The sequence below is a fragment of the Electrophorus electricus genome, chromosome 6, assembly GCF_041902795.1.
Source record: "Electrophorus electricus isolate QZ-2024a chromosome 6, ASM4190279v1, whole genome shotgun sequence".
Taxonomy (NCBI): domain Eukaryota; kingdom Metazoa; phylum Chordata; class Actinopteri; order Gymnotiformes; family Gymnotidae; genus Electrophorus; species Electrophorus electricus.
The window spans coordinates 25957999-26028487 of NC_137502.1; the positions used below are offsets into that span (position 1 = coordinate 25957999).

At 39.3% G+C, this 70489-nt stretch overlaps 7 protein-coding genes and 1 pseudogene across 7 annotated transcripts; all 8 read right to left on the reverse strand.

The window, feature by feature from the left end:
• Positions 1-5789: 5789 nt before the first annotated feature.
• LOC145658513 (extracellular calcium-sensing receptor pseudogene) lies at positions 5790-7600 on the reverse strand (annotated as a pseudogene).
• A 288-nt stretch (positions 7601-7888) lies between these two features.
• LOC113567577 (extracellular calcium-sensing receptor-like) lies at positions 7889-11025 on the reverse strand. The gene is made up of 4 exons (XM_026995633.3): positions 10931-11025; positions 9312-9368; positions 8861-9152; positions 7889-8689 (listed from the first exon to the last, which is right to left on the reverse strand). Exons 1-4 carry the CDS (start codon positions 11023-11025, stop codon positions 7889-7891), a joined length of 1245 nt encoding a protein of 414 aa, XP_026851434.3.
• Positions 11026-12972: 1947 nt separating this feature from the next.
• Positions 12973-17114, reverse strand: LOC113567572 (extracellular calcium-sensing receptor-like). Its single transcript, XM_026995627.3, has 6 exons — positions 16162-17114; positions 15702-15993; positions 14751-15542; positions 14384-14608; positions 14117-14240; positions 12973-13896 (listed from the first exon to the last, which is right to left on the reverse strand). The coding sequence occupies exons 1-6, from the start codon at positions 16374-16376 to the stop codon at positions 12989-12991; spliced, it is 2556 nt and encodes an 851-aa protein (XP_026851428.2). The 5' UTR covers positions 16377-17114; the 3' UTR covers positions 12973-12988.
• Positions 17115-20692: 3578 nt separating this feature from the next.
• On the reverse strand, positions 20693-24218 carry LOC145658529 (extracellular calcium-sensing receptor-like). Its single transcript, XM_081715731.1, has 6 exons — positions 24004-24218; positions 23540-23831; positions 22579-23370; positions 22141-22365; positions 21890-22013; positions 20693-21726 (listed from the first exon to the last, which is right to left on the reverse strand). Exons 1-6 carry the CDS (start codon positions 24216-24218, stop codon positions 20819-20821), a joined length of 2556 nt encoding a protein of 851 aa, XP_081571857.1. The 3' UTR covers positions 20693-20818.
• A 6995-nt stretch (positions 24219-31213) lies between these two features.
• LOC113567573 (extracellular calcium-sensing receptor-like) lies at positions 31214-34744 on the reverse strand. The gene is made up of 6 exons (XM_035525109.2): positions 34530-34744; positions 34093-34384; positions 33125-33916; positions 32662-32889; positions 32394-32517; positions 31214-32227 (listed from the first exon to the last, which is right to left on the reverse strand). The coding sequence occupies exons 1-6, from the start codon at positions 34742-34744 to the stop codon at positions 31320-31322; spliced, it is 2559 nt and encodes an 852-aa protein (XP_035381002.2). The 3' UTR covers positions 31214-31319.
• A 2694-nt stretch (positions 34745-37438) lies between these two features.
• On the reverse strand, positions 37439-41048 carry LOC113567576 (extracellular calcium-sensing receptor-like). Its single transcript, XM_026995632.3, has 6 exons — positions 40797-41048; positions 40366-40657; positions 39367-40158; positions 38978-39205; positions 38710-38833; positions 37439-38428 (listed from the first exon to the last, which is right to left on the reverse strand). The coding sequence occupies exons 1-6, from the start codon at positions 41009-41011 to the stop codon at positions 37521-37523; spliced, it is 2559 nt and encodes an 852-aa protein (XP_026851433.2). The 5' UTR covers positions 41012-41048; the 3' UTR covers positions 37439-37520.
• Positions 41049-50948: 9900 nt separating this feature from the next.
• On the reverse strand, positions 50949-55311 carry LOC118241232 (extracellular calcium-sensing receptor-like). Its single transcript, XM_035525493.2, has 7 exons — positions 55221-55311; positions 54528-54754; positions 54097-54388; positions 53029-53820; positions 52622-52846; positions 52396-52519; positions 50949-52149 (listed from the first exon to the last, which is right to left on the reverse strand). Exons 2-7 carry the CDS (start codon positions 54740-54742, stop codon positions 51251-51253), a joined length of 2547 nt encoding a protein of 848 aa, XP_035381386.2. The 5' UTR covers positions 54743-54754; positions 55221-55311; the 3' UTR covers positions 50949-51250.
• Positions 55312-58569: 3258 nt separating this feature from the next.
• LOC113567575 (extracellular calcium-sensing receptor-like) lies at positions 58570-62305 on the reverse strand. The gene is made up of 6 exons (XM_026995631.3): positions 62052-62305; positions 61608-61899; positions 60630-61421; positions 60223-60447; positions 59997-60120; positions 58570-59746 (listed from the first exon to the last, which is right to left on the reverse strand). Exons 1-6 carry the CDS (start codon positions 62264-62266, stop codon positions 58839-58841), a joined length of 2556 nt encoding a protein of 851 aa, XP_026851432.3. The 5' UTR covers positions 62267-62305; the 3' UTR covers positions 58570-58838.
• Between the last annotated feature and the right edge of the window lie 8184 nt (positions 62306-70489).

Consider the following 70489-nt stretch of genomic DNA (forward strand, 5'->3'; position numbering starts at 1 on the left):
CCTGGTACAAGAAACAAGAACAGGCTGAGTGGCATCTCTGGAACATCTCAAAGGGAACTGGCTGGGTGTCGTCTTTCATGCCAGGACCCAACTAGGCAGAGGCCTCCACTATGCCGGAAACAGGATCAGGACAGAAGGCGGCATCCACTATGCTGCGAACAGGACCATGACGGGAGGCGACATCCACTATGCCAGGAACAGGAACTGGATCAGGATGGGTGGCGACTTTCTCGGGCACTAACAGGAACACAAACTGGCTGGGCGGCGTCTTCCACACCAGAGACAGGGGCAGGCTGGGCGGCATCTTCCACGCAGGAGACATGGACAGGCTGGGTGGCATCTTCCACACCAGAGACAGGGACAGCTGTGTGGTTTCCTCCACGCCAGAGACAGGGACTGGCTGGGTGGTCTCCTCTACACTGGAGACTCCCCCTGGGTGAGGTACCTGTAACATATTGCACAGACTGAGAAGCCTCTGAGAGTCTGCCAACCTGGGGCACAGGATCTAGCAGCCGGGTAGTTATCACACTCCTTGGGGCTTTTGGCTTTTGCCCACATGTGCTACAACAGTCCTTTGTCTGGGGAGCTGTGAGGATGGGTAATGGGGCACTGAGCTGGTCTGAGTTGACAGGGGATTTTCTAGATCTAGATGTGTTAGAGCAGCCACACCTCCAGACCTGAAGCTGACCGGCACAGATTCGTTGTCTACAGCAGATGTACTTCCTGACTCATCGCCTGCAGCCGCTGTATCTACAAATCAGCTGTCACTAGATGATGCAGTCCCTGACCCTCAGCCAGTCCATGTCTCCAATGTAAGAAACTCGGTCAGTTCTTGTCTCCAGCTTGAGACATGCCGCCCAGTCAGTCTCTGTCCCCGGTGTGAAAGACTCCGCCTTGTCAGTCCCTGTCTCCGGCGTAGAGGACACTGTCCTGTCAGTCCATGTCTCTGGCATAGTGGATACCATCCTGTCAGTTCTTGTCTTCAATGTAGTGAGAAATGCCGCCCTGCTAGTTCCTGTCTCCGGTGAGGAGGACATCGCTCTACCAGTCCCCATGCCTTGTGCCAGACCTGTACCTGTACTTTGTGCCAGGCCAGTCCCAGTGGCCACACCTTGAGGCGCTACTGTGCCCTTAATGGCTGCTTCATGTGGGCCTTAGGACTCCTGCTGCCACACCTCACGGGCGGCCAGGACTCCCGAGCCTCTTTGTTGGCCTCCCGGACCCCAGTGACTCCTATGTTCATGCCCTGTGTTTCTCCAGTGACTCCTGTGCCCTCTGAGGCTGCTGAGTCAGCACCTATGACTAACCCCATGTTCCTCCCATCACCTGTTTTGGACACCGTTTGTTTGTAGTTGTGTATGTCCCAGTTCCTGTTGTGGTGCCAGTATCAGTCCCTTTGTCTGCATCTGTTTCAATCCATGTGCCCCTAACTGTATCTGTTCCAGTGCCAATGTCTGTCTATGTTCCTGTCCCTGTGTCATTTGTACAATCCCTAATCCATGTCCAGTCCCCCATTATATAGTGTTCTGTCATCTGCCTTGTCTCCCCATTCCCCATTTAGGTCACCTGAGTCTGCTTCTCATCCTGTGGTATCTCTAGCCCTGGTTCCTGGACTCACCCCTGATCTTCTGCCTGTTCACCACCCCCCATCCTCTCCTGTGTGTCCTTAGTGTGTCATCCTACTTAGTGTGTCATCCTTGGTTTTGCTCCTGCTTTAACTTGTCATCTTGCCATGCCTGCTACGCCAGTTCCTGATACACCCTGTGTTTTGCTGCCTCACTCAGCTCCTGTTTTATCCATGTTTCCTGTGCCTGTCTAGTCTTGTTTCTGTTCTTCCTTTGTTTACTTGTTTCTTCTTGCTTCCTTGTTTTTTTTTTTGTTTTGTTTTTTATTCCACCCCTTGTTAGTATCTCCACCTGATATTGCAATGACCTGTGTCTTGTTAGTCAATTGTGAAGTCTTGCATTAAGTTTCTGAGCCATAGTTTATTATTCTTTGTTTCTCCTGGTTATTCAGATTTCTGTTTATGTCTTTGGATTACCATCTTTGCCTGTTCCCTCTCTGTTTTGGTTTGCCTTGTTGATTGCTTTCTGGATTAGACCTTCATGAGTATTTTGGATTATGTTTATGTGCTATCCCTGTTCTCTAATAAATTGCATCCACCCTCACACTGCAGTTGTTTCTGTCGTTGTTTATGATCTGAATGTTATAGCACTGCATGAATCATCAACACAAAACTATTTGACTTTTTGTAGAATGCTGTCTAGAAAGGTGACAGGGATAGGAACAACAGGGAAACTGAGAATTGACATAATTAACAGCTCTCACATCTTGAACAAAGCTCCACTCATCTTCATCTGGTTCCTTAATATGGGAGAGATGCTCTAGACTGCCAGGAAGAGGAATGAAAATACAATGCTCCTCAAGCAACAACTGTCAACAACTGAAGCAATATCAGCTAGATCTTCAGGTATAAGTGGGTACTGCTTAATTTTAGGAAGACATTTAGAAGGATTCACAGTAATCTTAACTGGAGTAGCAGAGGCTGGGAGGACCTTTCAGGGATGTCTGAGAGACAAAGGGAAGAAGGAGTTAAGACATGGAAACTGAGAAAGGCAATGGGAATTGTCATTGTCTACCCACATCTGGGTATTTGGGACCTCGAGGAAGATGCCTTCTGTGGATAATTCAGTTGTAGCATTCATGTTACTAATTCCTGATCTAAGACATTGATCGTGTTGCCTGATGTGAGGATTTGATGTTCAAAAAATAAAGGGTGTATCTAACAAAGCATAGTAGTAGACTGCTGGTTACAGGCAGCAATACCATCTATAGTAGGTAGCATGGGCTATACTACAGCAGGACACAGGGGCAGCACCTTCATTTGAGACAGGGTGCAGCAGAGGTGGCGCCCTCCATGGAGCAGGCATTGGAGCAGCATCCTTCTTGGCTCAGGGTACTGAATCACCAAAGGGAATCAGAAGGTTTATGAACATGATGGGTAAATCCAGGAGCTCTGGACTCGCACTCAGTCCAGGTAACTAGGCTGCCGACCTGCAAATCACCATGGCATCACTTTAGCTGCAGAAAGGCTCAGTAATGGCACGCTCAAGGAGGTAGGGTGTAGGGGTGGCTGTCTTTGCTGGGGACAGGGTGCAGTCTTCAGAAAGCATAGACAGGGTGGTGTCTTCAACACAGACAGGGCAGTTTTTTTCAACACCACTGACAACAGGAAAACATTCAAATGAAAACTGGGAATCGACTGGTGTGGACTTGGGCTCACATCTTGTTTTGTGGCATCGGTGACACTTTTGGCTATGTGAGCAGGATTCTCTGCCACAGCCTTTTTGTCCACCTAGGCCTCTAGGAGTATTGCCATGGGCAGTAGTCGGGCATGTAGGAAAGATGGGCTGTTGTCTACTTCAGGAGAGGCAGGGTCCTGAACGTCCTCATCTGGGTACTGGAAGTGAGTTAGCTGGAAGTGGGTTGCACTTAGCGTTCTTCCATAGCAGCCAAATCTGCCTGAATCCTGGTGAACATGCATTCCCCTAAATATGTCGTATCCTCCAAAGAGCAGGACACTTTGTCCCCAGGCCGAGTCCAGGCATGTCAAGTTTGAGGCACCTAGGGTGCACAGCTAGTTATCAGATCCCAAGAATGTTACTTTGTTTTCCCAGTTCAAATGTGCTTGGCTTGTTTAGGCAAATTAAAGGGTTGCAGTCAGCTGACCTTCAGTGTCAGCGTTTGCCATCTCTAAGGTCAACTATATGCCTGCCAAGTTTTTCAATTAATTACATTTTTTTTTCCTTACCTGGCAGTGGGTCTGGTGGCTCTGTACCAATGGTGCACTTTATGGTAATTGCACCATAAAAAAACTATAAATGGGAGATGCAATACAGGTGTTGCATGGCAGGAGCTGGACTTGGGAGAAGAACCTGAACAGAGACAGGAATGTAAACACAGGTAGGAGTGGAGACACTGCAGGGGAAAATACAAAGAAGGGCCTAGGGCTATGACTGGGGACTGAGCAACAGGAAGAATAGGGTACTGGGAACCAGGAGACTGAACCATGGGAACAAAGGCAGAGACAGCAACAGGAACTGGGACGCTCACAAATACAGGGACTGACATGGAGGCTGAGATAGTAATGGAAAAAGCAAAAGTGACAGGCACATGGCCAAACATGGTGACATGGTCAAACACACAACCTGTAATGGCAAACCATAGAGACACAGTGGAATTAGAAGCCTAGGGACCAGACAGGACCAGACTGGTTTGGCAGCAGATAGGGGAATAGAACAATTAGAGTTGGGGAGCATAATGGGTAGGAAACTGTGTAGGAAACTGGATGGATGGCAGCTCATGCAACCCTAGAGATGTGGTAGCTGGCCAGTCCGGTGGGTCCAGCACCAGTGGCACCGTCATGGTATTCATGGTACTGCAATGCCCTCTTGGAAGCAGGGCATGGAAGAGGAAGCACTCTCCTGGGAGCTTAGACAGCAGACAAGGCTGTGTTTTGTGCAGGGGCCACATACTTCTTGGCACTGTATGCTTTAGCAGCACTGATGACAGCAAACATAGATGTATATTTTTATCATCCCTACTTCCGCCAGATAACCATTGCTAGCCCCTTTCATTGGTCCTTTATTTTCCACTGCTTCCTACTCACTAGTTGTTCCTAGTCATATCCTTCTTACTGATAGTTTAATTGTTCTTACCTATTGTTTATTTTGTTCTTGTTATGCTGGCCAATGCTGACCAGAGGAAGTTTTGGTTCCACTCAAGGTTTCTTGGTCATTTTTCCTCACCAATGTTGCACTTGGCTTTCCTAAAGATGTTTTGTGACAATTCTGTTGTAAACGTGCTATAAAATAAATATTATATAATTTTATTTGAAGCTCCTTTTAAACAGACCAATTTGAAATATTTCAAATCCCCGCCTGTCAGTTGTTGTTTTTTTGACTAACTTGTTGATGTTGTAACATCTTTGGGGATAAATTGCTCAAAGAGCATAAAATAATATTTTGACAGACCTTTTGACTTCTTTTCAGATTTCAGGTGTGGCAGAGATCTACTAGACATTTCATGTTTCTGTTGCTACTCATTGTTTCTGTACTTTGAAGTCACTAAAACAATTCACTAATGCAACAGTTTTTTGTTTTTTTTTCTGTAACAACATAAACTTTGTTTTCTGAGTCCTAGTAAGACCTATTGCATTGACATCAGTTTGAACATATTTTGCTAAATCAAATTTAATAATTGTTTGTAATGACCAAACATGCATATAATACATACAATGCCTTTGTAATTTATTTTAAGCACACAGAGGGATAGTCCAGAGGAGGGGCTATTGAGAGAGATTTGGATAGAGAGCATGGCATTGAATGTAGAGAGTGAAAGGCTTTCATTGGGTATGGTGAAAATTAGAAAAAACAACAACTGAATATTGGTTACAGCAACTGCCATTGCACATAATATAGAAAAAAGAAAGTCTTCCAGAGCATAATCTGCTAGAACATAATCTACACCTTATTTACCTCTGATGCTTGTCAGATGGAGTAATGTTTATGAGATCAAGTCTTTCTAAGTCTTTCTGTGCCTGCGTAAACCCATCATACTGACACACTATGGTGCTCCTTTTATACAGTGACTTCCCCTGGTAAAATGTGTTATCTATGAACATAGTGTATTTGATTTACTTTTGTTGTTTATGTTTGAATTAAATTTGTAACTTGAATTATATATATATATATATATATATATAACAATATGTGTGTGTGTGTGTGTAACTTGAATAGTATAAGTTGATAATAAACTAAATGAATTAAAATAAGAAATAGATAAACGTGTGCGCGAATCAAGTTGCTAAATCCATCTACTTAATGTCATGAGGTTTGTTACCTATTAAACAGTTACACATATTTTTTTGAGATTAAGCTTTTAACTGGTCCACAATAATAGTGAATATAAACCATTAGTTCACTCAATTATTTTGTAAATGGTTTTCTCTAAAATGTGAATCAGAATAATAAAGATGCAGTCAAATGACCATAATAACAGTAAACATTTAGATTATTAGCTCAGTTAATTGTCATTTTACCAATAAGTTGTTTTTTAGTGTTCTTCTCTGGTTTCAGTATGATTATGTAACACTTTGGAAGAAATATACAGAATAGCAAACCAAAGCTTGAGGCCAGAATAGCAAAAATCTCCACAGCTACAGTGAATTTTCCAGGAGAGCTGACATAAGATGGAATAAAGGTTATCCAAACTGCACAGAATATGAGCATGCTGAAAATGATGAATTTGGCTTCATTAAAGTTATCAGGCAACTTCCGTGCTAGAAAGGCCAAGAAAAAACATAACAGAGCCAGGAATCCTATATAACCCAGTACAGCCCAGAAACCTATGGATGAGCCTAAATGACATTCTAGAATAATCTTGTCCTTGTATACTTTCAGATTTTTGAAGGGAAAAGGAGGGGAAATAAATAGCCAAAGCACACAAATAAGGACCTGTATGAGAGTAAAGGAAAAGACACTGAATCTCTGCTGTGGAGGCCCAAACCATTTCATGACATTACTGCCTGGACGTCTAGCCCTGAAGGCCATTAAAACCACTATTGTTTTGCCCAGAACACAGGAGATGCAGAGGACGAAGGTGATCCCAAACGCTGTGTGGCGCAGCATACAGGACCACTCAGAGGGCCGACCAATGAAAGTAAGTGAACAGAGGAAACATAGAGTCAGAGAGAAGAGCAGCAGGAAGCTCAGCTCTGAGTTGTGAGCTTTGACTATTGGAGTCTTTTTATATTTAAAGAATATTACTAATATTACCAGTGTCACAAGTGCACCAATAATAGCAAAAGCTGTTAGCAAAACTCCCATAGTTTCCTCATAAGACAGATATTCAGTTTCCTTTCTTACACATTTATCCCTCTGTGCATTTGACCAATAGTCCTGATAGCACTGTTCACATTTAATAGAATCTGTTATGGAGTGAGACAGAAAATAATAAAAATGAGAAAAAGAGAGATTAGACACACAAGGATAATACACAGGAAAAATGGTCAAATGAATACATTACAAATGTGACAGTTTAATGGCAATACTTTTGACAAGAATCGTGTATATCTCTTAAAACAAGGACAATAAATGAATTTTCAAAAAGTGGCTATGACTTTTAATCATGGCAGAAATAGTAACATTTTTCATTCCCCCTTTCTGGGTGTTTTTGTACCTGTTATATTACTGATCTCTCCTTCTGCACATGGTATACAGTCAAAGCAGCATACAGGCTTTCCTTTCTGTACAGCTTTTCTAGTACCCGGAGGGCAGTTTTTACTACACACTGATATTGGCACCTATGATCAAGGGAAACATTTAGCTGCCTGAACAAGGTTTAAAAGGTGCATACTTAACTACTTACTTCAAATTTGCATTGCAAGTCCATTATCCATACGAGTAGTCCTTTACTTAAGACAAAATTGCAAATCTTACCTTATTAATATTTTGTGCCCACACAATGGAAGACACATTTATTGTTAATCGGTTGTTAACATTGAACGTGGAGTCATACAGTCCAACAGTGACAAAGTCATGTTGATGTTCTTTATTTGTCTGCCAGTTTATGACCTCATATCTTGCAGCAGGGTCACCATTTATATCAAAATAAACCTCTTCACCCTCTTTAGTTTTGAAATGCACCATTTTCAACTGTTCAAGAAACTGAAAAAATAGATCACAGTTTATTTGGTGATAAGAATTATATTTAAAAAGCACAGCAAAGAGCACTCCATTGCCAATTAAATTATATAATTTTGGATGGATTGTTGAATTGGTGCTAAATGTTGGCTAAAAAGCTCAGTATGAAGTTCAAGAACAGGGTATTAACTTACTGTGAGAGAATCAGGCTGCTGTTTTGTTGGACATGTTTCTTTACATCCAAGAAGATCATGTAGGGTATGGGCAATAGCATAAACCCCTTTATACACATTATTAAAATATGGCATCAGGGACATGTCAGTAAACATGCTGTCAATTTCAGACAATTTCTCTTTTCCTGTGCACACTGGTGAGTCATCTGAATTATTCTGTACTTTATATTTACAATGAAATAATGTCTCCCAGTATTTAGTAAAAATGGCACTGCCTGCAGATTTCACTCGGTTTAAATCTAGAATGAACTCCTTTAAACCTTTCACTTCTGTTTTGGGGACAGCCAGTCCTATGGCTCCTTGCAGTATGTTGTTTTTGTCCAGTGTGGCCAAAACTGGATTTAAGATCCAAGCCTCAGTTCCTACCCACTGGTATCCAGTGATGTTGTGCTGAAAGAATACATCCAGCAAAATCTCTAAGTCTGAGGGGTCAACAAATCCCACTATCACTCGAGAAGTGGAGCTTTTGATGTGCTCGATGATTCTCGTAACTTTTTCCTGTGAGTAAGTTTTATAAAATGGAAGGGAATATTCTAAGCATATGTCCCATTGTTGTGCAACTTGAGTAAATGCAGCCATCCCACTGTTGCCATAGTCATCATCTCTTCTTATAGCCCCCACCCAGGTCCAGCCAAAGTGCCTGACCATTTCTGCCAGTGCTCTGCTCTGGTGGTAATCACTGGGAATAGTACGCAGAAATGAGGGATATTTCCTTTTGTCACTGAGACACTCACAGGTGGCACCGTGACTGATCTAAAAACAGATCACAGATACCTAGGCATTATGTTTCGCGATAAGTTTGATTGCACCAGCTACCGGCTATCATAATGACATTAAAACTTTACATCTGCATATCTTTAAAAACAATCACACGTGTTTTAATAGATATTTACAGTGATTGTTCATAATTGTTTAAATCCTTACTAAGGGAATGCTGAAAGGTCCAATACTCATTGCAACAGGCATGGACACTGATGAGAAGGTCTCTCCTATTATGGCTTGTACCTGACCTGGTTTTGTGCAAACCTCATCTGAGACTGTTTTCTCATTTCCATTAACAAGTGCCATAGCCACCTGAACCCCCACTGCTTTGGAAGTACAGGTGTCATAGATTTTATAGCCCAGTGAGACACCAGGCAGTAAAGAGGAACTGTTGTTGATCTCCTCTACTGCAAACATCACAGACTGTGAAGACTGTAAGGCTCTGACTTCAAGACTGGATAATAAAAGAAAAAATATTTAAAAATTTTAAAAGACATTATTTTAGGATAAAGTATTAAAGCTCCTTCAGTGATGTGTAATTCATTATCATGTAATATCTTAATATAATACATGTTCACACAGTGTGAAATGCTCATTTTCCTCTATTGCTTACCTTGTACACTTCACTGGAGGTGGTGGGACTACATAGGACGAGTCTGTGATCTCCCAACTGCCATGAAAAGAAAAAATCCCTCTTAACTATAATATCACCATCCTTTGATAGCTGTGGGTAGGCAGACTCTCCTTGCAGGATACAAGCAGTCCCATTAGATTTGGAGAAATTGATGATGGCTATTACCACATGTAAGAGAGCAAAGACAGGCTCCATCCACCTATCTACCTACAGACTGGAGATAATGGTTGAGAAGCAGGTGTAATATTTCAGATGGATGAACAGGAAGAATATGTGGTATTTATATAGATGAAAAGGCAAATTCTCTATGGTAAAGCTTTACTGGTAGGTCAAAGTTAAAGGAGGTGTGACTTTGAAATGTGAGCAGAGTAGCCTGGTTTAACTGTGGATTAAGGTCGGCCTGTCAGATCTGTACCTGTAGATTGAATGAGATATGTCTCTGTACCAGATGCTTATGTTGTTACTTTAGTTTATAGTACAGTGTTTCATTTTATTTTTTTGTTTTTTTGTTGTTGTTTGTTTGTTTTTTTGTTAATAAGCACAACAGCTAACAGTTGGCTTGTCATATTAAAGTGATCTACCACACCTACCACAGTGATGACACATACATATGTATAAACCTCATCAGCACTGCTACGTCTGATACACTTATAGCAGGGCAACATCCTCTAATGTGCCTCTGAGATGTAACTGAAACTGTTGTAAAATGGTCTGCCATTCCACTAATATACAGTTAACAGTGGGCCTCTGTCGAGCCAATGAACAGTGATTAGGAGAGTTGAGGGTAGCTGATGAATTGTGCATGACAGATAGTTGGCAAGAGACATAGAGAGAAATGTTGGTAAAGGCTAGTTCCCTCCATAGAAATCCACATAGATCTTTGGCTACTGTCTATTTTATTTGTTGACATGATTACTAGAAACCAATATGTCTTCAGCTCCTTTAATGGATAATTCCTGTACTGATTTATTGTTCGATGATGGTATATTTGTGCAAAAGAATGAACCCAGGTTATCACAAACAGAACTGCCTTTTTCTTCAAAATCAAGGGTATTATGTAAAATAAGGTATTCTGTCAAATATGGTAAACTGTTAGCCTGTTAGTTAGTGGATCTTATAACAGTGCCAAGATCTTACAGGAACTGGATAACCTTCCTCAGCAGGAAGGTCTGAAGAGGAAGACTGTAATTCATAGACTGTATGTGAGCAATTGAATCAATTTTATTTAGAAAAAGTTAAGCAAGCTATTATTATATCTAGAGCTAAATGGCTTGAGTTTGATGAAAAGGGTTTTGCTTATTTCTTTAGTCTAAAAAAGAAATGATGTGAGATGAAAACGATTTCTAGTTCACTTGTTGAAAATGTCTGTATCTCTCATGAGAATCTTATTTCATCACCATACTTATTTTTAATAGCTGCAGAACTTCTAAACCTATTTGGGACTTACTGACATAGTAGGTATTAAACGGGAAGTTTTTTATCATATCTAAACACATAGACTATAAGGTGCACTAATTGAGTGGTAGAAATCAATTTCCTCAAAACTATTTTTAAAGGCTTTAAGTGGTAAAAAATAAAAAATAAATACAAAGGCTCACATTGAACAGTAAGGAGGCAGATGCATGTGCAGAGAAGGGCGAGATTTATTAGGAGCAAGTCCAGAGTTGTAGTCATTGGAGTAGTACAGGGCCATAGAGCCAGTACGGAGATTACGGGGATGTATTATAAACCAAAAAGCACAAGAAGGCAAACAAGGGAAACAGGCTATACCATAGGCTAGGAAACATGAAGGCTAGGATAAACAGTCAGACTAGGATACGCGGACTACAAACTTACGGGCATACAGATACGGGCTTGCAAAAAACATCAAAACATACATTAAAACATACATCCAAACAAACATTTCACCAAACATTCAAACATTGAACAGAGCAGACCCAGGGCACACGACAGGGTTTAAATACATAACTTAACAAGCTAGAAATGAGGGACAGATGTGGAAAATCAAATGAGGGGTGGAGAAAACAAAACGACAGAATGGAACTAAAATACACAAGACAGGTACCCACTTTTCACCCACTTTTCTTTGTGATGGTCATTGAATTTCTGCCATGATTGGGTTTGTTCTATTCTTATATTTGTTATAGATCTTATCAATGACCAGGGAACTATTCATTTTCAAGAGTTGATGGATAGAAAGACAATTCCCCTGGTAAGAAAAGATTATGATATGGTTATTACATGGCTCTTACATATTCCTCTCCATTTAATGAACTATTCCTTAAAGGAGACCTTTTATACCCCTTTTACACAGTACAGTTCCCAAGGGCCCTAATTAAATGTCTGAGACCACAAGGTTCAATCACCACAGCACCCTTCTCACCCTGTCAAAACAGCCCTGCTCAAAATGGCCAGTTTGAGTCCCTGTTTCTTTAAATGATAATGAGCTACTGGTCACCCTACCCCCTTCTTCTGAGGGGTTTACTGACACAAGTTCAGATTTGAGCTACCATCAAAAGTGTTGAGCATGAACCCTGGGAGAAACATGGCTACCACATAATACATAGCAGTGCAACCATGTTTGAACCAGAGTCAGACCCTGAGTTTGCTGTGAGGTCTGGTCATTCATTCTAGCAGCTACATACTCCCTAAAATATATACTTACACGCTGCAAACTGTGGCCATTTACCAAATTACAGAAGGTCAGTGCATTTTCCCCTAGTACAACAGGCTAACGTCACAAATCCCTGATTACCTGAGTGGAACATAACTGTAACTTTGTAACTTTCACTTTCACGTTATTGACATAAGATAACATTTCATCTTACTGACATTCAACTAAAAAGCTCATAGCATTAATGTTGTTGTGGATTCTGTAACAAGCAATGCCAGTAACTTTCTATTTCTCTAATATATTACCTCAGCTATTAGCATGAGATTGTGCTAAATGGCTAAAGAAACACATGCATAATAATTTTTTTAAATACTTTTGCCACAACCAATTGTTATTCTGATCATTCTGTTTTGCCCATTCTTCCGCCCATTATTGTTGACCTGCCTATGTCTCTGCATGGCCCTGGTAGGTCATTTTCTTGTGTATATTCCCTCTAAGTGTTGTAGCTTAATGGTATCCTTAGACTCTGGCCAAATGCATTAGCATTTCTTCCGTGGCCACAATAAAGCACCATTGTAAGTCACTCTGAACAAGATCTACTAAATGATGTGAATGTAAATATAATGATATGAATTGTTTAAAAAAAAGTATAGGGCAGTAAAGGCCATATTTCAAAATGATAAATGTAGTGAGAAATAAAGCTGCCTCTCCTGTGGGGAACTGGGGTTCAATTCCTGCCAGGTCACGTGTTACACCAATAAGAGTTCTTGGGCAAGACAGTTATCTCATTTCATTCTTTTGTGGATGATTTATTGTAAAATCTGAACTGTACCAATGTTGCAGCAGATATATGCTTTATATAACAGTAAATGTATAAGTGTTCACTTTATAAAAAAGGCTAATCAATACCAAAGACCAGCCAGAGATACAAGTTTATTTATTGAAATTAGTGAAAAGGTACATTGTGATCTATCATAGTTATTACAAGTGTGCTTTACACAGTTTAAGTGCTCTAAACATGGCCATATTAATAATAAATGATTTACTTAACTTGTGCTTTACCCATAAGTGGCTTTTTAGTGTTCTTCTCTGGTTTCATTATGATTATGTAACACTTTGGAAGGAATATGCAGAATAGTAAACCAAAACTGGAGGCCAAAATAGCAAATATCTCTACAGCTACAGTGAATTTTCCAGGCGAGCTGACATAAGATGGAATAAAGGTGATCCAAACTGCACAGAATATGAGCATGCTGAATGTGATGAATTTGGCTTCATTAAAGTTATCAGGTAGCTTCCGTGCTAGAAAAGCCAAAACAAAACACAAGAGAGCCAAGACACCTATGTACCCCAGCACAGCCCAGAAACCTATGGATGAGCCTAAATGACATTCTAGAATAATTTTTTCCTTATAACGTTTTAGATTTTTAAAGGGGAAAGGAGGTGAAATTATTAGCCAAAGCACACAAATAAGGACCTGTATAAATGTGAAAGCAAGAACACTGAGTCTCTGCTGTGGAGGCCCAAACCATTTCATGACATTACTGCCTGGAAGTGTAGCCCTGAAGGCCATTAACACCACTATTGTTTTCCCCAGAACACAGGAGATGCAGAGGACGAAGGTGATCCCAAACGCTGTGTGACGCAGCATACAGGACCACTCAGAGGGCTGACCAATGAAAGTAAGTGAACAGAGGAAACACAGAGTCAGAGAGAAGAGCAGCAGGAAGCTCAGCTCTGAGTTGTTGGCTTTGACTATTGGGGTATTTTTGTATCTAAGGAATATGAGAAGCATTACCATTGTCATAAATGCACCAATAATAGAAACTACTGTTAGAAAAATTCCCATAGTTTCTGCAAAAGACAGATATTCAATTTCCTTCTTTACACATTTATCCCTCTGTGGGTTTGACCAGGAATCTTGATTGCATTGTTCACATTTAATAGAATCTGTTGTAAAGTGAAATAGAAAATAAACAGAGAAAAAAGAGAGGTTAGATTCATGAATAATTTTGAAAAATGCAGTCCAAGAGCAATACTAAAAAATTACATCTGTTTCCTTTACAAGTAGTGAAGGACTTCTGTATCTGATTATCACAATGCTTTTATGAGACTTATTCACAATAACATACACCAAAAGTGTTTGTTTCCCCTTTTTTATACCTGTTACCTGTCATATTACTGATCTCTCCTTCTGCACATGGTATACAGTCAAAGCAGCAGACAGGCCTTCCTTTCTGCACAGCCTTCCTGGTGCCTGGAGGGCAGCTCTCACTGCATACAGATGTTGGCAACTGTGATCAATAAAAATATGTACTTGCTTTAAAAAGGTTGCAATGAAGGTTTTTTTAAGTGTAGATTACCAAAACATGTTGTCAGTACTGGCACCCAATGAATGATTCTCTTAATAAGAAGACTACAGTTTTGTTTTTCTGACCTGTTTGGTATTTTGTGCCCAGACAGCAGAGGTCATGTTTACCACTAATCGATCATGAGCAGGAAAAGTGGAGACATAGCTTCCAATAGCGACAAATTCAAGTTGTTGTTTACTTGTTTGCCAGTTTATTATGTCATATCTTGCAGCAGGTTCACCATTTTTATCAAAATATACTTCCTCACCATCTTTGGTTTTGAAACGCAACTGTTTGAGGTTTTCTAGAAACTGACAAAGAAGAGCAAACTTTATTTGTTAATAATTGTCACTCAAAAAGTACTCTAGTACAGTAAAAAAAAAAGAATCTGAAGTACTTCAATAAACTGTAAACTTTAAAATGGAACAGTGCTACAACAGACTACTAGCTTACTGTGAGAGGATCAGGCTGCTTCTTTGTTGGACATGTTTCATTACAGCCAAGAATGGTATGTAGGGTATGAGCAATAGCATAAACCCCTTTATATACATTACTGAAAGCTGGCATTAAGGACAGGTCGGTAAAAGTGTTCTCAATTTTGGATAATTTCTCTTCACCTGTGCATATTATTGAGTCCTCTGTATCATTTTGCACTGCATATTTGCATTGAAATAATGCCTCCCAAAATTTAGTAAAAATGGCACTGCCTGCAGTTTTCAGTGGCTTTATATCTAGAATGAAGTCCTTCAGACCTGTCACCTCAGTTTTGGGAATTGCCAGCCCTATGGCTCCTTGCAGTATGTTGTGCTTGTCCATTGTGGCCAAAACTGGATCAAAGATCCAGGCCTCAGTTCCCACCCACTGATATGCAGTGATGTTGTGCTCAAAAAATACCTCAAGCAAAATCTCTAAGTCCCATATGTCAAGAAATGCCACTATAACTCGAGAAGTAGACATTTTTAACTGGTCAATGATTCTCAGAATTTTTTCTTGTGAGTATGTTCTGAAAAATGGAAGTGAATATTCTAAGCAGACTCCTAACTGCTCTGCAACTTTAGTAAAAGTAGCCATTCCACTGTTGCCATAGTCATCATCAGTTCTTATTGCTCCCACCCAGGTCCAGCCAAAGTGCCTGACCATTTCTGCCAGTGCTCTGCTCTGGTAATAATCACTGGGAATAGTACGCAGAAATGAGGGGTATTTCCTTTTGTCACTGAGGCACTCACAAGTTGAGTAGTGACTAATCTAAAAACAAATTCACATTTATATCTCAGACATTGATGAATACTCCATATCAAAACATCATATATTAATATGAAACATTGTATTCCAGCTGCACAACATTTACATTAATGAAATGTAGTGAAATGGTCAAAATCTTTTAAAAAATTGTGTAATTCTTACTAATGGAATACTGAAAGGTCCGATACTCATTGCTACGGCCATGGACACTGATGAGTACGTCTCTCCTATTATGGCTTGTACTTGTGCAGGCTTTGTGCAGGGCTCACCCAAGACTGTGTTGTCATTTCCATTCATAAGTGCCATGGCCATTCTGACCCCCATTGCTGTGGAGCTACAGGTGTCATAGATCTTATAGCCCAGTGAGACACCAGGCAATAAAGAGGAACTGTTGTTGATCTCCTCTATTGCAAAGATCAAGGTCTGTGAAAACTGAAAGGTGCTAAAATCAAGACTATAAAAAAATATAAATAAATAAAAAAACAGCAGTATACATTGAGATTGTTTTAGGAATGAATCTGAATGCATCACCACTGCTGTATAAATGTGGACCATGTAAAAATATTTAATATTGTACAGATGCTTTTAATGTATGAAATACTCACTTAATTATTTTGCTTACCTCATGCACTTCATTGTAGGTGGCATGATCAAATAGGATAAGTCTGTGATCTCCCACCTGCTATGAAAGGGGAAAATTCCTCCAACTATAATATCACCATCTTTTGATAGTTGTGGGTATACTGTCTCTCCTCGCAGGGTACAGGCAGTCCCGTTAGCTCTGGAAAAATTGATGAAAGACATTACAACATGCAAGAGAACAAAGGCAGGCTCCATCCACTTATCCAGCTAGAAATAATGGTAGCGAGAGTGGTCTGATTTTTTTAGTTAGCTCAACTGGAAGAATTTGCCTATTTATATGGAAATGTACTGCCTCCATGGTCCTGTGGCCATGGTGAAAAAAAGGTGTGAGAGTTAATGAAAAAAAAAACTGTCTGGTGTAATCTGTTTTATATTTGTTTTGGTGTTGGGCTACTTATTTGTTGTTGTTTTTTCACTATATATTCAGTTTTGTGGGCCTGGGTAGCTGCTTCTACTATCTATTTTGTAAAGGTGTTGTTTCAGTTTTAACTTTTTATCATCCTTGCGCCTATCAAATAGACCCTCTCCAATATCTCTTTAATATTTGCAATTATTGTCTACAGGAGATCAGCCATCTTTTCTGGACAATAATATCACAGCTTATCTTTCTGAGAACATTCTGTCTTAAATTCCTTTTTAAAGTTGACTTGTCAGTGCTTGCACCAATTTCAGTGTGGGTTATTATGCAAACATTGTACAACTTAAAGATAAATAAAAGGGAAGGTGCCCTTCATATCAATAGCTGTTTCATAGAATCATCTACACCAATGCATATGGTATATGCCATTTAATTAGCTTGCACAGATCTACAAACTGCAGAGATCTTGTCAAACCCTAATAGTAGGCGTAACCTAATTAACATGATTACCAATAGGATATGCATTATTTTCTTATTTGTGTCAATAAACTTATGTAAAGTATGAGGTGATTTGCATCAGTGCTGACAGCAGATTGTATTACCTCCTTTTTCTTTTTCAATATATCTTGTACTTTTTGGGTTTTGCTTTTATCTCACAACATTTTACATTTTGCTCCTACTGTGGCTACTTTCATATATCAATGAGCCAGCAATAAATATTATGTTTTTAACTTTTATTCAAAGGGAGTACTGTCACGGTTAGTCCATCCCAGCTTCCATGTTCCATGTTTTCCCTGTCTTGTGTATTTTAGTTCCATGCCGTAGTTTTGTTCTCTCCGCCCCTTGTTTAATTGTTCACACCTGTCCCTTGTTTCTACCTTGTTAAGTTCATGTATTTAAACCCTGTCTGATTCCCTGTATTTTTGCTGTTCATTGTATTTGGTGGATGTCTGAAAGCCCATCTGTTTCAATGCCTTCATTCATGTTAGCCTGTTTTGTTATCCTAGTCTTTATGTTTCCTAGCCTATGTTATAGTCTGCTTCCCTTGTGTGCCTTTGAGTGTTTGTTTGTTTATAATGTATCCCCATAATTTCCATATTGGCTCTATGACCGTGGACTACTCCAACAACTATGACTCTGGATTTGCCTCTAATAAATCTCGCTCTTCTTTGCACTTGCATCTGCCTCCTTACTGCTCAATGTTACAAGAACAGCAAATACTCAACTATAATGGCATTGGTTATAATTATATCATAGTTGTTTAGCCTGTTTTCATATGATGGGGAATAGTAACTTTCATATGTACCATATTTGCAATTGTTTTGCAATAAATATTTTATATTATGTGGCTTGTATTCATTGCATTCAAATTTAGGAATTAAAAAATAATTTTAAGCATTTAACTGACTGCAGCAGTCATGCACCAGTCATGATTCTTTCTGTAACAACATTACTATGCTTACTGACTCCTAGTCAAACACCTCTTATAGTCACATTAATGTGAACATATTTAGCTAAATCAAATTTTAAAAATGTAGATGATAGTGAAACATACATCTAATACATACAACACATTCCTAGAATTTAAGCACACAGAAGGATAGTCCACAGGAAGGGCTTTTGAGAGAGATTTGGATAGAGAGCATGGCATTGAATGCAGGGTGTGAAAGTGAATCTGGTGGTTATCACACATAATATAAAAAGAAAAATGTTGACACTTTAAGGAATATAACCTTCAGTTATTTTACCTGTGATTGCTTTTCTGATTTGTTTTACTGTTTATAATATCAAGACTAACTTGTCCTAAATCTATGCCCACATTCAACATCATGCTCCTTCATCATGGGGCTCTCATCTAGCTCTTCAAGTCAACAGCATTCATAGCACCATTGAAAATAATGGTTTTTATGGAATACAAGCTAGTGTAGTTCCAGCCATCTCTTCATCTGCTTGCCCTTGTTGCTCATGACTTTGCCTGATGCAGATTTGTGTTGGACCAATAACCTTTTTAATCCTATTGTACATTCCACATATTTTCTGCATTAACTGAGGACTGCATGCCATCACAGAGTCTAAGATAGAAGTCGCTGGCACAGCAATGTGCTGTTTTTTGAATGTTGTTTCTGGCTGACCTCAGTGTTTGCAGTGTTGATGGTGTTGGGTTTCATTTATGCTCCAAAAATGAGCTTGTTTTTCTTCTATAATAGCTCATAGCTCATTGGAATTAGCTTTAAACCAGTCTTGTGTAGCACCTTGCCTCCTTCCCAAGGTACAGGTGCAGGTACTTCCCAAGGTGGCAGTGCTATGAACAGTGCTCCTCAGACAGTTCCATCTGCTCTGGGCATCACCTTCTGGATGGTCTGCTTGTAGCACTCTGTCTAGGCACTTGATAAACATCTCTGTCCTTTCTGCCTGTTGCGTTTTGCTGGTGTTGATGCAGAGCTTCCCTTGTGGTTTGAAGTGGGGTGTCTGCTTCGGCTGGAGTCAGAGCTTGCAGCAGACCAAGGAATGGTCAGTGACACACTCGGCACACTGATAGGAACATCTGATGAGCACATTTCTAAAGTGAGAGCACCTTGTAATGATCAGATCCAGCTGATGCCAGTGTCTTGACCATGGGTAACTCCAGGATACATTGTGCTGCAGCTTGGTTTAAAAAAGAGTATTGTCATTGATGAGGTCCAAATAAAAGGCAAGAGCCTAAATAATTCAGCAGCAGTTGCTTCGCAGGAGCTGCCAGAAAGGAGTTCTTGGTGCCCCCTAGGGGCACCAACTCCAGATTTACTCTTGAAACCTTTTCCATGGGTGTGTATGGCCACAAGACAGTAGAAGTTTGAAATCAGTGTTTGCCCTCTCCTAGGTAAGCAGCTTAAGCAGGCTAAGGAGCCCCACCTGCCTGAAGCAATTTATTTTAAAGCAACAGAAATCCATTTTCTCCTGTCAGTTCAAACAGTTATGCCGGGCTTATATCTAAGGCACAAGACAAGGCCAGGAGTTAGATTTAGTCGTCAGAGGCTATTTGAGTCACATGCCATTAAAACATTTTGCAGATAGTGGGAGCCTATCCCCACTGTCACCCTCAGATATGACAAACTTTAAACTACGCATTATATACAACCAAATTAAAAGTAAATATGTTGATTATTAGCTCAATTAACTATTTTTCTCATAAATTACGTTGGAGGTTTCACTCCCAAGGCCTTCAGAAGCTTTCTTGGCCCAAGACCTCTTATTGAAATCTCTTATTTCTCCTTATATCTTGCATACTATAGTACAGTTGTTACTAGCATTACATGAATCCTGTAATCATAGTATCTGGTTTTCTGTTAACAGTATCTTTGTTGTTTTTAGCAGCTTCTCATATAATGTAGTAGCCTGTTTTATATACAGATGAAGGCATTCAGGTCAACAGAGTGAAGAACAAAAAGAAATTCACACAGTGCACAAGCTGTAACCATAACAACACATTTGACCACTCAGCTCTGATTTGTGTCTCACTATTCCAGATAGCTAGCTGCAGATTTCAGCTATTCTACTCTGCTATGGTTGCAATTCGATCATCTTTTATGATACTTTTTGCTACAGGTGTAAGATATGTTTTTACATCTCAATACAAAAGGTGCTTTGGCAGTGTTTTTCTATTACAAAAACAATGTAGCTTGTTTACTTTCAGAGCATTTCTTTGCCCTTGTGCTTTTATTATATGGGACGAATGAATAAAATATGGTTGCTTTTTTTTCCTTAGTATTTTTGATGCTGATTGTACTTCACAACAGCAATGTACATAATTTCACATAATTCTGATCAATTTTAATGGTACCTTGGCAGCTTGTCCAACCTTTGCATTTTAAAAAATTTCAGTAAAGTTACTTAACATTTAGAAAGTAGGCAATGCAATAACAAAAGGAATAGAAAAATCTTAGGGACAAATTTACATAGAATTAGTCTCCAGAATCTAATGAATGCTTAAAATAATATGTTCTAAACAGATTAGGCAAAAAATGCATTATAAAATGTATTAATAATGACCCAAATGTTAAATTGTGACATTATATTGTTATGATTATTTTTACAAAAAAAACAACAAAGACAGACTTTGAAAGTGAATATCAGCATTTTTATTGGCACCTTGCAAAACAAAGCCATTACTCTTTTGATTCTAACGCTAACCCTTTTTATATAAAATAGTTTGTTCTGTATTACCCAGCTCAAGCCTAGCTTGCACAGGTGATGAACTTTTTATGTGGCCACATTAATAGCAAATATGTCGAGTATTATCTCACTTAATCAGAATTTTACCCATTATTTGCTTTTTAGTGTTTTTCTCTGGTTTCAGTATTATTATGTAACACTTTGGAAGAAATATACAAAATAACAAACCAAAACTGGAGGCCAAAATGGCAAATATCTCCACAGCTACAGTGAATTTTCCAGGAGAGCTGAAATATGCTGGAATAAAGGTGATCCAAACTGCACAGAATATGAGCATGCTGAACGTGATGAATTTGGCTTCATTAAAGTTATCAGGTAGCTTCCGTGCTAGAAAAGCCAAAAGAAAACACAAGAGAGCCAAGATACCTATGTAACCCAGCACAGCCCAGAAACCTATGGATGACCCTAAATGACATTCTAGAATAATTTTTTCCTTATAACGTTTTAGATTTTTAAAGGGGAAAGGAGGTGAAATTATTAACCAAAGCACACAAATAAGGACCTGTATAAATGTGAAAGCAAGAACACTGAGTCTCTGCTGTGGAGGCCCAAACCATTTCATGACATTACTGCCTGGAAGTGTAGCCCTGAAGGCCATTAACACCACTATTGTTTTCCCCAGAACACAGGAGATGCAGAGGACGAAGGTGATCCCAAACGCTGTGTGGCGCAGCATACAGGACCACTCAGAGGGCTGACCAATGAAAGTAAGTGAACAGAGGAAACACAGAGTCAGAGAGAAGAGCAGCAGGAAGCTCAGCTCCGAGTTGTTGGCTTTCACTATTGGAGTATTTTTATATCTAAAGAAAATGATTAATATTACTAGTGACAGAAATGCACCAATAATTGAAAAAGCAGTAAGCAAAATTCCCATAGTTTCCTCATAAGACAGATATTCAGTTTCCTTCTTTATACATTCATCCCTTTGTGGGTTTGACCAGGAGTCTTCATAGCATTGTTCACATTCAACAGCATCTGTTGTAGAATGATATAAACATAACGGATTAATGCATCTTTAGTGTATGTTAAAGCAAGGAGAATCACTTATGGACTTATTTTTCATGTGTTTATTAGATGTTTATTCATAGTTGTAATACCAACTGGGTTTTTTTTTAACATTTCCTGGGTATTTTCCTACCTGTTATATTACTTATCTCGCCATCAGCACATGATATACAGTCAAAACAACAGACAGGCTTTCCTTTCTGCACAGCCTTCCTGGTTCCTGGAAGACAGTTTTCACTGCATATGGATATTGGTACCTATGGTCAATAAACAAATATTCAGTTGCCAGAACAACAGTGTATATTTTGCTGATATCTTTACAAGTACTGAGTTCGTATCAATCCTTTAATTAAGGCAATGGTACAATCTCTTCCTTATTCTTACCTTAACAGTATTTTGTACCCACACAACAGCAGACATATTTAGTGATAATCGACTGTTAATAGGGAACGTGGAGTCATAAAGTCCAACAGTAGCAAACTCATGTTGCTGTTCTTTACTTGATTGCCAGTTTATGATTTCATATCTTGCAGCAGGGTCACCATTTTCATCAAAATAAATTTCATCATCTTTGGTTTTAAAATGCACCATTTTGAGCTGTTCTAGAAACTGATGACATAGATTAAGGTTTGTATTCTGATGAATGCTTTATCAATTAAAAAGCACACTCAGGGACACTATTAACTTAAGTACAACTTTATGGTTGGGTTTGGGAGTTAATGCATATTTTATCTTCTAAAGCTCTAAGGCTGAAGTACTTCAACAAACTTTAAACTTTAAAATAAAGTACAGAAACAGTTCTACAACAGAGTATTAGCTTACTGTGAGAGGATCAGGTTGCTTCTTTGTAGGACATGTTTCTTCGCAACCGAGAAGGTCATGAAGAGCATGAGCAATGGCATAAACCCCTTTATACACATTACCGAAAATTGGCATTAGGGACATGTCAGTAAAAGTGTTTTCTATTTCTGACAATTTCTCCTCTCCTGTGCATATTGGCGAGTCCTCTGAATAATTCTTCACTGCATAACTGCATTGAAATAATGCCTCCCAGAATTTAATAAAAATGGCACTGCCTGAATATTTCAGTGGTTTTATATCTAGAATGAAGTCCTTCAGACCTGTCACCTCTGTCTTAGGGATTGCCAGCCCTATGGCTCCTTGCAGTATGTTGTGCTTGTCCATTGTGGCCAGAACTGGGTCAAAGATCCAGGCCTCAGTTCCCACCCACTGATATCCAGTGATGTTGTGTTCATAAAATACATCCAGCAAAATCTCTAAGTCCCAGGTGTCAACAAATCCCACTATCACACGAGATGTGGAGCTTTTGATCTGTTCAATGATTCTCAAAACTTTCCCATGAGAATATGTCCTAAAAAATGGAAGTGAATATTCTAAGCATATGCCCAACTGCTCTGCAACTTCAGTAAATGCAGCCATGCCACTGTTTCCATAGTCATCGTCTCTTCTTATTGCTCCCACCCAGGTCCAGCCAAAGTGCCTGACCATTTCTGCCAGTGCTCTGCTCTGGTGGTAATCACTGGGAATAGTGCGCAGAAAAGATGGGTATTTCCTTTTGTCACTGAGACACTCACAAGTTGAATAGTGACTGATCTAAAAACAGATTCACACAGGCATGCAGGCATTATTGTTAAATGATATTTTGGAATGCACCAGCTGTCAGGTGGTGGATAAAATGTGGGTAATTGAATAATTTTAAGCTGCATGCATCCTTTAACATTTAAAAAGACAGTGATTGGTCATAATTAAAAAACAATCTTACTAATGGAATGCTGAAAGGTCCAATACTCATTGCAACAGCCATGGACACCGATGAGTATGTCTCTCCTATTATGGCTTGTACCTGGGCTGGCTTTGTGCAGACCTCATCTGCGACTGATTTCTCATTTCCATTAACAAGTGCCATAGCCACTTGAACCCCCATTGCTGTGGAACTACATGTGTCATAGATCTTATAGCCTAGTGAGACACCAGGCAGTAAAGAGGAACTGTTGTTGATCTCCTCTATTGCAAAGATCAAGGACTGTGAGAACTGGAAGGCTCTGAAATCCAGACTCATTAATAAAAGAAAAATACAGTACTTAGACAGTATTAAGATATATATCCAAAGAATGAAATCATTCAACTCTGTCATGGCTATGTTATTATATGTGTGGATCATGTAACATTTTATTATAATACATGTTCTCATAGTGTCTGAAATGCTCTCTTTCCCATACTGCTTACCTCATGCACTTTAGTGGAGGTGGTGCAACCAAAAAGGACAAGTCTATCATCTCCCATGTGCTATGAAATGGGAAAATCCCTCCAAGTATAATATCACCATCCTTTGATAGTTGTGGGTATGCAGGCTCTCCTCTCGGGGTACAGGCGGTCCCGTTAGCTCTGGAAAAATTCATGACGGCCATTAAGACATGCAAGAGAGTAAAGACAGGCTCCATCCACCTATCCACCTACAGACAGGAGATATTGAAGAGAGGCAGGACTAATGTTTCAGTTGGTTGAACAGGAAGCATGTAGGGTATTTATACAGTTAGAATGGCAGATCTTCTACAGTAAATGATCACTGGTGGACTACGGTGAAAGGGGGTGTGACTTTAACATGTCAGTAGAGTAACCTGGTTCACCTGTGAATTAAAACCTCTAAAATCTGTTCAAAAGCATTGAAATTGAGGTCTTGATTATACACCTCTTAGAAGTATTTAAATAATAAATATCGCCCATCTGCTGCCATGTACAGCTTCTGCTAGCCATCCTCTTGATCATCTATTAATAGACAGTTCTTGGCTAGAGGATTGCTGTTGGCTAGACATCTTTGGTTGGCAGGCTGGTCTTAACCCAGGACTAAGATTGATAAATGGAAAAACCTCATCAGCACTGCTGTCCCTGATGCACTCACAGCTGTGCAACAACCTCTGCTAAGCACCTTCCATGTAATGCTGCAGTCTATAATTGTACACCTTTAATACACATATAATATAGGTGAATATAATAAAGAAGCCAGTGATTGTAGGTGCAGGTTAGGTATCAAAATTTAAAATAAGATTTTAAATAAAATTTACTGCAATGCCTCTAATGAATGTATTATTGACACTGCATGGTTTAATGTATTAATCGTTTATTTTCTTCCAGTTAATGTTTTTGATGGGGCACTGATAGAGTAGCACCATTAATAATTTAACAAATGCAGTGTTTAATATCAATATTATGTTACATGTATGTATGGATGGGGGTATGAAGAATTAAAGATTGTTGGTCTGTTTTAATAAAATGTTCATCCAATCTACTTTAGGAGAATACTTTTTCAAAATATGGTAATATTACTTGGGAAGAGTGCCAGGTTAATGTTGGACTAATAGACAAATCAATGTGCTAGCAAGCATGTTATGTATATAAAAATTCATAATACATTTGTCTGTTGTTTGTATGCATTACAGATGAGCACCCTGCTGTAGAACTGTTTAGAATACTGTCAGATATATGTTTGATCAGATGATAGAGGAAAGTTATTAAACTGTGTGCCACATTTTTCATGGTGAATACACTATACTTGGTGAAATCACTATACTTTAAAAGAATTGTATTTAGCATCATGAACTGACATCTGGGCTCATATATAGATAAAATACCACTACATTATATGAGATGCTGCTCCAAATAAGTCTCTTTGGAAATTTGTCTAACTAGTGTTAACAAAACTGCAGTGTACCATTTTGACTACACTACAGTCATTTGGTATAAGCTGTTTCATAAGTGCCTCCCTCTGTTCCTACCATGTGGTATTTGACATTCATTTAAGCAACAGAGCAAGAGTGTTATCATTAATAACATCAAGGCTGAGACATAGATCAGAATCAGTTTATCTGTTTTTAGATTCGAGTACAATATTTAGGGTAGTTTGCCACAAAAGTAACATACTAAATCTTACGATTCTGGTGAATTAATATGCGTTTCATTCTCAAACTGTTGTTGAAGGTGCATGACTGTAGTTCTTTGTAGTTCAGTGTTCTAGAAGTACATCTGAGAATAAATCTAAATATTATTTGGGAAACAATAGCAATGTGTATTAAGGTCTGTATTGCAAAAAACAAGCTTTTTTGCAGTCAGAACTCATATACCTCTTATAATGCAAACAGTCAGAGATGCAGAAATGTATACCTTTGTGGAAAGTTATGAAAACTCTTGTAGCAACACTACTGAAATAGTTATTTTTACGAGCTGAAAAATATCATGTTTGAGTGAGATGGTCATTCTCTTTCAATATGTAGCTATGCAGTCCTGTTTGTTCCTGGCATCAATTATTTCCATAAATTGTAAGGGTTATCTCCTTCCATTCGCTCTCATCTTGTCTCTTCCCATGATATTCTTGCTTTGTGCTTGCACTTTACTTATATATGTGTTGATCTTTACCGCCGCAGCATAAATGAACATGAATCTGCTTGTTAAACTCTAGTTGTTACGCTTCTGGTGCTAGAGGCTTTGGCTTGTTGGAGTAGCACTGAACTCTAAAACAGCATTTATGTTCATCTTACTTAACTGCCATAAGTTATAACTACTTATTTGTAATTGGATACTGCAAATATACATGATCCTCAATCATTTTAAATTCAGCACAGCAAATTTAATTACCCCAATTTGGACACATTTGTGATTGTTTTAGGATACATGTGTAATTTTTATTGAGTAAATTGTTGGATTCAAATTAATGAATTGACTGCAAAATAATTTTATGCATTTGTTTTATTAATGAATCAGCCATGTGTCATGTTCTGCTGGGGTGTTTTACTTCTTTCTGTAACAACATTGCTATGACTACTGAATCAGTAGCGTAGTTAAAAGGGTATACTGTGGTTTGTTACTATTGGTTAGGTACATTTCCAAAGCAGCATTTAATATAAAGTAGTGGTCATTTATCTGCAGATTAGAGCATTCAGATCAACAGGGTGAAGAATGAAGCTGTTCACAGTGCACAAGCGGTAACCATTACAACAAGTTACTGATCAGTTGACCAACCCCTGAGCTCTGATTTGCATCCCATTATTTCTATTCCAGTTAGCTGGCATTATCAGATTTTAGCTAAATTATCTGTTTTAGTTATAATCAGGTATGCCGAATACACCTTTTTTTGCAGGTATAAGACACTTTTTTTTCCCTATTCAAAAAGCCATAAGTAGTTTTGGTACTTTCAGGGCATTTTTTGCCCTTGCACTTGTGTTTTATGGGACAAGTTAGAACAATATGGTTGCAGTTTTCCCTTTGTATTTCTAACATTGTACTTCCTAAGAGCAAAATACAGAATTTCACAGAATTCTAATGAATTTTAATGCTACCTTGGTAGCTTGTCCAACATGTGCATTTCTTAATTTTTCAGAACAATTACATAATGTTTAGAAAGTAGGTAATGCAGTAACAAAAAGAATAACAAAACTTAGGGAAAAATGTATCTCTATTTATAGAATATTTTAAATGAAATAGAGATTAGAAATGTTATGTTATAAATTTTAAATCGGCTAAAGATTTAAATCGGCTAAAGATCCAAATATTATATACTTTATATAAGATGTATTAATAGTGAATATGTATCATATGAGTCCCTTGCAGTCTTCAAACACAGACTGAAGACCCATCTCTTCTTGTACCCAGAGGTACAAGAAGAACCAGAAACCAAAAAACAACAAGGGACAAATGAAGGACCAACACAAGTAGGAGACACAGGGGCAGAGACAATGCGAGAAGGAGATGCAGGAGTAGGGACGGGTCCAGGGCCAAGACTCTGGGTAGGGTTCTTGACAAGATATAGGGCACGCACGAGACTCAGGACCAAACCCTGCGCAGGAACTGGGGTCATGGTAAGTGGAGGGACAGGAGCGGGACTGAAGACATGGTTGTGATTGCAGAGACACGAGAGGAAGAGAGAGAACTGCTGGTCTGGGGCATAGCTGTGGAACTGGGGACCAGGACAGAAGCAAAGACAGAGGAGATCATATGAACTATGACAGATAAGGGTAACAGAACAAAACATACAACAGGCATGGATACAGGAACAGGGACAGGTAGGATGACTGATACCACAAGGCAGGGTAACGGGTTGAAGTACAGAAACACAAACAGGCACGGATGTATGAATAGGAACATAGACAAAACCAGGAACAGGATGAGGCAACACAGGAACTAGGGTAACAGGAGGAACAGTCACTGGGGTGGACACAGCAGTCTGGAGCAGAGGAGTCCTAGGTGTCTCTGGGAGTCCATCTGTTGCAGCCTCCTTAGGCACCGGAGAGTTAATCGTGGAAACCCCAGGGACGGGTCTGGCACGAGCCATGGGGAGTTGTGGAGTGGCTTCTTTTACTCCAGGAACAGCTGGGCCCAGGGGTGTGGCTGCGGTGTATGGTGGCGGGGAATCCAGGGGTGTGGCTATGGCATTTGGTGTCTATGGAACTGGAGGTGCGGCTGCGTCCATCAGCGGCGGCAGTGGGTCCTGGAGTGCAGCAGTCACCGGGAGATCCTTGGGTGCGGCTCCGGTGACCAGAGGCATGTCCGGGACCTCAGCAGTCACTGGTGGGTCCGCGGGCAGGGCTGCGGTGACCAGTGAAGGGTCCGAGAGTGCAGCAGTCACCGGGGGTCCAGGCAGCATCTCTCGCCCCAGGGTCTGGAACAGGATCAGGATGGGCGGCATCTCTCACACCGGGAACAGGCTCAGAACCAGGACGGGCAGCGTCTCTCATGCCGGGAACAGGCTCAGGATCAGGATCAGGATGGCGTCTCTCGCGCCGGGAACAGGCTCAGGATCAGGACGGGCGGTGTCTCTCGTGCTGGGAAAAGGCTCAGGATCAGGTTTGGCGATGTCTCTCGCGCCGGAGGCAGGGACCGGATCAGGTTTGGCGGCATCTCTCGCACCGGAGGCAGGGACAAGATCAGGCTTGGCGGCTGTGATGATGGGTGATGGGATATGGAGCTGGTCAATGATGGCAGGGGGTATTGATCTTGAAAACCTGGCCTTTAACTGATCAAAAAATCCCTACAAGGTACTTATTTCTTTAGGCCTGTGGGTCATGAGAAGGTCTGCCCACTGTAAGGCCTTACCCTCTAAAAACTGTAGCAGAAAACGTATTTTGAGGAATACTGGTGGGTCTGGCTGGAGGAGGTATTGGAAGTACAAGTTGCTTTGTAAAATTAATTCTTCCAAAGAACCCTCCCCATTGTTCTCGTGTGGAGAGAACATAGCCGGAGGGAGAGACCAAGCCTTGCCAGTTGTAAGGCAATCTAATAAGTCCACGTAAAATGCCCTGGGATCCCGAGCCCCAATGTCCATTACTTGAGTGACACCTACAGTGCCGGAAACATGAACACTGCCGGAGACTTCAGCAGTAAGCTCATCCTTAATATTAGTGTTGTGATCCGTAGGGTGTGAGCACTTGCCGGGAGTCTCGACCGTCTTGTGTCTGACATTTTCTTACCCTTGGCAGACTCCTTAGTCTTCCGTTGAGCACTCCTTGTCCCCATGGTGCCAAGGGTGTTATTCTGCCTGGGATGGTCCTGCTGAGAGAACTCGTCTTTACAGATAGGCAACCACTGACTGGATAGGCGTGCACTCACTGTGTTCAATGTAGGTGGGTTATTTTGTAACGCGGGAGGGGTGGTGAGCAAGGGCGAACATATGTGCAAAGTGCCGGCGCCTTGGATGTTATGATGCAAGGAACTAACTAAGGATGCCATAGCAAGGGATATAATAAGATAATATGTTTATTAACAGGCATAGACTAACAATACCGAGTAGAAAAAAAGACTAAAGAGACAAACATAAAAGGAGCTAGACAAATAAGACAACAAAACAGCAAGTATAACTAAACAGAGAGCGCGGGGAGAAAAGATATATATGAACGGGGGGTGAGGAATGGGAAGTGGGAATAAACAGGTGATAAAAACACACAATTGAGTGAATGAAAACAAGATCTAACTACACACGGGATCTAACTAAATGCGAAGAACACACGGGAGATAACTTAACGAGGAAATCCAAGAGCTAAACACATATCTTACAAAACAATAACCCACAAACAAGAGACGTGAGAATGGGATGTTTATAGGACTACAATTAGGGACAAACTCAAAACAGCTGGAGACTAGGGGGAGGAGACAGGGAACCACAGAGACTGACATAAACCCGGAAGTAACTAGGTTGTCTGGGAAATGGGGAATGCTCCGGTCTGTGAATGTGACAGTAAATAACTTCTCACTTTTATGTCACCTTGCACACTACAAGTTCAAAAGTTCAAAGTTCAAAAGACTTTTATTGTCATTTCAGCTATATACAAGTACACAGCACAATCGAAACAATGTTCCTCTCAGACCATGGTACAACATGAAACAAAACAAATGCAACAGACAACAATCTACACGAGTGCAAACAATACATTACAGTGCGATTAATTAAACAGCCATTAATCTCAAGATTCTAACTCTAACCCTATCTTCTTCTATATTACCAGGTCAGGACTATCTTGAACAGGTGATAAACTTTTTTGTGGCCACATGTATAGCAAATATATCAAACATTAACTCACTTAATCTGTATTTTTCCCATAAGCTGCTTTTTAGTGTTTTTCTCTGGTTTCAGTATTATTATGTAACACTTTGGAAGAAATATACAGAATAGTAGGCCAAAATGGCAAATATCTCCACAGCTACAGTGAATTTTCCAGGAGAGCTGACATGAGATGGAATGAAGGTGATCCAAACTGCACAGAATATGAGCATGCTGAATGTGATGAATTTGGCTTCAATAAAGTTATCAGCTATGCTATGGTTGCAATTCGATCATCTTTTGTGATACTTTTTGCTACAGGTGTAAGATATGTTTTTACATCTCAATACAAAAGGTGCTTTGGCAGTGTTTTTCTATTACAAAAACAATGTAGCTTGTTTACTTTCAGGGCATTTCTTTGCCCTTGTGCTTTTATTATATGGGACGAATGAATAAAATATGGTTGCTTTTTTTTCCTTAGTATTTCTGATGCTGATTGTACTTCACAACAGCAATGTACATAATTTCATATAATTCTGATCAATTTTAATGGTACCTTGGCAGCTTGTCCAACCTTTGCATTTTAAAATTTTTCAGTAAAGTTACTTAACATTTAGAAAGTAGGCAATGCAATAACAAAAGGAATAGCAAAATCTTAGGGACAAATTTACATAGAATTAGTCTCCAGAATCTAATGAATGCTTAAAATAATATGTTCTAAACAGATTAGGCAAAAAATGCATTATAAAATGTATTAATAATGACCCAAATGTTAAATTGTGACATTATATTGTTGTGATTATTTTTACAAAAAAAAAATCAACAAAGACAGACTTGGCAAGTGAATATCAGCATTTTTATTGGCACCTTGCAAAACAAAGCCATTACTCTTTTGATTCTAACGCTAACCCTTTTTATATAAAATAGTTTGTTCTGTATTACCCAGCTCAAGCCTAGCTTGCACAGGTGATGAACTTTTTATGTGGCCATATTAATAGCAAATATGTCGAGTATTATCTCACTTAATCAGAATTTTACCCATTAGTTGCTTTTTAGTGTTTTTCTCTGGTTTCAGTATTATTATGTAACACTTTGGAAGAAATATACAAAATAACAAACCAAAACTGGAGGCCAAAATGGCAAATATCTCCACAGCTACAGTGAATTTTCCAGGAGAGCTGAAATATGCTGGAATAAAGGTGATCCAAACTGCACAGAATATGAGCATGCTGAATGTGATGAATTTGGCTTCATTAAAGTTATCAGGTAGCTTCCGTGCTAGAAAAGCCAAAATAAAACACAAAAATGCAAGGAACCCAATATAACCCAGCACAGCCCAGAAACCTATGGATGACCCTAAATGACATTCTAGAATAATCTTTTCTTTGTATCGTTTTAGGTTTTTGAAGGGGAAAGGAGGGGAAATTATTAGCCAAAGCATACAGATAATGACTTGTATAAGTGTGAAAGCAAGAACACTGAGTCTCTGCTGTGGAGGCCCAAACCATTTCATGACATTACTGCCTGGAAGTGTAGCCCTGAAGGCCATTAACACCACTATTGTTTTCCCCAGAACACAGGAGATGCAGAGGACAAAGGCAATCCCAAATGCTGTGTGGCGCAGCATACAGGACCACTCAGAGGGCTGACCAATGAAGGTAAGTGAACAGAGGAAACAAAGAGTCAGAGAGAAGAGCAGCAGGAAACTCAGCTCTGAGTTGTTGGCTTTCACTATTGGTGTATTTCTATATCTTAAAAATATGATTAATATTACCAATGACAGAAATACACCAAAAATTGAAAAAGCAATAAGCAAAATTCCCATAGTTTCCTCATAAGACAGATATTCAGTTTCCTTTTTTACACATTTATCCCTCTGTGGATTTGACCAGGAGTCTTGGTAGCATTGATTACATTCAACAGAATCTGTTGCAGAATAAGACAGAAAAAATAATTAAAGATAGGGACAATGAATACATAAATATATAACTTAAAAATAACTTATGGACTTATTCTTATTTAAAATTGTTATTCATGAGAATGATGCCAACGGTTTATTTCATTTTTTAACCTTTTCTGGGCATTTTTGTACCTGTCATATTACTGATCTCTCCTTCAGCACATGGTATGCAGTCAAAGCAGCAGACAGGCCTTCCCTTCTGCACAGCCTTCCTGGTGCCTGGAGGGCAGCTCTCACTGCACACAGATACTGGCACCTATGATCAAAGGAAATCTTTCATTGTGTAAACAAGATTTTAACAGTATCTACTTAACTGATATCTTTAAATTACTGTTGCAAGTAATTATTTCATTTGGATCCTTTAATTAAGGCAATGGTGCAATTTCTCCCTTATTCTTACCTTATTAGTATTTTTTGCCCACACAATAGAAGACAAGTTTAGTGTTAATCGACTGTTAACAGAGAAAGTGGAGTCATACAGTCCAACAGTAACAAACTCATTTTGCCGTTGTTTACTTGTTTGCCAGTTTATGATGTCATATCTTGCAGCAGGGTCACCATTTATATCAAAATAAACTTCTTCACCCTCTTTGGTTTTAAAATGCACTCTTTTCAGCTGTTCTAGAAACTGATTAAACAGGTCAAGGTTTATTTGCTTGTAAAGGTTATATCACGTAAAAGCACAGTTAGGAACACTACATTGCAAAAGTATAATATTTTGCCTGGGTATAGGAATTAGTGTTAAATATTTGGCTGAAGTGCAAAATAGTAGTTACACAGTCTGTTAACTTACTGTGAAACAATTTGTTTGTTAATAATTATTTAAATTTAAAATAATCAAAAAACTTGGAATATTAACTTACTGGAAGAGGATCAGGCTGCTTCTTTGTTGGACATGTTTCTTTACAGCCTAGAAGGTCATGTAAGGTATGGGCGATAGCATAAACCCCTTTATACACATTAATGAAAACTGGCATAAGGGACATGTCAGTAAAAGTGTTTTCTATTTCAGACAGTTTCTCTTCACCTGTGCACATTTGTGAATCCACTGTATCATTCCACCCTGTATATGTACAATTAAATAGTACCTCCCAGAAATTAGTAAAAATGGCACTGCCTGCATATTTTAGTGGTTTTATATCTAGAATGAATTCTTTCAGACCTGCCACCTCTGTCTTTGGGATTGCCAGCCCTATGGCTCCTTGCAGTATGTTGTGCTTGTCCAGTGTGGCCAGTTCTGGGTCAAAAATCCAGGCCTCAGTTCCCACCCACTGATATCCAGTGATGTTGTGTTCAAAAAGTACATCCAGCAAAATCTGCAAATCAAAGTTGTCAACAAATCCCACAATCACTCGAGAAGTGGAGCTTTTGATCTGCTCAATGATTCTCATAACTTTTCCTTGTGAGTAAGTTCTAAAATATGGAAGTGAATATTCTAAGCATATGCCCATCTGCTCTGAAACTTTAGTAAATGCAGCCATGCCACTGTTGCCATAGTCATCGTCTCTTCTTATTGCTCCCACCCAGGTCCAGCCAAGGTGCCTGATCATTTCAGCCAGTGCTCTGATCTGGTGGTAATCACTGGGAATAGTGCGCAGAAATGAGGGATATTTCCTTTTGTCACTGAGACACTCACAGGTGGAAAAGTGACTGATCTAAAAACAGAGTCACACAGTTAGAGATATCCTGGTATATGCAAGGTGTCAACTGTTACAATTACATATAATATTAAAAGTGGGTAATTAAATGATTTTATGTTGGATGCTTCTTCTAACAATTACAGTGTTTTATTTGACATTATATTAATTGGTTTTAATTGTTAAAATCTTACCATGGGAATGCTGAAAGACCCAATACTCTTTGCAACAGCCATGGACACTGATGAATACGTCTCTCCTATTATGGCTTGTACCTGGGCTGGTTTTGTGCAGACCTCATTTGAGACTGATTTCTCATTTCCATTAACAAGTGCCATAGCCACCTGAACCCCCATTGCTGTGGAACCACAAGTGTCATATATCTTATAGCCCAGTGAGACACCAGGCAGTAAAGAGGAACTGTTGTTGATCTCCTCTATTGCAAAGATCAAGGACTGTGAAAACTGGAAGCCTCTGAAATCCAGACTCATTAATAAAAGAAAAATACAAAAGCATTATGTTAGGATGAAATCTTAAACCTTCATCATTACATGATTGTAGTTTGTGTAACATTTTTATAATAATACATGTTCTCAGAGTTCCTAAAATGCATTTTTTTTCTACTGCTTACCTCATGCACTTCAAGGGTATTGGCTTCACCAAGTAGGACAAGTCTATGATATCCCATCTGCTATGAAAGGGGAAAATCCCTCCAACTACAATGTCACCATCCTTTGATAGTTGTGGGTATGCAGACTCTCCTTGCAGAGTACAAGCAGTCGCATTAGCTCTGGAGAAATTCATGATGGCCATTAAGACATTCAAGAGACCAAAGACAGGCTCCATCCACCTATCCTTTCACAGGCTGTAGATAATGAAGAGAGGTGAGATGTTTCAGCTAGTTGAAAAGGAAGCATATGACATTTATTCAGCTCGAAAGGCAGAGTCTCTACAGCAAATGATCACTGGTGGGCCACAGTCAAAGGGGGTGTGACTTTGAAATGTGAGTGTCAGCACTGTATATTGGCATAGCAGATTTCATACATTACAGTCTCTTTTGTCTTTTATTGATGAGCACAACAGTTAAAAATACAACTAGCTTGAGCTTGATATAATGGATTCAAATTATCACAGCTTCCTCCTTTCATAGTTTGTCTGTAAGTTTGTCACTGAAAAGCATTCATCACAAGCTGGTAAGCATACAGTCTAGATTATAAGATAAGGGAAGTGTATAAGTAATAAATATAGTCCATGCACATGCATAATGTCTTTTAACCATCTTCTCAGTGCTTTATCAGTAGTCACCCATATTTGGGTGGCAAACCGATCTTATCCCAGGAGTGACACTGATAAATGTAAAAACCTCAGCAGAACTGCTGTGCCTGATACACTCAGAGCAGTTCAGCAGCCTCGATGCCTCTCATGTCAGTGAAACTGCTCTATTAAGAAATTTCTCTATCATTCTACTACTATCCAGTCAACAGTGGGCCTCAATTGAGGCACTGAACATTGATTAGTTGCATCCAGGAGTGGCATTACAACTAACATGTTGCATTTCTGTTATTGCACACCTTTATGCAACTATCATATTGGTGTACATAATAATGGAAGCCAGTGGGTGTCAGTGCAAGTTAGGAATGAAACCTAAAAGTTTCTGAATTAAATTTACTACAGTGTTTCTGATGAATGTCTTACTGAGACAGAAGTATCAAGGTTTCAGATTTTAGTGCCATATCAGTCAGTACTTCTTTAGTTACTGCTCAAACAAACTTCTGCGAGGGAAGACAAAGACTCTGACTTTTTGTTTTCTAAACTAAGTCAGTAAAGTCTCACTAAGAGGCTACAATTCTAGGTTCTAGGTTTGTTTACCATATTGTAATTGTAATGTTTTCCTTTTTTATTGTTTCTTTTGCTTATTAGTTTACTAGTTTCATAACATTAGTGTGGGTTCTTCTGAATTTGCTCATCACAGCTTATACTGAGCAAAATGATCTGGATGGGTTGATTAAGATAGGAGTTCCATTGTGCTGCCAATATGAACCAAAACTACTACTTCGGAAAGGTCTGCCTACGAAGACGTATGGCTCTGTTAGCCATCTCCGCCAGCTCCAACAATACAATTCCTCGGTTCATGAATCTTGGTCTCCTCACCTTTATCAGCCTTCATCACTCTCAGGGCAACCAGAACAATTAAATGGAAAAGCAGACTTTCTCTCTCTCTCTCTCTCTCTCTCTCTCTCTCTCTCTCTCTCTCTCTCTCTCTCAGAGGTACCAGAACTATTTCAGGCAAAGGCAGACTCTCTATCTCTCCCAGATACATTAGATGATTTCAAAGAACGGATGCTCTTTTCAGTGCCATTGCAGCAATTCGATAAAAGACTCTCCTAGAATGCCAACCCAGTAGACCCAAGTTAAATGGACGCTCTCTCATTCTCTCAGCTCTATCCCGATGACTCCAATGGAACACACTGGAACATATGCTTCTGCTAGTGGTAGTGCTGAGTTATGTCTATGTTGTCTTACCCAAACCAAAACCCCTGCTTTCTCTCTGTGTTTTCTTTGCTTGGTTCTTTGCTCATTGTGGTTGTTTGACATTCCTTTTCTGTTTCATAAAATCTAATTCTCCAATGAGAAAACCTTGGTTGGCTTGAATAGAGGCATACTGTCTCAAATGAGTAACATCAAATTGGTGACTGGTGATTGGACTGGGGTTCATGTCACGTTTGTGGAGGGAGTTCCTGGAAAGTTAAACATCGCAGTGTGCCTTTTGTCAGGGATACCACCCACAGTCTAACAAAAAAGACTAAATGAGTAAACAAAGACCTGGGAAAATTATTGAAGCTCCACGCATCACAACACGTGAAGCTGTTTCCTTGGTTGGGCGCAGTATGCTCAGACGCTGTCACGTTTTGGCCCCGCCCCCTCCTCTAACGTCTTCGTGTGTGTGTGTTCGTCTGTATTGCCACGCCCTCTCGTGTCATCCACCTGTTCTGTATTATGTGTAATCATCTTGAGTGTGTATACGTCTCGTGTTGTAGTACGTGTTGTTGGTGTTTGAAATTTGCATAGCTAGTGTTCCCCGCATCTTGTTTACCTCGGAACATCACACCAGTGTTTTGCATTATTGCATTAGCCTGCTCCCAGACTACCTGTATGCTTGTTTTTCTTGCTTCTGTTTGATTTCCTCTTGTTTTCCTTTTAGCTGTTTGTTTTATTTTGTTTTCTGGTGAGTGATCATTAAACCTGTTCACTCACCAGCTTTCATCTCACTCCCTTGGTTTACTAACATGTGACATTAAGATTAAGGATACAACTATTATATGATTTACAGTATATAAGATGTGTTGATAGTGAATATGTATACATATTAATAGTAAATATATACAAAATGTTGAATTGTGACTTTATATTGTGTGATTTATTTTACAAAAATAAAATAAATAATTTGAAAATACCACATTGTCATTTTTAATGTAACTTTGCAAACCATAGCCATTAATCAACAGATTCTAACACTAACCCTAAAAGTTTGTTCTAAAATATTATCCACGTCAAGCTTAGCTTGCACAGGCAATAAACCTTTTATGTGGCCACATTAATAGCAAATATGCAGACTATTAACTCACTTAATCGGCATTTTACCCATAAGTTGCTTTTTAGTGTTCTTTTCTGGTTTCATTAAGATTATGTAACACTTTGGAAGAAATATACAGAATAACAAACCAAAACTGGAGGCCAAAATGGCAAATATCTCCACAGCTACAGTGAATTTTCCAGGAGAGCTGACATAAGCTGGAATAAAGGTGATCCAAACTGCACAGAATATGAGCATGCTGAATGTGATGAATTTGGCTTCATTAAATTTATCAGGCAATTTTCGTGCTAGAAAAGCCAAAATAAAACACAGCAGAGCCAAGAACCCAATATAACCCAGTACAGCCCAGAAACCTATGGATGACCCTAAATGACATTCTAGAATTATCTTTTTCTTGTACAGTTTTATATTTTTGAATGGGAAAGGAGGAGAAATTATTAGCCAAAGCATACAGATAATAACCTGTATGAGAGTAAAAACAAGAACACTGAGTCTCTGCTGTGGAGGCCCAAACCATTTCATGACATTACTGCCTGGAAGTGTAGCCCTGAAGGCCATTAACACCACTATTGTTTTCCCCAGAACACAGGAGATGCAGAGGACGAAGGTGATCCCAAACGCTGTGTGACGCAGCATACAGGACCACTCAGAGGGCTGACCAATGAAAGTAAGTGAACAGAGGAAACACAGAGTCAGAGAGAAGAGCAGCAGGAAGCTCAACTCCGAGTTGTTGGCTTTGACTATTGGGGTATTCCTATACCTTAAAAATATTATTAATATTACCAGTGTGATAAAAGCACCAATAATAGATACAGCAGTAAGCAAAATTCCCATAGTTTCCTCATAGGACAGATATTCAGTTTCCTTCACTACACATTTATCCCTTTGTGGATTTGACCAGGAGTCTTCATAGCATTGATTACATTCAACAGAATCTGTTGTGGAGTAAGACAACAAAATAAAAAAATAAATAAAACAATAAAAAATAGAAATTAGATTCACAGGAACAATGAACACCTAAATACAATACAAATGTGATGGATTAATGGATCTACTTTGTCTTAAAGAAAGTAAAATAACTAATATACTCTATACATATATGGACATATTTGTTTGAAAGTGTCTTTAAGATTTTTATTCACTGGAGTAATGCCAACCGTTTTATTTATTTATTTATTTATTTTTGTTTTTACATGTTTTCTGGAAATGTTTGCACCTGTCATATTACTGATCTCTCCTTCAGCACATGGTATACAGTCAAAGCAGCAGACAGGCTTTCCTTTCTGCACAGCCTTCCTGGTGCCTGGAGGGCAGTTTTCACTGCACACAGATATAGGCACCTATGATCAAAGGAAAACATTTGTTGCCTAAAGAAGATTTAAACAGCATCTACTTAGCTGATATCTTTACATACACATTTCAAGTACTGACTTCATATGAATCTTGTTAGTAAGGCAAAGGTGCAATTTCTCCCTTATTCTTACCTTATTAGTATTTTTTGCCCACACAATAGAAGACATATTTAGTGTTAATCGACTGTTAACAGGGAAAGTGGAGTCATAAAGTCCAACAGAAACAAATTCATTTTTCCGTTCTTTACTTGTTTTCCAGTTTATGATGTCATATCTTGCAGCAGGGTCACCATTTTTATCAAAATAAACTTCTTCACCCTCTTTAGTTTTAAAATGTACCATTTTGAGCCTTTCTAGAAACTGATTAAACAGATCAAAGTTGGTATGTTGATAAATGCTTCATCCTATTAAAAGCACACTCAGGAATGCTACATTGCCCATTTACTTACAAAACTTTGGCTGGGTATATGAATTAGTGCTGAATGTGTGCTCCAGAGAAGCTTAATTGTCAAAACACTTACTGTGGAAGGATTTGGCTGGTTCTTCATGTGACATGTTTCTTTACATCCGAGAAGGTCATGTAGGGTATGGGCAATAGCATAAACCCCTTTATACAGATTAATGAAAACTGGCATCAGGGACATGTCGGTAAAAGTGTTTTGTATTTCAGACAATTTCTCTTCACCTGTACATGTTGGTGACACCACAGTATCATTCCAATCTGTATATTTACAATCAAATAGTACCTCCCAGAATTTAGTAAAAATGGCCTCGCCTGAAGATTTAAGTGGTTTTATATCTAGAATGAAGTCCTTCAGACCTGTCACCTCAGTTTTGGGGATTGCTAACCCTATGGCTCCTTGCAGTATGTTGTGCTTGTCCAGTTTGGCCAGTTCTGGATCAAAAATCCAGGCCTCAGTTCCCACCCACTGATATCCAGTGATGTTGTGCTCAAAAAATACATCCAGCAAATACTGTAAATCAGAGTTGTCAACAAATCCCACAATCACTCGAGAAGTGGAGCTTTTGATCTGCTCAATGATTCTCATAACTTTTCCTTGTGAGTAAGTTTTAAAAAATGGAAGGGAATATTCTAAGCATATGCCCAGCTGCTCTGCAACTTTAGTAAATGCAGCCATACCACTGTTTCCATAGTCATCGTCTCTTCTTATTGCCCCCACCCAGGTCCAGCCAAAGTGCCTGACCATTTCTGCCAGTGCTCTGCTCTGGTGGTAATCACTGGGAATGGTGCGTAGAAATGACGGGTATTTCCTTTTGTCACTAAGACACTCGCAGGTTGAAAAGTGACTGATCTAGAACAGATTCACATTCATGTCAGGCATTATGTTAAGAGATAGCTGTTAACTTTACAGGTAAGCTGTCAACATATACATGTAACACTAGCTGTCATAAATACATATAACTTTAGAAGTGGACAGGATTATAAGATGCATGCTTCTTCAAACATTAAATGTTTTATGAGACATTACATTAATTGGTCTTAATTGTTAAATACTTACTAAGGGTATGCTGAAAGGTCCAATGCTCACTGCGACACCCATGGACACAGATGAGAAAGTCTCTCCTATTATGGCTTGCACTTGTGCAGGCTTTGTGCAGGGCTCCTCCAAGACTGAGTTTTCATTTCCATTCATAAGTGCCATGGCCATTCTGACCCCCGTTGCAGTGGAGCTACAGGTGTCATAGATCTTATAGCCCAGTGAGACACCAGGCAATAAAGAGGAACTGTTGTTGATCTCCTCTATTGCAAAGATCAAGGACTGTGAAAACTGGAAGCCTCTGAAATCCAGACTAATTAATAAAAGAAATATAGACATTATCTTAGGATGAAATCTTAAAACTCCACAATTTCCGCATTATTGTGGATCATATAAAACATTTTTAATATATCCTCACACATTTTCTGAAATGGTCTTTGCTTACTGCTTACCTCGTGCATTTCAGTGGAGGTGGTTTCAGCAAATAGGACAAGTTTGTGATCTCTGAAATGAGATTAAAAGAGAAAATTCCTCCAACTAATATGTCTCCATCTTTGGATAGTTGTGGGTATACAGATTCTCCTCTGAGGATGCAAGTAGTCCCATTAGCTCTCGAAAAGTTTATGATGGCAATTATTATATTCATGAGAGTAAAGATATGCTCCATTTATTTATCCACATACAGACTTGAGATAATGGTTAAAAGTGTGTGCCAGGTCAGATGTTCTAGCTTGTTGAACAGTAAGGCTATGTGGTATTTATACAGATGGAAAGGCAAATTCTCAAAGGTAAGATTTTACAGGTAGGTCAAAGTTAAAGGAGGTGTGACTTTGAAATGTGAGCAGGGTAGCCTAATTTACCTGTGGATTAAAATCTGCATGGGAAATCTTTACCTGGGAATTGAAAGCGAAGTATGTTTCCTCACCAACCATTTAAATTGCCATACCGGGTTTTATATTTTGTTGTAATCCTGAACAAATACCTTCTGAAGACATATGGCATTTTCACTGTTTTTGCATTTTCTTAAATTCACTTTAAAGATGTTTACTTATAGCATAATACCTATTTGTTTCATATCAAAATGTTCAGACCAATCTCAGCTCTCTTCCTAAATATGATTCATTTAACCTAGAGCACTACATAAATAAATTATATCGCCATAAATCTGAAAATATGAAGTCCAATTTTAAGAAATCTATGATAATTCATATGATAACATGATAAGTTTACCAATGCATTTGTGCATTTGGTTCACAAAAGCAGTGCAAAATATAAATAAAGTAGTATCCATGTGTGTATGTATATATATATATATAAGAGTAAGGTTAAAGTGGTAAAAGTTCAGGTTAAAACTTGATAAAAAGTTCCAGAAAAGAGAAAGTTGGAACCTCTCATGTGTGTCATGGGGAGGGGGGGTCGGCCTGTCTGCAGGGGAACCACGCCCATTCGTCATGGGATGCACGGTAAACACCTACCTCGCTCCCAATCACCTGCCTACTAACCCAGTGCACCTGTTTCCCATCACCTATTTCAACCCACAGATCGGTAGGGAGGACGCTGCGTATTAACGGATTACCATGTGAGGAGTTGCCAAGCCAAACCAAGCCAAGCATTCATCTTTTTGGTTTTCATTTTTGTTGCCAGACAATTGTGCCTTCATCCATGGAGAATAAAGAGCACTTTCTGGCAACCTCGCCTCTTGCTTCCTCTGTGCCGCCACCATCACAACGAGAAGAATGTACTTAGAAGTACTTAGAAAAGTATTTATTTTATGTCTGTCTTATATTTATTGTGTTAGTCTGTCATAACCCATTTAATTTGCTTTCCACCACTCTATCAATGTCGTCAATTTTTTGTTTTTGCAACACGTGTCTCACAACATCAATTTGTTTATTCATTAATCAATAAACCTCACATTGTCATACCCTCTACCAGACTACACTACCCAGTAGCCTGTTTTTCACCCAGCCAACAACTCTGCCAATCAGGGACATTCAATCAGATCGTCTTCACCGGAGTATTGAACTCCCCTGTGTGTTCAGAGAGATTGTTGTATATAAAACTGTTTCAAGCACTCATTCATTGTGAAGTACTGCCTCTAGAATTCCTAAGTATACCGAGCGTTATTTTCTTCGACTAGCTTCCTGTGTACCGTACCTTTACTTTGTCTTTCTCAATGACAATTTTGCCTGACCCCCTTTTGGATTTAGTACCTGGTTTTTGTCTTCCTCTTCTGGCTTTGGACATGGACTTTGACCTCTTTATGATTTGGATTTCCCTTTATGTTGCTCTTTTTATTTTGACCCTGAGTTAGTCTGCTACCACCAATTGGAACATTAATAAATTTCCTATTCTTAATCCATGAGCATCTGATTCTGCCTGGCCCATCACAGAATACTTCGACTTCAAGCAGACGGCGGATTCGGAGGCCTTGAGGTAGGCTCTAACCAACCAGAGTCAGCTACTCAACCAACACCAGCAGGTGCTTGAGGGCCTCACGCAGTCAATGGACACGATCGCCAAAAAACAGGCGGATCAACTGACACAAATGTCTGAACTCGGGTGGTGCCTCAGAGAACTAACCTCCAGGCTGCACATGTTGACTACCTCGACCCAGCTCACTCCAATGCTGGTATCCACTGCCGCTCCCATCAGTACTCAACCGACCTTCCCCATAAGTAAACCAGAGAAATACGATGCTTCCCGTGATAGGTGTCAGGGTTTCCTGCTATAATGCCCTATATACTTCAATAGTATTCCACCCTGCTCTAGCCAAGAAAAGATTTCCTTCCTTACCTCTCGTCTATCAGACAAGGCGATGGATTGGGCCATTGCCATTTGGGATAGTATGTAATCATCATCATATGAGGAGTTTATCATTCGATTCAAGGCAGTTTTTGACCACCTGCATGAAGGAAGAGCCTGCGCTGAATTGCTCACTAAACTCCACCAGGGCAACTGTTCGATAGCTGATTATGCACACGAGTTACGCACTGTGGCTGCTGGTAGCAGGTGGAATGATGTGGCTTTAATTGTCGCTGTCCAAAATAGCCTTAATTTGGAGGTGCTGCATGAACTAGCTTGTTGGGATGGTAAGCTTGATTTGGATTAACATATTGCACTTGCCGTCCACCTGGATCATTTTCTTCAGAAATGAAGACCGCGGAGAACCAGTAGTACTCGATTGACCTACCCCCATCCCAGTAAGAGAAGCGAGCCTAGACAAGAACAATTGGAAGAGCCAATGCAATGTGATTCCTCTCGCTTAACCGAAAAAAAGCGGCAGTGCCGGTTCCAAGAGATCCTGTGTCTCTACTATGGCTCATCTGGTCATCTTATCCAGGAGTGTCATCTTAGACCCAATAGATCTAGAGGAAATTTAACTTCCACACCTCAAACCCAGGTATTAATCTTGCCTGAGCAAAGGATGGTAGTTAAGTCATTCACTTTGCCTGTCTATGTTGGATCTCACACGCCATCCTCTATTTTCACAGCCCTAGTTGACTGCGGAGCAGAGGGCAACTTCACACATGCCTGTCTGGTTCAAGAATTGGATATCCCTGTAGATCCTTTACCCAAGACCCTTCGCCTGGCCCCTCTGGATGGGTCACTAGATGGGGATAGTTCAATATCACTCTGCACAGCACCCGTAAAACTCTCCACCAGCGCACTACACTCCGAACTCACCTCTTTTCTAGTCATGAATTCCTCATCCTTTCCCGTTATTCTGGGACTCCCTTGGTTTGAAAAACATAACCCAAGCATATCATGGCCCCAAAAGGTGATAACTCAGTGGTCAGCTCAATGTCGTAAGGACTGTTTGACACTACCCACAATGAAAATATGTTCCACAACAATCAGGAGTCCTGCTGATGAACAAGCCTTTTCCCATCTGCAGGAATATCAGGATTTCAAAATAGTGTATTTCATAAAAAGAAAGCTGCCTTGCTACCCCCTAACCATGCCTATGATTGTTCAGTTGAACTCTTGGAGGGAGCTGCATTATCCAAGGCTCACATATATGCTCTCTCCCAAGAGGAGGAGAGAGCCATGGAACAATATATAGACAAGGCACTAAGGCAAGGCTTCATTAGGTCTTCCACTTCCCCCCTAGCATCGGGCTTCTTCTTTGTAAAGAAGAGGGACGGTGGTCTTCACCCCTGCATCGATTATCGAAATCTCAATCAGATTTCCAAGAAATATGCATACCCATCACCACTGATCCCCATGGCCCTAGAACAATTATGAGAGGCTAAATACTTCACCAAATTAGACCTTTGTAGTGCTTACAATCTTATACAAATAAAGAAAGGAGATGAGTGGAAGACTGCCTTCATTACCACTAGGGGTCGCATGTGGCCTCAGTGTAGCTCCATCTGTGTTTCAGGCCTTTATAAATGATGTCTTTCGAGGAGTAATAGGGAAATTTGTTATTGCATATATTGATGACATCCTCATCTACTCACCTGATCTTCAGACACAGGTATGACATGTGTAATCTGTGTTGAAGATTCTCCTTGAGAATGGACTTTATGTGAAGGGGGAGAAATGCGAGTTCCATACTACTACCACTACTTTCCTGGGATATGTAGTTAGCCATAGGGGAATTACAATGGATGATAAAAAGATAGAAGCCATCCTCCATTGGCCAGTTCCTACTACCAAGAGGCTCCAGAATTTCTTAGGTTTTGTGAACTTTTATAGACGTTTCATCAGAAACTTCACCATTATAGCAGCCCACCTCACAGCCCTCCTAAAAGGGCCATTGGCTGGAATAAAGAGTCTGAACAACCATTCATCTGATTAAAGGAGGCTTTCACCACTGCTCCCATACTTAAACATCCTGATCCTACAGTCCCATTTGTAGTAGAGGCTGACACTTCAAGTATCAGTGTAGGAGCTGTACTCTCTGAAAGACATAAAGAAACAACTACATCCAGTGGCCTATTTCTCCTGAAAATTATCCCCAGTGGAATAGCTCTATGGTATAGGAGAACGCGAATTATTGGCCATTAAGCCAGCTTTGGAGGATTCGAGGCTAGAGGAGGCTAATCATCCTTTTTTAGTGATAACTGACCATTGGAACTTGGAGTACATGTGTGTGGTCAAACAATTGAATCCCCGACAAGCTCGTTGGTCAATATTCTTTTCAAGATTTAACTTTAAGATTATGTATCATCCAGGAACTCGCAATACTAAAGATGATGCTCTATTCATCTAGGGGAGAATGAAGAGAAATCAGGCAATAAAGAAACCATCTTACCTACCTGAGTGCACCTGGCGTCCATATGTTGGACTATAGATGAAGAAATTGATCAAGCCACCCAAGGCATTGTCACCCCACCAGAATGTTCAGCGGGAAACTGTTATATGCCTACCTCTTGCCGGGACCGTCTTATAACCTGGGCTCATTCCTCCCTCACTTCGGGACATCCGGGGGAGACCTGTACTCATCAGCTCATGGCTAACCGGTACTGGTGGGAGAGTATGACCAGCGACATTCATCAGTATGTTTCATTATGCTCTATCTGTAGCCAGAGTAAGACTCCTAAGACTCTTCCTGCAAGAAAACTCATGCCACTTCCTGTACCTGAAAGACCCTGGTCTCACATTGCCTTGGATTTCATCACTGAGCTCCCCTGTTCCGAAGGTAACACCACTATTCTCACCGTAGTGGATAGGTTTTCTAGAGGGGTGAGAGTCGTTGCATTCCCTAGCCTACCCACAGCCTTCCAAACTGCTGAAACTCTATTCACCTAAGTGTTCCATGTATTTGGCATCCCAGAGGACAGATTATCTGATGGGGACCTCAATTCACATCCCGCATTTGGTCTTCCTTTTTGAACACCAGATGTGAGCTATTAGTCTCATGTCTTGTTATCACCCACAGTCTAATGGACGATGTGAAAGAACGAACCAAGAACTGAACAGATTCCTACGATACTTTTGCATGAATAATCCATCAGACTGGCCCAAATTCCTACTTTGGGCAGAAATGGCATAGAATTTACTCATTAGTTCTTACACCGGCATAACACCATTTGCATGTTATGACTCCACCCATGACTCCGTGGACTTCTAACACAGCTGATATCCCGGCAGTTGACGATTAGATGCAATGTAGTGAGAAGGTGAGGGAGGAGACACACCAATATATTGAACACACCCTAAAAAGATACAAAGAAATGGCAGATAGACACAGAGGGGACACCCCGACCTACCAACTGGGTCACCGTGTGTGGCTTTCCACAAGGAACTTCTATAAACCAGGGTCCTGCCGCACATTAGGTACCAAGTATATCAGCCCTTATGAAGTATCCAAGCACATCAACGAGGTAACACGTCAACTCAACCTGCCTTCACACTTCTGCATCTCGAGGTTGTTTCCTGTGTCTCTTTTTAAGCCTGTTATTTCAGGTCCGCTGGATGAAGTTTCTTCAGATGATACCCCGCTGGAGCCAATTGATTATGACGGCACCCTGGTATACACAGTGCGCCACATTCTGGACCCCAGGAGAAGGGAAGGTTTTGTGCAGTACTTGATGGACTGGGAGGGATTCGGGCCTGAGAAACAAAGCTGGGTCCCTCGCTGTGATGTACTGAATCCTGGCCCATCACACACATTTATTCACCAAATTGGTCATCGTGGCAAATATATTTGAAACAATGCTCTTTGGACACTGCACAAAGTATGAACTAATTTAGAAATGAGACTGAAATAACTGGTTACTGCACCTTCGCCATCTAGCATCTGGCATACTCAAATAAATCACTTGATAGCATTGAATATTCTTAAAATATAGTACATCTATCAACATAAAATTTCTTAGGACTAATATATGTACCTGATTACTGATTTTGAGCCATCTATGTGCAATTATTTGCTATGTGCAATTAATCCCATGCTGAATATACTGTTTATTTGGTGTATTTCCACAACAGTCATGCCTGTCCTTTTAAATGGCCTTTTAAAACATGCTTCTGGTATAAGATTCAGATTTTGTCATAGAAAATTCAATTACCATCAAAGCAATTGACATGTTTAAAAGGTATATAGAATGCTACTAAATTTCTTTATTTGCTTGCTCACATCTTTGTACAGTTGTGTTCCTTTCCTTTGTAAGCTAACACAAAATACACAAGCCGTTTGTTACCCCAAAATGCGTGTTACTCGTGTTAAATCAGAGCTACATCTGGTCTGTGCTGTTGGGCCATAAAGAGCTATTTTCCTGGAGTAATCATTGTTCACACCTACGAAGTACCAAGGTGTTAGGGGGGAAGGGGAGCCAGAGGGCACAGGTGCAGTAGGTTAAAGCTGGAGGTTCTTTTTTTTTAAGAAAAATAATGTGTAATTGAAGGAATAAGGATTAAACTATTTCCCCACTTCTTTCAGGAATCTAAATGGACAAAAAAGCTAGTGCAACCTGAATTTGTTTAACAAGAATCAAAGGAGTAAACAAAATGAGAACAATAACAATAATAAAAATCAATGAAGAGTTTAAGAGTCAACTAGAGAAATGCAGTTGAAAATATGCAACAATTATGGGCAGAGAGGTTCAAGTAACTGTGTAGGTTAAAGGTGAACTAAGCTGCTGGAGATTTTAATTCAAGGTGAGGTTGAACATGGTTGAGTCTGGAACTGTGTTAGAAGCTTTACCACAGCAGGTAGCAAGTGGGCAATCAAATAGGCCAGAGCAGGATGATCGGGGCAACAAAATTGGAAACTGGCTTTGAGCATGACATCCAGCACATGCTCAACAGTAATCCAGCATCCACCCTCTTGTGGAATAATTCAGGAATATTGTTCCTCTCAGGTGATAGTATTACGTGTAAGGTGGTATCCACATGCCAAAGCAATTGTTTGTACTGTAGATATGATCAACATCAGGAAGATGGAGTGCCATAGGCCTCATTTTTCTTAATAAATGTTACCTTGTTTCTTCCTAAAGGTTACCTTCAACGAGATCAAGTGTTCTTATATAAAACAATTATTTGCTTATTTATTTAATAAATAATTAATATGTGTTTTCACCATTTTTTTGTAGTAAAACAGGATTGTGGAATGTGCTGGGGCTCTAAACAAAAAAAAAGATTGAGAGAATAATTGAGCAGGCTCAAGCAATTGAATGCATTCTAGCTGTTGAGTGATGTGCACAACCAGTGACCTGGCAGGACCTTGATATCCTGGAAGCAATGAAGAAGGCTCTTAAGCCAGTTGCAATGATATTTTCATTATTCAATGATATTTTGTCAGGAAAGGATTATGTCACTGTATCATCACTTTTTCTAACGCTTCAGCTTCTGATAAGCAAAATATTAAGTGTACTGGAAACAGATGTACCACTAATGAAGGACAGGAACAGGAACTGAAGTCCAAATACGACTGTGAGTCAACCAAAAGATTGATGTGCATTACAACATTTCTTGGACCCCTGATTCATGGTGAACTCTCAATTGAAGATTAATTGCAGCAGGAAAAAGCTGAAATACATACTGAAATTGTCACAATGGAGCTTGAACAGGTCCAGTGTGTCCATTAGACAAGAAGAGGATTAGCAACAAGTACACCATTCAAGCATGTTTTTAGCACAGTTGGAAATGTTGTTACCTCTTCACACTCTCATGTTAAACCTGACAAGGTTAACATGCTTGTCTTTCCTTGCAAAGAATGCCTAAGTGTGCTGGCACATGGTAGTGAAAAAAACGTAATTTTGCTACCAAATGTGCAAAAATTGCGAATTTTTGCGAATACTATTTGTATTTGTATTTGTTCATTTTTAGCATATTTTAGCGAGCCAACAGAATGTTTTTGTTAATAGTTTGTTATTTATTGCTTACTGTTTAACCCTTGGTGGTTGATACATGCACCGGCACTTTTTTTAAATCGATGTTTCACAGTTTTTATTAATATATTTGCAATAAGATAGCATAGAAATATTTTTCAAACATTTCCTGAATCTGTGCAACTTGCCCTTTAAAAAATGTTTAGATAGTAAGAATAAGAGGCTACAAGAGTTTAGATATAAAGGTTAAATACACTTCTTCTCACCGTCTGATTCGTGTGTTCCTTCCAAGTTCAGTGGACATTTTGTGAAACATGTATACAGCTGCTAAAGTTCCAGCAACTTTTGAGAGTAGTGATGAAGGTAATAGAGGTAACCTTTGATGAAGAATACAAAAATAAAAGAGATCGATGGGTAAATGACTATTATTTTACAATATTGCTACAATAGTAGATTTAGATAGCTAGCAAGCTATCTAGCAAGCTAAATGCTGCTACTGTCCAAAAATCATGAAATTTATTTCTAATACACTTGTCATGACTTTTGTTTGTCAAAATTGTCCATCCAATAGTAAAGTGTGTGTGTGTGAAAGTAAGCTAGTATAAAATATGAAATATGATTTGTATTAAATATTAAATATGATACATATGAAATATGATATATTTCTAAAGTTGGACCTCACATTTCTGCTTTATGGCCATATTTCTTTATGCAGTTCTCTAGGTCAAATAGTACCTCATTAGGAAGAGAGCTGAGATTGGTCTGAACATTTTGATATGAAACATATGGGTATCATGCTATAAATAATAACCTTTAAAGTGAATTTAATAAAATATGTACAAACAGAGAAAATGTCATTAGACTTCGGAGGGTTAAAATCTAACATTAGCCTTAATTTGTTAAGGATGATGTACAAGTAAACCATTCTGGATTGTTAAAGACTTTTTTATAGACTAATTATAGCTACTAAGGTAATATACATGCATCAGAAACAGATTTTATTATTATTATTTCTTCCTAATTTTGTTTTTTTCCAGAATTGAGATTCACTGTTATCATTCTCCTTTACCTCTGATGCAGCAGATTAATTACATAGGTAATGAACACTGAAACAGGTGAAAGGCCCTGTAACGCTCACATAGACCTGGGTGGGAGCAATAAGAATTACTTAGTAAATGAATTTTTAACACAATAATATTGTTTATTGAGATAATCGTTTATATAAATTTACATTATCATCCATACCTAGTGTGTGTGTATTTTGATTGTGCTCTCTTTTAGTTTTACTCTGTTAGTAGCATTTACCATTTTCATGCTACGCTTCATTTTCACTTATCTTCCTCTCCATTTTCTCTATAAGTTAAAGGAGAAAAAATATCTTTGCTTCTTTTTAACTTTATGAAATATCCATTATACTGACACCCAGTGGCCTGGATGTATGAGAGATTCTATAAAAATTTAACCTTTGTCATCATGTGGGGGCCAACTGTATGTAGTATAAATTCATGGCAATTTTATTCTTCATCTCATGTGAACTACACTTTATGACAAAATAATGATAATCACATTCATACATTGTTTTCTATTGTATGGTACTAAAAGTTTTCTTTTCTGCTTGTTCTGTATGCAAGTAATTTGAAAAGTACACTGTTAAATAAAAAATCTCTTCTTCAAGCAGAAATTTCTCAGATGCTATACTATATATTGTGTTTACATGAATAAAGAGATATTACATTGTTGCTTGCTAAGTGGCTCTAAGATTGTTAAATGGGAGGAATGTGGTGAAAAAAAAGACAATGACCAAATATTGTAAAGTCACTTTACACTGCAAAACATTTTAATTAAAGGACCTTTGAAACAGTGAAACAAAGAGTAGGTCAATAATCAATAATTTTACAAAGTTTATAAATACCCTGCCTTTGGACTGGAGAACAGAACAGAAAATGTACAATTAAGGCCTAAATAGGCAGTAGCACTAGAATATTTTGAATGAGTTTAAAACATAGATTAAACTTTTAGGATTTAATTTAGTTTATTAAATATTAAACACTAATTCTTAAGATGTTATAAAGATTTTTATGTGGTGCCAAATTAATTATATGTAAATGATTATCTTACTTGGTCTATATTTTACCCATAAGTTGTTTTTTTGTGTTCTTTTCTGGTTTCAGTACGATTATGTAACACTTTGGAAGAAATATACAGAATAACAAACCAAAACTTGAGGCAAGAATAGCAAATATCTCCACAGCTACAGTGAATTTTCCAGGAGAGCTGATGTAAGCTGGAATAAAGGTGATCCAAACTGCACAGAATATGAGCATGCTGAATGTGATGAATTTGGCTTCATTAAAGTTATCAGGCAACTTCCGTGCTAGAAAAGCCAAAACAAAACACAAGAGAGCCAGGAATCCTATGTAACCCAGTACAGCCCAGAAACTTATGATTGAACCCACATTACATTCTAAAATAACCTTTTCTTTGTAGAGCTTCAGATTTTTGAAGGGAAAAGGAGGTGAAATTGTTAGCCAAAGCACACAAATAAGGACTTGTATGAAAGTGAATGCAAGAACACTGAGCCTCTGCTGTGGAAGCCCAAACCATTTCATGACATTACTGCCTGGAAGTGTAGCCCTGAAGGCCATTAACACCACTAATGTTTTCCCCAGAACACAGGAGATGCAGAGGACGAAGGTGATACCAAACGCTGTGTGACGCAGCATACAGGACCACTCAGAGGGCTGACCAATGAAAGTAAGTGAACAGAGGAAACAAAGAGTCAGAGAGAAGAGCAGCAGGAAGCTGAGCTCTGAGTTGTTGGCTTTGACTATTGGAGTATTTTTATATCTAAAGAATATGACTCCTATTACAATTGTCATAAATGCACCCATAATAGATAAAACTGTTAGCAAAGATCCCATTGTTTCCTCATAGGACAGGTATTCAGTTTCTTTTTTTATGCATTCATCCCTCTGTGTATTTGACCAGTAGTCTTGATAGCATTGTTCACATTTTATAGAATCTGTGATGAAGGAAGAGAAGAATACAGCAAAAAAGAGAGAATTCAGATACATTGAGAAAGTTTTCAGAAGTATAAGATGATTTATGGTACTTTGTTGTTGTTACAAGAATCTACCTCCATATATTCCTTAAAACAAACAGGAAAATGACCTTTGAGAAGTTGATACTTAATTATCACAAGAAAATTTATTTTAACAATACTGAAAATATTTTATGTTTAGTTACCTTTTTTGCAGCAATTATTTACCTGTTATATTACTGATCTCTCCTTCTGCACATGGAACACAGTCAAAGCAGCACACAGGCTTTCCTTTCTGCACAGCCTTCCTGGTGCCTGGAGGGCAGTTTTCACTGCACACAGATATGGGGACCTATAATCAAGGAAAATATTTAAGTGCCTAAATATTATACAATGCATTATTTGCTAGTAATAAATGCACAGCTGTAAAAACTGACACTTAATGAGGAATCACCTGATTGGTATTTTGTGCCCATAGAACAGAGGCCATATTTACTGCTAATCGATTGTGAGCAGAGAAAGTGGAATCATAAAGTCCAACAGTGACAAATACAAACTCATCTTTACTTGTTTGCCAATTTATTATCTCATATCTTGCAGCAGGGTCACCATTTTCATCAAAATAAACTTCTTCACCTATTTTGGTTTTGAAATGTACTGTTTTGAGGTGTTCTAGAAACTAACAACATATGTAAACGTTATAGGTTATTAAAAGTATTATTATTTAAAAAGTCATTTTGCATTAAAGTTAAATACATATGTTTGGCTTGTTACTTAAGTTAGTACTTGAAATAGTGTTACCGCCTAAGAAGTGCCAAAGCTTAAGTGTTACGTTTGTGCTTTAAGAGGCTTTTAACTCACTGTAACAGGATCAGGCTGCTTGTTTGTTGGACATGTTTCTTTACAGCCCAGAAGGTCATGTAGGGCATGGGCAATAGCATAAACCCCTTTATACACATTATTGAAAATTGGCATCAGGTTCATGTCAGTGAAGGGGTTTTCAGTCTCTGAAAGTTTCTCTTCACCTGTGCACACTGGCAAATCATTGGCATCATTCTGCTTTGTATATCTACAATTAAACAAAGCTTCCCAGAATTTTGTAAAAATGGCACTTCCTGCTGTTTTCAGTGGATTTATATTCAGAATAAACTCCTTCAAACCTGTCACCTCAGATTTGACGATAGACAGCCCTATGGCTCCTTGCAACATCTTGTGCTTATCTATTGATGCCAATTCTGGGTCAAAGATCCAGGCCTCTGTTCCCACCCACTGGTATCCAGTTATATTGTGTTCCAAAAATAAATCCAACAAAACCGCTAAGTCCCAGGTGTCCAGAAACCCCACTATCACACGAGAAGTGGAGATTTTGATCTGTTCAATGATTCTCAAAACTTTCCCATGAGAATATGTCCTAAAAAATGGAAGGGAATATTCTAAGCATATGCCCAACTGCTCTGCAACTGTAGTGAATGCAGCCATCCCATTATTGCCATAGTCATCATCACTTCTTATTGCTCCCACCCAGGTCCAGCCAAAGTGCCTGACCATTTCTGCCAGTGCTCTGCTCTGGTGGTAATCACTGGGAATAGTGCGCAGAAATGAGGGATATTTCCTTTTGTCACTGAGACATTCACATGTGGAATAGTGACTGATCTTTAAAAAAAAACACATTCACTGTGGTATCTCAGGCATTATGATTAATGATGACTTTTTGTTTACTATCTATCAACTTTTATAACATCACATAACATTTCTATCAAAATGCATATAAAATATGTTCAGTCATGAACATGTGCACAAAATGTCAACTGCCTTAACAGCATATATACATGTAAATCAGTTATTTCTTATCTTTTGTTCTCATAACCTTTTAAATAGCTGCATTCATGCTGATTTATAATAGTTCTTACTAATAATAATAGTTCTTACTAATGGAATGCTGAAAGGTCCAATAGTCTTCGTAACGGCCATGGACACTGATGAGTACGACTCCCCTATTATGGCTTGTACTTGTGCAGGCTTTGTGCAGGGCTCACCCAAGACTGAGTTTTCATTTCCATTCATAAGTGCCATGGCCATTCTGACCCCCATTGCTGTAGAACCACAGGTGTCGTAGATTTTGTAGCCCAATGAGACACCAGGCAGTAAAGAGGAACTGTTGTTGATCTCCTCTACTGCAAAGATCAAGGACTGTGAATACTGGAAGGCTCTGAAATTAAGACTTGTTAGAAAACATTAAAGAGAAATAAGATATCATTTTAGGATGAAATCTTAAAATTAAATCTCTGCAATTATGCATGGTTCATGACAGTATTTAATAAAAATAAAGTCTGAAATAATTATTTTCTCATTTTGCTTACCTCATGCACTTTAATGGAGATGGTGTGACTGAATACGACAAGTTTGTGTTCTCCCATTTGCTATGAAAGGGGAAAATCCCTGCAACTATGATATGGCCATCCTTTGATAGTTGTGGGTATACAGACTCTCCTCGCAAGGCACAAGCAGTCTCATTAGCTTTGGAAAATTTGATTATAGCCATTACCACATGTACAAAGGCAAAAACAGGCTCCATCCACCTATATAGCTGAAGAATAGAAATAATGGGTTAAGAGCGTTTGGCAGGTGTGTTGTTTCAGTTGGTTGAACAGGAAGGATTTGTGCTATTTATATGGGTAGAAGGGCATATTCTCTATGGTAAACTGTTACTGGTGCCCTGCCATCAGAGGAGGGTAGACGTTTAAATGCAAGTAATGCTGCTGCAATTAATTGTACCTAAAATGTTACACTTTGAATTAAAGCTGCAAGATGATAGTTTTATGGAGTTGGTGACCATTCTGGTGAAAATATGTAATTGCATAAAATGATAATTACATTTAAATTGAAAAAACTTGGTAAGAACTCTGTGATGGAAAGTCTTCTGAGGACATAAGTAAATTATCTACTGTTCATCATATCCTTATCAGTTCATGTTGGATTTACATTATCAATGGTTACAATTTTTTATATTGACAACATAGTTTGTTGTGTGTAGTTATGGATAATCTATGTACCTGTAATGAATGCACACACGTAGAAGAACATCCAGTTGCAGAGGTTTTATTTTAGCAACCAAATTATTACGTGCAGTAAGACAGGTAAGCGTGGTCAGGTCGGTCCGAGGTCGATGCACAGGTACCGTTCAGGAGGTGTCCGAGGGTCAGGCAGGAGACGAGGTCTAATAAGCAAGCAGGAGTCAATAACCGGGAAAGCACACAGGATGAGGAAATGCTCGGTACGCCACATAGGAGCAATACTTTGCGACTAGTATGCGAGGAGGAGAAGCTTATAAAGGGGTAGGTAATGAGGGGAATAGTAATCAGGTGTGCACTAGAATTCTGGTGAGTCAGATTGGGGGGGTGTGCGAGTGGGCATGGCTGTGCCATGATGGTTGTTCTTGGGGTTCTTAACATTACACAGACAACAAGTAAATGCTTATATCTGAATAAATACTATGTCAGTGTTGTTTTAAATCCATAAATTAACTGGAGAGAGGATAAAAACAAATCACTTAATTACCCAATTAACATTTCACGTATCCAACACTGTTCAAGTATGAAAGCCTGAGTTATTTTTTTTCAAGCTATGCTACTCTAATGAGTTGTACATACAACATTACACTTTGAATTAAAGCTGCACCATCATAGGTTTAGGGAATTGTTAATCATATCCTTCTCAGTATAAATTTGGATTTGCATTTGAGACCTTTCAAATGCATATATGTTTGAAAATAAAACATGTATTTACCAAGTACTATGTTAAACTTTAGCTATAAGAGTGATTGATCAATCTGACAGTGACAATATAAACTCAGGGTCTAAGATCCAACTGGCTGGCACCCAACTTTTCTCCGTGGGCCTGTACCGCTTCCAGTTCACCAGATTTTACAAACCTCAACAGCAAAATCCAACAGCATGTATCTCATGTAGGCTGGCAGCCCCTTGATATCCCATGGAAGCAGAGCACTGAAAGGCAAGCTGGCTTTGTTCAGTGGACATGCAATGACAGGCTTAAGGAGTGACACATAAAAGATGGAAGACACCTGGCTACCCACAGGTAGGTTGACCTGTTAGGTGACTTAATTTATTCTTTCTTTAATGGTATAGGGTTCAACATACCTGGTGGTGACTTTATTGCTGGGACCCTTCTGATTGTCTCATTTCATGACTTCAAATTTGAATGGAACTGAATGATTTTGTAATCAAGGTCAGGACAGTTTTGCTGGTGTGGATGATTTCCACACAGTGGTATTACAAATGTCTCACATCAATATCAGAACACTTCATTAACCAGTCATTACTCTCTGATGTATTATCTGATTAACTGAAATGGGCAACAGTTATCCCATTATATAAAATTGATGACCTCACAGTATTTTCTAATTTACAGACCTATATTTTTTTCTTTGTATTTCCACAGACTTTCTAAAGAGATGCGTACAATGAGCTCACCAACCATGTTAATACATTCAATTTGCTATCTGTGCGTGATATGCTTTCTGGGAAAATCATTCTACCTCCAAGGTTTTGGTCCAGTTAACTCAGAAGATTTTCTGTGTGCTTGGTAATAATGAAATAACTATTAGAATATAGACTCTTTATTGACCTAGGTAAAGTATTTGATACAGTTAACAACAGTGTTCTTGGACAGATGCTACAGTATTATGGCATTAAAGACGTGGATCTAGAATGGTTCCAAATGTATTTATCATATAGAAAATATTGTGTGTCAATGCAAAACTCTTGATCTAGCTTCATTATCATAAAATGTGGTATTCCATCATAAAATGTGGGATCAATACAGGGACCAATATTGTTTTTAATATACGTTAATTGTCTTTATTTGGCAGCAAAGAATGGTTATCTTGTTTACTGATGACAACAATATTTTTATCTGATAAAGACCACCATAAATCAATTACATCTTTACTGAATTATCCAACACTGATCTAAGGTTCAAAACAAACAAACTGTCCTTCATTATTAAAAGGTACACACATGATGTTCAATCCCAAAATTCTAAAAAGGCAATTATATACCTCCACCAGTCTGTATATCCTGTCATACAATAATGTATGTCTAATGTACCAATTTTTTTGGCATGCTCATAGATGATAAACTCTGCTGGAAAGAGCACATTAATTTCCAACAAAAAAGCAAAAATATTGGTGTTATTAGAAGAGTTAAATTTCTTCTGCCAAAATCTGTACTACTTAACCTGTATTATGCATTGATTTATCCATTGTGTGTGTGTGTGTGTGTGTGTGTGTGTGTGTGTGTGTGTGTGTGTGTGTGTGTGTGTGTGTGTGTGTGTGTGTGTGAGAGAGATTTATACTGACCCTTCTTCTATGTTGACTAACTGAAACTATTACTTGTTGTCGGGTATTGTTTATTACACGGATGTTGACTAACAAATTATTGTACTTATTGTTTATTGCACTTATCAATGTCTAAGATAGAGCTTATGTATTTTGTACTTCGAGATATCAACATTGATCTTTGTATTTCTACAGTATTCTAGATCTTTGGTATATTGGATTCTAACCTACTGTACTGGCTAGGAAGTATTCTATGAGTAAATGACAAAGAACTTTTGTAATTCACTCTGGATAAGAGCATCTGCTAATTACCATAAGTGTAAATGTGCTAAACCATTAGAGCTTCACATAGGGCTCAGCCAACTCACTTCATACCAGAAACAACATCTCATAATTATAAGACATCTGACATGTTCAGAAAAATTTCCATCAAATCCGACCCAACTTTTGAATGAATATTCCAAGCTTTACACAGTGATTTACTACAGCAGAAGGACACTATATTTTAGCAGATATTTTTTTCCTCTTGACTGGAACAGGTCATACTTTTGTCCTGCTTTAAACTGATGCTATATATTAGTTTTAAATGAGAAACTATACATTGTTTTGTTACAAGCTATGTGACTCTTCTATTATTAAATGTGTCATGGACAAAGAACAAGCAGACAAAAAGAAAGAGAACAACTGAAACAATTAATGAAAATAATGAAAATTAACATAGTGTGCTACCTACAACAAAAGAAGCCAGTATAACGTTAATGATCGACAAATGCTCATATGACCTAAACAGTCTTAAATAAAATACAATATAATGACATAATATCTCTCAGCTGGTGTTGTTCCTGATAGACAACACACCACTGAGGGAGGTGTGGACAAACGGAGCATTGACATGTGTAAACACAAGAGAAACATAAACAAAGTCCATGTGTTCACCACCGCTGAATGCCAGTAATTGTTGGTAGGGGGACAACACCATGACATGTAATGAATATAGGGGAAAAGGACTAGTTAATCAATTTTGACAGTCCATTTACATTGCAAAACATTTTATTTGAATAGATTTTAGAACACAGAAATACAGAACTTGACAAAAAGTTTTTGAAAATATCCTGTCCATCATCTGTATAATAGAGAACCAAAACTTAAGGCCTAAATGGCCTGCATTTGTTGATTTTTTTAGAAGTTAAAAACATAGATTACCATTTTAAAATGTAAAATTACTCTAAATTATTGAACAGTAAAGATTAAAGTCGTGCTGGATATGCTTTATAAAATGTCCAATTAATAATTAGCTAGAACATAAACTATTACCTCACTTAATCGGTACTTTACCCATTAGTTGCTTTTTATTGTTCTTCTCTGGTTTCAGTATGATTATGTAACACTTTGGAAGAAATATACAGAATAACAAACCAAAACTTGAGGCAAGAATAGCAAATATCTCCACAGCTACAGTGAATTTTCCAGGAGAGCTGACGTAAGCTGGAATAAAGGTGATCCAAACTGCACAGAATATGAGCATGCTGAATGTGATGAATTTGGCTTCATTAAAGTTATCAGGCAACTTCCGTGCTAGAAAAGCCAAAACAAAACACAAGAGAGCCAGGAATCCTATGTAACCCAGTACAGCCCAGAAACTTATGATTGAACCCACATTACATTCTAAAATAACCTTTTCTTTGTAGAGCTTCAGATTTTTGAAGGGAAAAGGAGGTGAAATTGTTAGCCAAAGCACACAAATAAGGACTTGTATGAAAGTGAATGCAAGAACACTGAGCCTCTGCTGTGGAAGCCCAAACCATTTCATGACATTACTGCCTGGAAGTGTAGCCCTGAAGGCCATTAACACCACTAATGTTTTCCCCAGAACACAGGAGATACAGAGGACGAAGGTGATCCCAAATGCTGTGTGACGCAGCATACAGGACCACTCAGATGGTCGACCAATGAAAGTAAGTGAACAGAGGAAACAAAGAGTCAGAGAGAAGAGCAACAGGAAGCTGAGCTCTGAGTTGTTGGCTTTGACTATTGGAGTATTTTTATATCTAAAGAATATGACTCCTATTACAATTGTCATAAATGCACCCATAATAGATAAAACTGTTAGCAAAGATCCCATTGTTTCCTCATAGGACAGGTATTCAGTTTCTTTTTTTATGCATTCATCCCTCTGTGTATTTGACCAGTAGTCTTGATAGCATTGTTCACATTTTATAGAATCTGTGATGAAGGAAGAGAAGAATACAGCAAAAAAGAGAGAAATCAGATACACTGAGAAAGTTTTCAGAAGTATAAGATGATTTATGGTACTTTGTTGTTGTTACAAGAATCTACCTCCATATATTCCTTAAAACAAACAGAAAAATGTTTGACCTTTGAGAAGTTGATACTTAATTATCACAAGAAAATTTATTTTAACAGTACTGAAAATATTTTATGTTTAGTTACCTTTTTCGCAGCAATTATTTACCTGTTATATTACTGATCTCTCCTTCTGCACATGGAATACAGTCAAAGCAGCACACAGGCTTTCCTTTCTGCACAGCCTTCCTGGTGCCTGGAGGGCAGTTTTCACTACACACAGATATGGGGACCTATAATCAAGGAAAATATTTAAGTGCCTAAATATTATATAATGCATGATTTGCTAGTAATAAATGCACAGCTGTAAAAACTGACACTTAATGAGGAATCACCTGATTGGTATTTTGTGCCCATAGAACAGAGGCCACATTTACTGCTAATCGATTGTGAGCAGAGAAAGTGGAATCATAAAGTCCAACAGTGACAAATACAAGCTCATCTTTACTTGTTTGCCAATTTATTATCTCATATCTTGCAGCAGGGTCACCATTTTCATCAAAATAAACTTCTTCACCCATTTTGGTTTTGAAATGCACTGTTTTGAGGTGTTCTAGAAACTAACAACATATGTAAACATTATAGGTTATTAAAAGTATTATTATTTAAAAAGTAATTTTGCATTAAAGTTAAATACATATGTTTGGCTTGTTACTTAAGTTAGTACTTGAAATAGTGTTACCGCCTAAGAAGTGCCAAAGCTTAAGTGTTACGTTTGTGCTTTAAGAGGCTTTTAACTCACTGTAACAGGATCAGGCTGCTTGTTTGTTGGACATGTTTCTTTACAGCCCAGAAGGTCATGTAGAGCATGGCCAATAGCATAAACCCCTTTATACACATTATTGAAAATTGGCATCAGGTTCATGTCAGTGAAGGTGTTTTCAATCTCTGAAAGTTTCTCTTCACCTGTGCACACTGGCAAATCATTGGTTTCATTCTGTTTTATGTATCTACAATTAAACAAAGCTTCCCAGAATTTTATAAAAATGGCCTTGCCTGCAGATTTCAGTGGGTTTATATCCAAAATGAACTCTTTCAGACCTGTCACCTCAGTTTTGGGGATAGCCAGCCCTATGGCTCCTTGCAATATTTTGTGCTTGTCCATTGTAGCCAGTTGTGTATCAGATATCCAGGCCTCAGTTCCCACCCACTGGTATCCAGTGATATTGTGCTCAAGAAATACACTTATCAAAATCTGTAAGTCAAAGTTGTCAAGAAATCCCAGTATCACTTGAGAAGTGGAGCTTTGGATCTGCTCAATAATTCTCAGAACTTTTTCCCTAGAGTATGTTTTAAAAAATGGAAGGGAATATTCTAAGCATATGCCCAACTGCTCTGCAACTGTAGTGAATGCAGCCATCCCATTATTGCCATAGTCATCATCACTTCTTATTGCTCCCACCCAGGTCCAGCCAAAGTGCCTGACCATTTCTGCCAGTGCTCTGCTCTGGTAGTAATCACTGGGAATAGTGCGTAGAAATGAGGGATATTTCCGTTTGTCACTGAGACACTCACAGGTGGCATAGTGGCTGATCTAAATTCAGATTCACACAGTTATCTTCAGTAATAATTCTTTGTGTACTAGTGGTATTATCAAAACATTCAATTATAAGTCACTTATTAAATGACCTTGCAGCTGCCTTTTTCAGGTGCATCTATGCTTGAAATGCAGTGCTTATAGTCATAATGTTGATTAATATAACATTGCTTGAGTTCTTACTATTGGAATGCTGAAAGGTCCAATAGTCTTCGTAACGGCCATGGACACTGATGAGTACGACTCTCCTATTATGGCTTGTACTTGTGCAGGCTTTGTGCAGGGCTCATCCAAGACTGTGTTTTCATTTCCATTCATAAGTGTCATGGCCATTCTGACCCCCACTGCTGTAGAACCACAGGTGTCGTAGATTTTGTAGCCCAATGAGACACCAGGCAGTAAAGAGGAACTGTTGTTGATCTCCTCTATTGCAAAGATCAAGGACTGTGAATACTGGAATGCTCTGAAATTAAGACTTGTTAGAAAACATTAAACAGAAATAAGAAGATATAATTTTAGAATTAAAAAAAAATAAAATTAAAATTAATCTCTTCTGAGTATGTGTGGCTCATAACAGTATTTTATAACAAAATAATGTCTGAAATAATTATTTTTCTTTTTGCTTACCTCATGCATCTTATTGGAGATGGTGTGATCGAATAGGACAAGTTTGTGATCTCCCATTTGCTATGAAAGGGGAAAATCCCTCCGACTATGATATTCCCATCCTTTGATAGTTGTGGGTATGAAGATTCTCCTCGCAAGGCACAAGCAGTCCCATTGGTCTTGGAAAATTTGATGATAGCCATTACCACATGCAAGAGAGCAACAATAAGCTCCATCTACCTATATATCTACAGAGTAGAAACAATGGGTTAAGGGTGTTTGGCAGGTCTGTTGTTTCAGCTGGATGAACAGGAAGGATATGTGCTATTTATACAGCTGAAAGGACATATTCTCCATGGTAAACTGTTACTGGTGCCCTGCAGTCAGAGAAGGGTAGACTTTTAAATGCAAAAATGCCTTTTGGGAGTTTAGATAACTCACTATTTTTGTTTCATGTTTGAATTGTTTGTTTAAACAAAAATATACAATTTATGGTCCTTTATACTTTTTTAAAATTTTAACTAAATTACAAAAACACAAGAGTTAATCTGTTTATTTTCTAAAAAATATGTAATTGCACAAAATGATAATTGCATTCAATTTGAAAGAGTATTCAAAGAAACCCTGATAAGAACTCTGATGGAAATGTCTTCTGAGGACATAAGTGAATTATCTAATTAATGAAATCCTTATAAGTATAATGTTGGATTTGCATTTAAGACCTTTCAAATTCAGATATCTATGGAAAGAACTTCGAAAGCAATGTTTCTGTGGTCAGTATCATGAATAATCTAAGGGCATGTTCTCTGTTTTTGCATATTTTCTTAAATTCACTTTAAAAGGTTCTTACTTATTGTAATGGTGAGCAGTAAGGAGGTGGATGAGTAAGGAGCGGTAAGGAGGTGCATGTGCACAGAAGAGCAAGATTTAGGGTCAATCCAGATTCAGAGTTGTTAGTGTAGTCCAGGGTCATAGAGCCAACATAGAAAATACATAACAAAGAAACAAAAGCACACAAAGGCAAACGGGGAAGCAGGCTATAACAGAGGCTAGGATAACCATAGAGACGAGGAGGCAAAGAGTACAAACTTAAGGGTATGGGCTTCCAAACACATCAATAGAGACATTCATTCATTCAATGAACAGCCAAGACAAAGTAAACAAGACAGGGTTTAAATACATAAACTTAACAAGGCTAGAAAAGAGAAACAGGTGAGGAAAACCACAAGCGGGGTGGAGAACACTAAACTATGGAATAGAACCAAAACACACAAGACACGGAAACCATACAACAGGGAAGCTAGGAGGGACTAACTGACAGAATCCCCCCCCCCCAAAGCGCGCAACACTGGGGCGCACAAAAACAAGGCACACAAAACACTAAAACCAAACAGAACAGACCATAAACAGGGCTACGATGGGACACTAACAGGAACAGAACGGGCAAGACATGGAACAGGGAGAGGACCCAGATGAGACACAGGAACAGACAGGGCAGAAACGGGAGCCAAACATGGGACACAACAAGGAGTAGGCACTGGAGCAGAAGAGACCAAAGACACAGAAGCAGGAGACCCAACAGACACAAAAACAGGAGGAACAGGAGCAGAACCAACATAACAAGAACCAGGCACCGACGCAGAAGTGGGAACAGAATCCACAACAGACTGAGAACGACAATAGACTGGGAGGGAGGCCGAGGAGACACAAAATACGACAAATGACGAGGTACGACCAGAGGCACAAAAGGACGAAGAAAACAAAAACGTAAAACGCCGGGTAGAACGGGCAAGAACCCGGAGGTGGAGACAGCAGGAGACACAGGCTTGGGTGAGACGGGTGGTAGCCCAGAGGCGGCGGCAGCAGGAGACACAGGATAAGGCAAGATGGACAGGGAACATGAAGTTTTTGAGTCAGAAGGCAGGTCCAAGGACACTGAGGAGAGCAGCGACAAATCCAGGGTGCTCTCACACTGGGAACAGGAACTGGATCAGGTCAGGTGGCATCTCTTATGCTGGGAACAGGGACTGGATCAGGAAGAGCGGCATCTTGCATGCCGGGAACAGGAACCAGATTAGACTTGTGGAGTCTGAGACGTACCGAACTCGGACTGTGTAGAAACAGCCAGAGTTTCATCCCAGCAGAAAAGCCACCTCCCAGATTCTTGCTTTCTCGCTGCGTCCTTGTTTGGCTGTTCATTCTGGGTGGTCCAGGCTCATAGAGCCAACATAGAGATTCCAAGAATACATGACAACAAAGAAACAAAAACACATGAAGGCAAACAGGGGAAGCAGGCTATAACAGAGGCTAAGAAATGTGAAGGCTGGGATAACTATACAGATGAGGAGGCACGGAGTACAAACTTACAGGTACAGGCTTTCAAACATATCAATACAGACATTCAGTCATTCATTGAACAGCCAAGACAAAGTGAACAAGACAGGGTTTAAATACATGAACTTAAAAAGGCTAGAAATGAGGAACGGGTGAGGAAAACCAAACGAGGGGTGGAGAAAACTAAACTACAGAATGGAAAACATACAATATCCCTATATTGTGTGTTTTCCATTCTGTAGTTTAGTTTTCTAAACCATGGAAGCTAGGAGGGACTAACGGTGACACTTATAGCATGATGCCCATATGCTTCATTTATGGCATGTAATATATATGTGTGTGTGTGTGTGTGTGTGTGTGTGTGTGTACACACTGCCTGGCCAGAAAAAAAAAAAGGTCACCACCTGGATTTAACTAAGCAAATAGGTAAGAGCCTCCCATTGGATAATTACTGCATGGGTAATTATATTTCAGCTGGCAACAAGTTATTTAACCCTAACTGATGCAGTGAGTAGCTTCTCATTTGTTAAAGAACCATGTCAAAAGACATATCCTGTGGTCATGGAAAATATGTTAATCTGTTTCAGAAGCGTTAAAATATTGGCATGCATCAAGCAGAGAAAACATCTAAGGAGATTGCTGAAACTACTAAAATCGGGTTAAGCACTGTCCAACACATTATTAAAAAGTGGAAGGACAGTGGGGAAACATCATCTTCGAGGAAGAAACGAGGTTGGAAAAATCTTGAATGATCATGATTGGCGATCACTTAAATGTGTGGTGAAATCAAATCATAGAAAAACAATAGTAGAACTCAGGGATATGTTTAATAGTGAAAGTAAGAACATTTCCACACGCACAATGTTCAAGTTCAAGTTTGGTTTATTTGTCACATACATAGTCATACACAGTAAAACTGATTTGAGAGAGCTCTGTCCAAACTGAGGGAAAAAAAAGCAGGGGTACATAGAGAAATATATATCTATATATATACAAAATATATTAACAATGTATGTACAATATATGTATATTATGTTTATATACACAATGTACAATGTATATATGGATATGTATATATATGTATGTACACAATGTACAGTTCCATCCTACAGTTGAACATATTTACAGTTACATGTTACATGGTGGTGGTGGTCCCCACAGTTTATCAGTTTCCCTGATTAAGGGCCCAAATGGCCTGTGGGAAGAAGCTCCTCTTCAGTCTCTCTCTCTTGGTCTTCAGGGAGCAAAAGCGCTTCCGTGACCTCAACAGAGAGAAGAGCCTATTTTTGGGATGGGTGGGGTCCTTCACAATCCTCCTGGCCTTGGTCTGGCACCACTTGTAATAGATGGTCTGCTGGACAGAAAGTTCCGTATGAGTGATGCGCTCTGCTGAACGCACCACCCTTTGGAGTGCTTGTCTGTCCTGCTTGGTGCTGTTCCCAAACCAGACTGTGATGTTCCCCGTGAGGATGCTCTCGATAGTGCAGGTGTAGAAGTTTCACAGTACCTTGGAGGGCAGTCTGAAGTCTCTTAGGCTTCTGAGGTGGTAAAGACGCCGACGAGCCTTCTTTGCCAGGGAGTTGGTATGGCGGGACCAGGTCAGGTCCTGTGAGATGTGAACACCAAGGTACCTGAAACTATCTACTCTCTCCACTGTGGTTCCACTGATCCCCACAGGTTGGTAGTGCCGCTCCTGCTTCTTGCTGCAATCCACGATCCGCTCCTTTGTCTTACTGATGTTTAGGAGGAGATTATTTTCGTGGCACCAGTTTTCCAGGTGTTTAATCTCCTCCATGTAGGCCCTCTCATCGTTGTCCGAGATCAGGCCCATGACGATGGTGTTGTCAGCAAACTTGACAATGATGGTGGAGCTGGAAGTGGCTGTGCAGTCGTAGGTGTACAGTGAGTAGAGCAGGGGGCTTAGGACACAACCCTGAGGAGCTCCAGTGCTGAGGGTGATGTACAGTCGCACAGGGATGTATGCAGTCCTAGATCCTCCAACTTAGTAGTGAGTAGGGAGAGGATGATAGTGTTAAATGCTGAACTGTAGTTGACAAACAGTATTTTATCATAATTACCCCTCCCTTTGTCCAGGTGGGTCAGTGTGGTGTGGAGCAGATGTGCAATTGCATCATCAGTGGAGTGGTTGTGGCGGTATGCAAACTGCAGTGGGTCCATGGAGGCTGACAGTAAAGATGTGATGAAATCTCTGACTAGCTTTTCAAAGCATTTCATCACGACTGATGAGGGCAACAGGGCGGTAGTCATTGAGGCCGGAGGGTCGAGATTTCTTCAGGACGGGGACAATGGTGGATCGCTTGAAGCTGGACGGGACGATACCGAGCGTCAGGGAGAGTTTGAAGATATCGGTGAATACCAGTGCTAGCTGGTCTGCACAGGCTTTGAGGACTCTCCCGCAGATACCGTCTGGTCCTGCCGCCTTCCTGGTATTCACCCTTTTAAACACTCTCCTCATGTCACTCTCCGTGATGATGAGAGGGCGCTGTTCTATGGTGGGCTCTGTGCATGCACCGTTGGCTGCACCGATAGTACCATTACCATTAGCACTGCTACCATTAGCGCTACTAGATGTAGCCTCGAAGCGAGCGAAAAATGTGTTCAGCTCGTTCGCCAGAGACTCATCCGCACTCATCAGTCCAGAGGGTGGGCTCCTGTAGTCCGTGATCATCCGTAGTCCCTGCCACAGGGATCTAAAGCCACTCGGTTGGAACTGTGTCTCTAGTTTCCTCCCGTAGCGCCGCTTCGCCTCCGTATGCCACAGACTTGTACTCGTCCATAATCCCACTGATGATCCCCACGTTGTAGGCAGCAGTGCGAGAGTTCAGAGCCTCACCGATGGTTTTGTCCACCCAGGGCTTCTGGTTGGGAAACTTCTTGATGGTGGTTCTTGGAATCGTGTCGTCCACCAGTTTCCTCCTACTGCCTCCGTAAACTCGCTGACATCATCAGTGCTGCGCCGGAACATGTCCCAGTCTGCGTCATCCAGAGCGTCCTGCAGTGTGGCCACCGATTGGTCTGTCCAGCGCGCTACCTCCCTCTGAACCAGAGGTTTCTGTTTCAGCCTTTGTTTATATTTTGGTAGGAGGAAGATGGCGGTGTGGTCCGACTTATCAAACGGTGGATGAGCTAGTGCCTTGTAGCTGTCCTTGTATGGGGAGTAGCAGTGGTCGAGTGTCCTATTTCCCCTGGTGGGGAAGATTACGTGCTGGTAAAGGTTGGGCACTGCACACTTGAGATTAGCGCTGTTGAAATCCCCGACCACGATAAGTGTAGCGTCCCGGTGTTGTGCCTGAAACTGTGTGAGAGCCTCATGAAGTTCACACAGTGCAGTGTCCATGTTGGCCTGAGGTGGGATGTACACAGTGTTGATGATGACTGAAGTGAACTCCCGAGGAAGGTAGAAAGGATAAAACTTGAAGACGAGCAGCTCCAGGTTGGGTGAGCAGGAGCAGGCAAGAGTAACAACATTGGCATTGTTGCACCAGCTGTTGTTTACCATCACACATACTCCACCTCCTCTCGACTTACCCGAATCTGCCATCCTGTCCATATGGTGTACAGACAAGAACTCGGCTGGCTGGATGGCGTAATTTGGTACCACTGGGTTCAGCCACGACTCGGTGAAGCAGAGGAGGTTGCAGTCCCGAATGTCCCTCTGGAACTTTATCCTGGCCCGGAGGTCGTCGAGCTTGTTGTCCAGAGACTGGACATTGGCTAGCGGGATGCTGGGTAAGGGAGCTCAGTGTGCCCGAGCCCTCAGCCTGTTCCTGACGCCAGCTCGCTTCCCTCAAGGCCTTTCCCTCACGTTGCGTCCTTTGTTCTCCCTCAGGATCTCCGTCGCCCATCTTGGGTCTGGGGTTAGAGACGGCTTGAGGTGAGTACTATGTAGATTAAGAAAAATAAGAGTGTCTCTGCTGTATGAGATATGCGTCGTGGTGTAGACAGTAGGTCTGTGGAGAAATCAGGGGTAGCGGGAAGAGCGAAAAGAGCAAAGAAGATAGCGAAAAGAGCAAAAAAAGTGCCAGGTGTGGACGGAGCAGTCATGACGGCAGCCGACCTCACCGGCACCATCTTGCATGTGAAGGGAACTCAAGGGATTGGGACTAAACAGTTGTGTAGACTTAAGAAAACCACTTGTCAGTGAGGCTAACTGGCAAAAACGGCTTCAATTTGCTAGGGCATATAAAGATTGGACTCTGGAGCAATGGAAGAAGGTCATGTGGTCTGATGAGTCCAGATTTACCCTATTCCAGAGTGATGGGCGGATCAGGGTAAGAAGAGAGGCGGTAAGAAGAGTGATGCACCCATCATGCCTAGTGCCTACCGTACAAGCCTGTAGGGGCAGTGCTATGATCTGAGGTTGCTGCAGTTGGTCAGGTCTAGGTTTAGCAACATTATGTGCCCAAAGAATGAGGTCAGCTGAATATACTGAATGACCAGGTTATTCCATCAATGTATTTTTAGTGGGCATATTCCAAGATGACAATGCCAGGATTCATCAGGCTCAAAATTGTGAAAGTAGTTCAGGGAGCATGAGACAATTTTCACACATGGATTCGCCAACACAGAATCCAGACCTGAACCCCATTGAGAATATTTGGGATGTGGTGAAGAAGACTGCACAGTGGTGCAAATCTTCCATTATCAATACAAGATCTTGGGGAAAAATTAATGCAACGAAATATTAAAGTGTAACCTATATATATATATATATATATATATATATATATATATATATATATATATATATATATATATATATATATATATATATATATATATATATATATATATATATATGTGTATATATGTGTATGTATATATGTGTATGTATATATGTGTATATATATATGTGTATATATATATGTGTATATATGTGTATATATATATGTGTATATATATATGTGTATATATATATGTGTATATATATATGTGTATATATATATGTGTATATATATATGTATATATGTATATATATATGTATATATATATGTATATATATATATATGTATATATATATGTATATATATATGTATGTGTGTGTGTAATAATGTATAATTATATATATGTAATAATATATAATTATATATATAGATATATACACACACTATAATAGCTTTCTTTCACACAAATAACTTTTACTAATGGATGGTCAATTTCGCCAAAAACTCAAGACAAGTGTATTAGAAGCAGCATTTAGTTTGCTAGGTAGTAGCAGACATCGTGCCTAGATGTGATCATAGCTATCTAAATCCACTATTGTTGCAATATTGAAAGATAACATTCATTTAGCCATCAATCTCTTTTATTTTCGTATTCTTCTTCATCAGTGGAATCAAACCCCTCAGACAATAAAGCTCCGTTACCTTCGTCACTACTTTCCAAAATTGCTGCAACTTCAGAAGCTGTAAACTTGTTGCACATTTTAACTAGCTAGCTAGATGTCAATTGAATGGGAAAGGAAATATTTCCGACATGAATGGTAAAGCCTTCGTGGTTTTATGATTGTTTATTTGTTAGCTTCACACAAATTGACACACAAATTAATCAGTTACACATGGTGGGATGGATGAGTTCTGAATGACAAACAAACACACGAATCATATGGTGAGAGGCATATGATGTGAATCTTAACCACATCTAACATAACCACATCAACCATATCTAACCTCTGTTAGGTTCTTTATTCTTATTATCTAAAAATTAAAAGGGCACAGATTCAAGAATGTTTGAACCATATTTTTTCTTATTTCAAAGATATTAATAAAAACATTGCAAAACATTTAAAAAATGTGTTGGCACATGCATCAACTACCAAGGGTTAACTAGGAGAAGATGGAAAGGACTTTGGTAAGGACAAACTGAAGAAAAAAGACATTAGCTAAGTAGCTAGCAAACAATAACTAGCTAATGTTATCTTCACAGCTAAAACAATTTCAAAATTACAAGGGCACATTGCATTCAGGGATCAGCATGGAATGACATGATGGAATGAATGATGGAATGACATTATGAGCTTAGGGTCTAAGATCTGCCTGTCTGGAATGTATCTTTTCTCCTTGGGCCTGTACCACTCACAATCTACCAGGTATTGCAATCCTCAG

Bases quoted from the DNA above. Each gene is read 5' to 3' on its own strand.
- LOC113567573 (XM_035525109.2), bottom strand. From the start codon at position 34,744: ATGGAGCCTGTCTTTGGTCTCTTGAATGTCTTAATGGCCATCATGAAT. The intron at 33,917-34,092 runs GTAAGATTTTAA...CTCTGTTTTTAG, and splicing joins GGTCTTTCAGCATTCCCATG to ATCAGTCACTTTTCCACCTG. The intron at 32,228-32,393 runs GTACAAAAATGC...ATTCTGCAACAG, and splicing joins AGAGATCAGTAATATGACAG to ATTCTGTTGAATGTAATCAA.
- LOC113567572 (XM_026995627.3), bottom strand. From the start codon at position 16,376: ATGGAGCCTGCCTTTGTTCTCTTGCATGTTGTAATGTCTTTCATCAAT. The intron at 15,543-15,701 runs GTAAGAATTACA...ATTTGTTTTTAG, and splicing joins GACCTTTCAGTATTCCATTA to ATTAGTCACTACTCAACTTG. The intron at 14,241-14,383 runs GTCAGAAAAACA...TATTGATCACAG, and splicing joins GGGCACAAAATACCAAACAG to TTGCCAACATCTGTATGCAG.
- LOC113567576 (XM_026995632.3), bottom strand. From the start codon at position 41,011: ATGGAGCATATCTTTACTCTCATGAATATAATAATTGCCATCATAAAC. The intron at 40,159-40,365 runs GTAAGTATTTAA...AATCTGTTCTAG, and splicing joins GACCTTTCAGCATACCCTTA to ATCAGTCACTTTTCAACCTG. The intron at 38,834-38,977 runs GTAAGAATAAGG...CTTTGATCATAG, and splicing joins GGGCAAAAAATACTAATAAG to GTGCCTATATCTGTGTGCAG.
- LOC118241232 (XM_035525493.2), bottom strand. From the start codon at position 54,742: ATGGAGCCTGTTTTTGCCTTTGTACATGTGGTAATGGCTATAATCAAA. The intron at 54,389-54,527 runs GTAAGCAAAATG...TTTTCTAACAAG, and splicing joins TCTCCATTAAAGTGCATGAG to TCTTAATTTCAGAGCCTTCC. The intron at 53,821-54,096 runs GTAAGAACTATT...TTTTTTTTAAAG, and splicing joins GACCTTTCAGCATTCCATTA to ATCAGTCACTATTCCACATG.
- LOC113567577 (XM_026995633.3), bottom strand. From the start codon at position 11,025: ATGGCCCTGTACTACTCCAATGACTACAACTCTGGACTTGCTCCTAAT. The intron at 9,369-10,930 runs GTGAGCCTTTGT...TTTTCATGGCAG, and splicing joins CTGCCTCCTTACTGTTCAAT to TTGGGAGATCACAGACTCGT. The intron at 9,153-9,311 runs GTAAGCAATAGA...TTTATTATCCAG, and splicing joins CCTCCAGTGAAGTGTACAAG to TCTTGAAGTCAGAGCCTTAC.
- LOC145658529 (XM_081715731.1), bottom strand. From the start codon at position 24,218: ATGGAGCCTGTCTTTACTCTCTTGCATGTCTTAATGGCCGTCATGAAT. The intron at 23,371-23,539 runs GTAAGATTGTTT...ATCTGTTTTTAG, and splicing joins GACCTTTCAGCATTCCATTA to ATCAGTCACTATTCAACTTG. The intron at 22,014-22,140 runs GTAAGAATAAGG...TATTGACCATAG, and splicing joins GGGTACAAAATACTGTTAAG to GTACCAATATCCATATGCAG.
- LOC113567575 (XM_026995631.3), bottom strand. From the start codon at position 62,266: ATGGAGCTTATTGTTGCTCTCTTGCATGTGGTAATGGCTATCATCAAA. The intron at 60,448-60,629 runs GTGAGTTAAAAG...ATATGTTGTTAG, and splicing joins AGCAGCCTGATCCTGTTACA to TTTCTAGAACACCTCAAAAC. The intron at 59,747-59,996 runs GTAAATAATTGC...CCTTCATCACAG, and splicing joins AGAGATCAGTAATATAACAG to ATTCTATAAAATGTGAACAA.